This window comes from Thalia democratica, chromosome 1, assembly GCF_965202585.1.
Source record: "Thalia democratica chromosome 1, ktThaDemo2.hap1.1, whole genome shotgun sequence".
In the NCBI taxonomy this organism is placed as follows: domain Eukaryota; kingdom Metazoa; phylum Chordata; class Thaliacea; order Salpida; family Salpidae; genus Thalia; species Thalia democratica.
In genome coordinates, this window is record NC_139165.1 from 48,182,583 (window position 1) to 48,254,671 (window position 72,089).

Consider the following 72,089-nt stretch of genomic DNA (forward strand, 5'->3'; position numbering starts at 1 on the left):
TATCTGCAGAGCAGAAGCCTGGACTTTCTTATGATCAACCTTTTTGCTAGTTACTTGTATAAACTAACTATGGATTTTTTTAGACTGACAACTAAATTGTTATCCTAATTTGTCTACTTATATTTAATTAATATTATTTTCAATATTGTTTTAGTTCTGCTTAATATTATCACTTTTTGCTCTTAGCTTTGTTTAAATCTTTCATGAACTTGTTAAACGGAATAGTTTTAAGATTTATATTTAAAAATAATCAAACTTTTTAATCAATGAAAAATATTAATGATTATTAATATTTGCTTAGACTTAAGTTCGATACTAAATCAAAGTATTTAATCTAAGCGTTAAATAAATTTATAAAAATGTAGTTAATCCCCCATTGAAAAAATATGTAATCTTTAATATTTTTTTCAAAAGTAGCGTACAATAAAGTAGCGTTAAAGTTTATTGAACGAAAAAAAAAAGACGCTCAAAATATCTGATCCTAGGACCTGGTGCAAGAGGAACCTTTCGGTTATTGAGTTGCACACCACTCGGATACCTTTTAACGTCTTGTCCAGGACAAAAAATAAAATTTAAAATTAACTAAAAATTTCAAGAAAATAAAATTTTATTCATATAAAAACTGAATCACAGTTTTGTTATAAAACTTAATACTTTAGAACACAAAATTTTTATTACTATTGTCTAGACTTTAGAAGACAAGCTAAGTTTAAATGTTTTTTTGTAAAAAACAATTTAAAAATTTTCATAAATCTACATTTTTTTTAAACGCCAAAATTTCCAAAAACAAGGTAGTTAGCTCAATTATTGGAAACTTTTAGGGTGTTTTCATCAAGACAATATCTAGGGGTTTGGTTTTATTCTAAAAAATTATACTAAAAGCACGCATGTTACAACCCGACGAAAAATAAGTTTCTGTTTACTATAAATTTTCATATAAAAAATATTCATCCATTCAAAAAAATTTGATTACAAAATTTTTGAATAGCTTAAATTAAATTAACTACTAAGATTAAAAAAAAAAGTTTTTTAACTGTTCCATACTCAGTGGTATTCGATATTTATATGCATGGTTATAAATATACCTATCAAGAATAAGTTTTATAAAACTTTTCGTTTAAAAGCTTTTTAATTTTGAATACAATCTAAATTTTAAGTCCTTAAAACAAGTATAATTGTTATATTAACAAATATTCTGATAATTTGTTATGTAAAATAACTAATATCCAACTTGAACGTATTGTATATGTACATAAAAGTATTCAAACTTGTTCATTTTCATTGACATTGTCGTTAAGTAGTATTTCTGTAAAAAAAATTAGACTTTGAAAATATAGACTATTATTAATTTTTTTTAAGCTGAAAAACCTTCTAAATAGTTAATTACAGTTTACAACCAGTAAATAAATAGGTATTTTTGTCCAGCTATTAAAAATAAAATACAATCTAATCAAATTTTTAATTTAAATTTTTTTATTGAAACATTAAAACTTAATAATTCTGTTTTAAATTATTTACAAGCTTTTATATAATGAAAGATTAAGTCTTAAATGATTAACTAAAACAACAACTAATTTTTAATAACTCTGAACTTTTGCTCGTGGACAAATTTTAATTTAGGCAATTTTAATGTTAGCATTTTATAAATACTTATTAGAACTAAACTAAAATACTACAATTAATTTCCGAGTAAACGTAGTAAAAGAGACAAAGATAAAGATTTTTCGTTTTGATAAACTCATTTTAAAACTTACCCGAATTGTTTTGATGAACATGGTACCTAATAAGCTTTGTACAACTGTTTCGTTTAAACCAAATAACTACAAAACTTGCAATGATGGTTATTAAGAAAATGACAATTAGCAGTATTATCCACCATGGTATATCTTTAGAAAAGTACACATATTTAATATTTTTATTGTTAAATTGATAAATAACCTACTTATAAATTTTAAAGGTGCATTTCAAAGTTTTTGATTTTATTATTTTTCATTTGAAACTTAAAAGATAATATAAAATAAGCTATAAGTATAAATTTTGTGTGAATTATAGAAAAACTGTTTGATAAAGTTTTTTAAATCTTACTAGGTAGTTATAGTATTAAGTTTTACAATATGTAATAAATAGCCTAAAATGAGTTTAATATATTACATTTCAAAAATCCTTAAACAAAAAAACATATAAAAAGAGAATTTATGTTGTAAAAATACGCACTACTTACTATTCATACTTTAAATCTGTTATCAATTATTTATATGTTCATAAGTAAATCTCAACGTCTTCCAGAAAAAAAAGAACATGTAGCTTTCAAAACTGATCTAAGCATATAACATTGTAATTTAAACAAGTTTTTATATATAAAATATCTTTCTAAAACTACTATTAAACACAGTAATTTTTTTTAATTTTCTAACTTTTTATCTAGATAATTGATTAATTAAAATAACTTATATAAATGAATAGCCAAAATTTTATTTGAAACTAAAAGTTTATAAGTGTATTCGAGGTATTTTATTCTTAAAGCAATATTAAAATAATTTCTAAACTAGAAAACATAGTCTTAATTTTGTAAAGAAACAGTATTTACAAATAAGTTAATGATTTTATAGCTAATAATTAAATTAACTTAATTTAATTTCGCGCAAATATTAACTTTAACTAACTTGTGCTAGAGTCGGAGTCAAAAACTCCATAACAAGTAGCATCAGCCTCGGGATGATAATCATCGAATTGCTTAAGAGAATTTATATTTTTACAAAGAATTGAAACTTCAACTGCTGCTGTGTTCCGGTTACCTGATTTGTGTTTTAGAACTGAAATAAATCGCAATGAAAACTATAACTATTTGCAAAAGTATTTATTTAGTAAGTTTTAAATACTAGTATAGTTAATGATGTATAATATCTTTGAAAGACTAACTCATAGAGTTGTTCAAAAGGAAGCTACAACTGTTTGATATTTCATAAGAATTCTAAATATTTTATTCTCAAAGAAATATTTTTTTAAACATACTACTCTTTTATGGTTTTAATTTTGATACTTTGAAATTAAATGTATCAGAACAATTAGTCCAAAACTTTAGAAGTCTTTAAAATATTATATTAAAAAAATCAATAAGGTTTTAACATTAAGAATTGGACTAGATTTAATAAAAGTAAAAATCGTTGACTATCTATTTAATAAGGTTTTGTTACAAGTTTAAAATTCTAAACAAACCATATGGCTTTCCACGGCAGTCTTTCACAGTGACCTTAAATGAAATGTTTACGTTAAAATTTAGTTTTCGAATAGCCAAGACTTCTCCATTCGGTAAAATATCAATTGAATCAGGACAACCGACTAAAGAAAAAGTAAGTAATCAAAAATTTTTGATAATTGATAATCAAACTGGAAAACTTTTGTAAATCTAAATTGTATAAAAATTATTATGCTAGTTGTACAAAAATTGCAATTTCGTGAAAATTTTACAAACGAAAAGGGTTAACTCCAAATAAATATTGAATTGGTGCATTAGTTTTTAACATTTCAATACTCTACAGCTTTTCGGTATTTGTTTATTTTTTAGCTACATGCACAATATGAAAAATAATTTAAAACACAAAATTCTATTACATTAATTAATTCAGTTACCGGGTGATTTATGATTGTTGAAACTGATCTTTTCGGTTCCAGGAACACGAAAGAATGTCAAATTTGAATTTAATCCTTCATCTAAATCTGTCGCTCGTACTTTCATTAATACATCACCTTAAAACATTAATATAAATGAAAAATGTCTAATTTTAACTTTTTTAACAAATCAGTGTTAGTATTATTTTATGATTTATTTATTTATTTTCATTGTTATTGCATTTTATATATTTTAAAATAAATAAATAAATTTTAAACTGATAATTTCGAGAAAAAGCTTAAATGAATTTTCAGACAGAAAATTACTTTTTTATTAAAAGAAATCTTTGAGTTATTGAATTACAAGTAACTTTTAAAAAGATCACAAAAAAAAAACAATCTATAACAACTTAATCCAAAAAAATCTTAACCTTCATTATATCAACTAATTACATATAGCTGTAAACATCTTTAGATTGTAAAAACTAACCCAAATCTGCACAAGAAGTTTTCACTGATTTAAGCGAAGATTGGTCGAACCGAGGAGTGTTGTCGTTTACGTCCAGAACTTTTATTCTGACAATTTTCTGAAACTATAATCTTATTAAATGAATTTATAACACAGTTTTTTAATTACTGTACTTACTGAAGAATTGCTTATTGGTGTACAAATAATTGACAAGTTGTAGCTTGACTCCAGTTCTCGGTCCAAATCTCGTGTTTGGACAATTCGGATAATTTCATAGTTTATACCTGTTTTGAATTTATTTTTTAATTAAAACTTTTATCATTAGTAGACATAAAGATTCAAAATATAAAATTTGATAAAAAAAAGAAAATATATAAAAAAATATAAAAAGTTTGTTAACACTACACCAACTTTTTATTCTAGGAATATCAATAGTTTACCAAGAATATAAAACTATCTAAGAAAATAAAAAGAACAAAAGAGTATAATTTAATGTTAATAAAAATAGAGAATTTACAGTATTAAGATGAATAAACAAGTTGAGTAAAATGTTTTAACAAAAAAATCTGAAAAAAATCTAGACCATGAATAGTTTAATTAGTCGGTCTTATGAATTAAACTTATATTTATATTAAACATAATAATAGCTAAAATTAGTATTTTTTAAGTATAAAACAATTGAAGTCATATAGCATTTAAAAGAAATTATATAACACATTTTTATACCAGTTAGATACTTTATAAAGAACTTATACTTAAAGCCAATCGAACAATCAAATGTTATAATTTACTACAAACAAGTTTAAATTTTTCAAAGTATTCCTAATTGAAATATTTCATATTTTACAGACTTACTGTTTGCTTTTGTTGAGAATTTTGTACTTAACACGTTAGCTTTGACCGTTGTATTGTCAGCTTTTTTCAAAAAACTAGTTTCTAAAAACTTTGGTTTTTTCGTTGTAAGAAACTTTTTCGTTTTGTAGACAAATTTATTAAAAGAGCTAGGCACTTTTGAGATTTTGGAGAAGAGAAACTTTTTTGGATGGCTACAATTAGAATTACGATTTTCTTTTGTCAAATAACTTACACATAATAATTTGCACTTTGTAAACACTTCTTCAGTATTTGTTTTCTGTGTGATAATAGAAAAATAACATTTTAAGCTGAATGAAACTCAAAAACAATCAAGTAGTATGAAAGTCAAAAATTTTTTGTTTTGGAATTATTCAATATACTTTATTTTATTTCGAATAATAAGGCATAACAAAAAAAAACATGAATGATTTTTATGTATGACATATTTTACGAAATACCGAGAATAAATTATTGATTTTTCGTCTATCTTATCTTTTGTTTTTACAGGTTTGACGTCAATTTATTCGCTTTCTACACTTTGGTTACAAGAAGAACTTAACTTTCAAAAGTGATAAAACATTAAATTTATCTGTATACATCAATTTTTTTTTTTATTTAAAAATCTTGAAACAAAGTTTTTTTTCATAGTCATGAATCTTTTATTTAATTTCTTTCGTTCTATGTTTTATTTAGAGAACAACAATTTATATTTTTTGAGTATTTGAATTTATAAATACTTCAAATCTATAATACTTTAAACTTTAACTTTTTTACTAACAAATGTTTCTCTAATTTTAGTTCTAAACACAAATAAATTAAAAAACAAGTAGTAAAATTTTTAATTTTAGTTTGATTGACATAGTTTATTAACTGTAAAATTAAACTATTTATAAATATTTTTTATTTGTGTAAAATTTACATAATTTTGATTAATGAATTATTTGATCGTTAAAAACAAAATACTATATTTTTGACTATATTTTTTAATCTTTGCCTACTTTACCTACAGTTTTTTAAAGGGAATATTTTTAGTTTTGTTTCAAAAATATTTAGTGCTATAAAAAATTAACAAAAACTTAATATTTTATCTAGATAACTCATTATTTGTTACATTGAAAAGTATTATCTTATATCATACTACAACAAAGTCTAAAACTGCTTTAATGTTGTAAAAACTAATTAATAATATGTAAGATAAAAAAATAACGAACTTTTATTTTAAAGCTGTAAACTTGTTTTGGGTATGCAAACGGACCTTCTTTCAGTCCAATGTCTACCACGCTTCCACAAGTATATCCTAAATTTACACAATTTATACTTATCTTAACTTTTTAATGTTCAACAAAAATCTTACCTGCAAACATAGTTTCAAGTACACATAGAACTTTCATTATAAGATTCATAATTTAGCTTTTACAAACACCTTTTTCAAAAAAGAAATCATGAAAAATACTTAAATTGAACATAAAGATCTGCAAACACCCTTAATTTTTAGTTATGTATTAATACAACAAGCGAGGTTGAGTATATGAGTTGAATAAATCTTTGCAGTCTGCGAGTGAAATCGACTTGTGCAGTTTTGCCTGTTTAAGTTTTATTGATTTTGCGCTTTAAGTTGCTTTGCTTATTTACTTTTAAAAGAATGAAACCTGTAAAATGCGCTAGTTTATAAGTTTAGATTTGATATAAACATAATAAAATATAGAAAAATAATTAACACTATATATGAATGCTTAATCTTTTTAATAAAAGTAATGGGATAACTTGCAAATAACAAATAAAAAAAATATTTATGACTACTCATACAAAAAAAAACATTTTTTTACAAATTATTAGGTAAAATTACACGACTTATATAAATAATAAAAACGTAAAATACTATAAAATATAATTCATCAACTTTTAAATAACTTTTGCTTTAATTTATTTTTTAGAACAAACTATTTGAATCAAAACTAAATTTCTAGTACAAAATTGTTTTTAATTAAACTAACCTCTACAAATATGTTATTTCAAATAATTTTGTACTAAAGCAATGCTGCACTCTATTAGATATAAAAAATCAATTTCTGTTTTGATTATCAAAATTCAAACGAATAATAGTTATTCGTTTGAAAATATAACCTTTATTAAATAAGCGTTTCTTAAAAATCAATACTGCAATGCAATATGCACTACTGATACAATTAGGAGAGAAAAATATAAGTCGAGCAAAAGTTAATTTGACCACAGCTCAAAAATAAATTTGCTGAATTGTTTTTATAAGATTAACAAGTTTAACACATTAAACAATTTAAGGCATATATACTTATATACGATTTAATATGTATTTTGACAAACATTTTTCTGACATGATCTAAAATATAAAAACTAAACTAACGTGTTTTTTGTTTTCAATACTAAACAAAAAATCAAAGTAAAATACATAAATATAATGAAGCACTTAGATAGAAAAATGCAAAAAAATACACTTTTCCATTTTATTAAGTATCTAAGTTTACTTACTCAAAACTTTACTGTTTTAAATCCTTCAACACATATTTATTGATATATAACTAGGGTGCACGACTATTCAAATTCGGACAATTCAAATTCCAACAGTTCAAATTCTCAAGAAAAATTTAAAAGGGTCACAACTAAAAAAGTAATGTATATACTTGTCAAATATAAAAAATACATATGTATATTTTATTAATATCTACGATTTTTTTTTCTTTTTGCAACACATTAAATGTTTTTTGAGATATGACTCAAATATAGTAAAAAACTTAGTTATTTTTAGTAATTTTTAAATTTCTTGAAAAATATTTAAGATTTAGCAATAAAAAAAAAATTGGCTTGTAGATACTAATAAGATCTACATATGTATTTTTTATTTTTTTCAAATTTATAACACTTATTGAGATTTATCTTTTAAATATTTTTTTAGAATTTTAATTGTCGGAATTTGAGCTGTCCAAATTTGAATTGTCATGTAACCGTTTAACTATCACAGTTAATTATCAAATGGCTGTTTGTCAAAAAACTGTCGTCGAAAGAAATATTAAAAGAAATAAGCTCTTTTTACTAAGCTTTATAAGTCACAACAAGTTTATAACTAAGATGCGAATGACAATATATGCTAAGTTGAAGAAATTGAAGCACAGTAGTCAGTTTAATAATTTCTACAACTAATTTTATAAACCGTGCACTCATTTGCTGCATGACTTAAAGTAAAAAACTGATTATTAAACAACTAAATGACTAAAAAATAATTTTCTAAAACTTAGCGCTTTTTCATTTAATATTAAACTTCTGTCTTTAATGTATTGGCGAAAAGAAAGAGATGAATTTATTTTATTCTATTATAATTATGTAGAGCATTGTAATAAAAAGAAATCTAATAAAAAACTACATTAGAATAAATAAAAAAGTTAAAATGTAACATAATTTTAAACTTTACAGCTTTTAATTTGCATTCAAGTTTGAGAGCTTTTCTCAAATACTCATGCCAATTAAAAGCAATTAAAAGATAATTTTGGTTTATTTCTATTCAATTTTCAAATAAATTTTACGGTAAGTAACTTGAATCAAGTTTTTAAATTACTCATAATATTTAAATGAAACAGAAACTACTTGAGCTTAAACGTTTTACTTCAATAGTTTTCAAAATGATGTGTATCTATTACTACTTTTTGGTCAAATAGTTTGGTTTTTATTTTTTAAGCTTCAGTTTTTATGATATCTTTTACCTTTTTCTAAATTGGTTAGAGGCGGAATTTAAGAACTATTATTTGTTTTATAATTAATTTAAATCATTAAACAGGTTTTTAATAGCTGTAAAAAGATTATTTTTACGCTTCATTCGAACCGTAATAATAAAAAAATCGTTTTTGAAACCAGTTATATTTAGAATAATCTTATACTGAAGTGTTTTGTATTTAAAATGGTTGCTGTTTTTTTCTATAAAAAAAGTCAAGATACGTTTAATCGTCTGTACTAAAGTAAAAATTTAAAACCATAATATGGGAAAAACTTTATTTATGTACTAATATTTAGAATAAGCAAATATTTACTTCCGAATCAATATGAAAATAGAATTTCCATGTTAGTACTCAACATAAAAAATTTAAACATGGCCAAAATATTGTTTGGAAGTTAGTTCTATTTTCTAAAAATTAATAATTTTTTTTTTTAATATACTTATATCAACGACTATTAAGTAAGTTTTTTTTTTGTGTTTTCAAAAACAAAGTAAATTTATTGATTGAAATTTCATATGGTAATTAAAAATTAAAATAAATTTTAATTGTATATTTATGTTCATAAAGCATAATGCTAGCTCTGGTTTTAGTAACTTATGTTACTTAGAAAAATAATTTAAAACTAAACAAATTTTTGTAAATTTATAAATTAAAGCTATCTAAAAATTCTTTTCTACAGACTTAAAACGAACCTATGTATTTTTATATTTTTACTTTTTGAGTAAATAACTGCACCATTTGTTTTATAGCTATAAAAAATATTTTTTGTCACTTAAGTAGATTTTGTGTTATACAATTATCTTTTGACAAGTATCATAGTTATAATCTTTAAACTTTTGTAAGCTATTTTTTGTTTATAGTGTATGTATATGCATCAAAAATCTATATTTTTTCTTATCAATTTTCAAACTTTTTTCTATTCTAACTTTTATATATACACTAATAAAATTTATATTGCTAAATGATATCGTGAGTAGTTTTGTATTCGGCTGTAACAAATATTTTCTTACTTGTAGTTTGAATTAATATTTTTTATCATATGTTTTAAAGCAGGGGTGAGAGAATTGAGGACTTAATTATGCTGTCCACCACACTATTTTGGAAAACATTTTGATTAATACCTATACTTTCTCTTTATTATAGTCTTTCTGTAATCAATAACAAGTATTAAAAAAATATGTTAAAATAAAACTAAAGTTTGAGATAAAACTGTTCGGTATTTGACTAGATGCTGCAAAGTTTTTTGATTTATAAAAAATTTTATCCAACAAATTAAACTAAGGCTAACTTGAACAGTAAAACAAAACTGTTATTTTAAAAGTTTTCAATTATCTTATAAATTTTTAATTTGTTTTTCTTTTGCAGTACAAATACTTAAACTGCAACGGTTTTTTAGAACAGTTTAATAGTTAATTTGAGCTTAATTTTTGTTGTTTTTTATCAGTTACATGCACTTGGGTAGTTTATACATAATTTCTTCAAAACATAGATAATAATGTTTTTTTCAATTAAAAACTTATATGTAGAACACATTATACTTTATCAACCTTAATTATGTGTGTAGTAGTTTTTATTCTATTTAAAAAAGAAGTAATCATTTATTTGGTTTAACAACTATTTTTTGTCTATAAAATAATTAAACAGTTATTTAAGCTTTCATTTTAATTAACACTACCATCAAATTTAAAATACACTAGTCTAAAAAAAGGTGATAGTAAATATAAACTTTACAAAAAATTTAATAAAATTAAAAGTTAATATGTTAAATAAAGGTAATAAAAACTAAAAATTTTATGGTTGTTTACTTATGAAAAGTTGAAAAGTTAAAACTAAAATTCTAAAAGTTTACGTGATCTCATTAACAAAAGTATTACTTTTTTTGCGGAACTAAACATATGACTAATAACATGTAGGATCTAAAATTTCGAAAAGTATTTATTCTAAAAATATACTCATATTTAAAAAATTAAATGATATTGCTTTTAAAAAGATAGATAATAGTACTATCCTTGAATAATAAACAGAGATATGTCTAAACTTTTTTCAGTGGGGTAGCATAATTTCTTTTTTAATAATAGCGTACTTTATGTAGTGTATGTAGTGGCTTTTAACAAAAATTTTTAGAAAATAACATAATTGTCTAAAAATTTTCCAGATACATAAAAACTTTAATAAATAAATAATTTGAAAACAATCGTGAAACATAATGCAATACTTTAATAACTAGTCAATTTTTTTTTCAATTTTAAGTAAAATAAGTGAAATACAAACCTGCTTTTATTATTGACAAGATGAAAATTGTGCCTTAATTGTTAAGCTAAAATGTATAACGACAAATTGTATATTAAATACTAAATACTAAGTACTAATCAAAATTAGTAATTGACTTGTCTTGATATTAAAAAACATATTTAATAACATGAAAATGTTTTTTTTTAATCAAATAGTTTTAGTTAAAATGTTTTAGCTAAAAGTTAAACTGTAAGTCAAAAGTAAATTATATTTTTGAAAGAAAATTAATAGTAGACGTTAATAATTACTTTACATTGATGAAAAAAAGTAATTGCTAAAACTACGGTTTTTCTATTGTTTTGAAAATAAAAACAATATGCAAATTGATCAACTTTTCTCTATTAAAAATGAAACCCTTGTAGGTATAAAATCATTTGAAAATAGTTTTATTTAACCTTTAGTTAACTAAATTTGAATAAAAATTTTTTGTTTAAATGTGCTCATGACATATTGATACAATTTTTACAAAACAAAAATATCTAAAACTACGCAAAAATTATTTAGACTAAACTTTACTTTAAATTAAAACGTTATAGTGTCAATACAACTTCACAGCAAAAATAATGAACATATGTGAGTTTTTAGTAAACTATTATAAAATAAAACCATATTCAATCGCTTTTCTATTACGTTTTTCCTGAATTTTAGGGGAGTTTAGTCAAAACACGTCCCTGTAAAGAAATCTGAAAACATTTTAAATAATCTCTCATACTTGTTCAAAAACACATGTAAAAAAAAGACTTCTACCAAAGTCTTGAATTTTAGTATTAAATTTTCAAAATTTGCAACTAAATATAGTAATCTGTTTTTAAATAGAGTTTTGCTATTTAAATATTTTATCCGACCGGTTTCGGTGGCAAAAAATTGCGACCCTTTCAAGCAAATTAAAATATTAGACTATGTAATCTGTTTTTATAAAACTTAACTTTCTAATCATTGAAAGTTTTAAGACTAGTTAAAATATTTTAAAGTATTTTTTAATTGTTTATAAATATTTTGAAAACTTGCTATGATTGGCTTTAAAACTAAAAAGTACATTGTTTGAATATTAAATTTATTATCAGGAGGATCTCACAGATTAAGATCATCAGATAATCTCATTTAATAACTAAGTGAAACAGTGATTTGTGCACAAGTTCGGCAATTATTAAAAATTTATCTCCATGGATCCAACTTAAGAACTAGTATTATATGTTTTTGTGTTTTGTAAATTATATACTTTTGGTTTATTTCAATAATAGTAGTCAAACATATAATACTAGTTTTTCTTTACTAAATAGTTTTTATACAAGTCTAGTTTGCTCAACTTCTTTAATGGATTACGGTGTACCACTTTCTAAAATTTTAAGAGCCACTCTGGTCTTGATGTTTGAAATAAGCTCAGGATAAAAAAAGAATTCTTGCAAAGCAATGTTTAATATGTAAATATTTGCACTTACTACAGTTTCCAACTACTTATTTTAGGTTTTTGAGATAGTTATACTTTACGTAGAAATCGTAAATGAAAATACTGTAAAATTAATTTATTTAGTTAATAGTTATTTTTTTGTAATATGTTTAAAATAAGGTGATGTCCTTTACAAAATATTAAGCTGTACCTGTGGTGCATGACTTGATAACCGAAAGGTTTTTTCATCAATAGATCATTAATTTTGAGCACTTTTTTCGTTGTTAAATTTTAGGGCATAAGGATTTTATAACTGTACATAAACTATTAAAAAAGGTTTTAATAAATGTTGAATTGTTTAAACCAGGTAGTTCTTAGTACTTTTTTGTTTAGAATTTTAGTTTTAAAAACAAAAAAGAATCTACTAAATAAAGGTTTAAGCTAAGATAAGAGTTACAAAATATTTTGACAGTAGTTAAATTTGAATAAAAAATTAAGTTTGACTCAAACATTATTTAGAAGCTGTTTACTAAAAGATGTTTACCACACCATTTAAACGTATATAACTAATAAGAGAAATATCTTTGAAATAAATTAAAATGGTTTAATATATTAAGATGATATGTAAATATGTATTCAGTAAGTGTCTTTTTTTAGAATATTTTTACATTAACTAAATCAATACAAGTATTTTGATAATCTATATACTATGAATAATAAATTAAGTGATAAATTAAATGATACTTTGAAAACTTAAAGTTAACGGTTTACAGTTATTGCAAGAATAACTCATAAGAATTTCGGTAAGAATTATAAAAACATTAAAGACACTGACTAACATAAATGTCATTTGGCTAGAAAATTACAGTTAAATTCAAAAAAAATTTTTTTTTTAATTATTGTTTTTTAATCTTACAGCTCTATAAATAATAATATATTCACTTTTTTTATCAACGCTAAATGCATGACGGTCAAAGTGTAAAATAACAAAAGCAGTTACAATTACAATAAATAAAAGTTTGGCAACAATCCAACCGCGGGTAGGATCCAGCATTCCAGCCTGCGTTTGGATTTTTATTTTAACTTTTTCCGTAAACAAATAGTTTTTCAAATTAATGCTTTGTTAAAAATAAAAAAATATGATTTATTTAAATAAGAAAGAAAATGGTGTTAGTTATTTGTTGTATTAATATAACTTGATGCAAAAAAATGCATCATTTTATTAAAATAAAGACCGCTGGCAAAGACTATGTAAAAAATGTAAACCGGTCTGTAATAAACAAAAGGCTCTTACGTCTGGTTCAGACCAAAAATGTTTTGTAACCCTGACAAAGAACATTAAAAATGTGTGTAAATACAGGAATAAAAAATACTTCAAAAACATGTATAACAAGATTAAACAAAAGTATTTTACAATAAATAAAATAGTAAAATTACTTAAAAAATTATAGAAAAAAAATTATTAAAATAATTTTATTGATCTGCTTAATGTAAAAATATTTCTAAAAAAAGAAAGTTTTAAACTTAGCTTTAACTTTACAGCTAACATTTTAAAACTTTTATAGCAACGATAAGGAATTTCAAACAGATATTTTAAGCTTATTTAATACAAACGAAAAAAGGAAAATATTCAAAAAATTTGGTCTAGGAAATTGGTGTACAAAAAAGATATTTAACTAGTTGAATATATTTTTTTGTATTTTTACAAAATACGTTAAAATTTCTAAAATTGTTGAGGTTATTTTTGTGCTTGTAAGAAAAAGTTCTTAACAACTTAATGTGATTTTTTTTTTAATTAAAATGTTTTGTTTTTACTAAAAAGTAGATTATTGCTCGTTTAAATTAACTAATTCAAATCTTTTTACGAAATCCGCTTTAAGCCGGATAAGGATCTTATGAAAAAAAGGTAGAATCTTGCGTGATCTGAGTGATTATTAGTTTTAACCTGATTTATTATAAAAAAAAATTAGGAGTTGTAGCTTTAATGTTGTACTATAACTTTTTAATAAAAAAAAGCAAAGACACATTTACTTTCTTTTTTCCATTACTTTTTAATAGATTAAAGTCATGTTGATATTATTAATAAATTTAAAAAAAAGACTTGAACATAAACAAACTAGTGAGTTTTGTTGAACCCGTCACGATCACGATTCACGACCTTAGTTTAAAAAATACAGTAGACTACCGCTTAAGTACGCACTTTTTTTGGTACGCACCTCGCCTTAAGTACGCACTTACCTAGAAGAAAAAAAAAATTCTAAATTTTCTTAGACTTAGATTTTTTCTAAAGACTTGTTCCATACAGTCACTTTTTGACGCTTTTCATCCATTTTTCTAAATTTCTCTAAATTTTTCTAAAATTTCTAATTTTTTTTTGTTCAAAAACTTTCAGAATATCTGCAAAAGAAAGGCTAATTTTAATGTGACATGATACAAAACTAGTTAACCACAAAAACTAGTTACAATTTTTATAAAGTCAAAATAAACATATAAAAAGAAGCAACAACAACAAAAAACTTAAGTTTAAAAAAAAATAATGAGCATCTTGTCATTGTGCACTTATACTACAAATGATTCTACCGATATAAACTATCCTACAAAAACAGTCCTGAAACGTTTTTCTTTCAAATAAAAAAAATTAAACACTTTTTAGCTAATGAAAAATTATAATAAATGTATTAACTAAACTAAACTTAGCTTGACTAGCATTATGTAGAAACTTTTTATAGAAAAATTAATAATTTTAAAATCTACTAAAATCAAATGCTATTTAAAATAAAAAAACTTGTTTATTTGGCTTAATTATTTGGTGGCTAGTTGTAAGAAAAAAAAAAACAAACAACTAAATTTAATATTATATATGTCGTCAAAAAGTACGCAACCCCGTGCTAAGTACACACTTTTTTGTCGGGTTCAATTTGCGTACTTAAGCGGTAGTCTACTGTACTAGATTATACTAGAATACTAGAATGTTTTCTACATCTTTGAACGTTGAATGTTGTTTAATTCGTGTCATTTTCGTAAAAGCATGCTAAAAAGAAATCTAAACTTAAAAATTAAAACAAGCATAAAGTTAATTTTATAGGCAAATTTATAAATTAAAAAAAAAAAACGTAAAACTTTAATGTCAATTGTTTTCCTTATCTTAAAAGCTAACTAAAATTTTATTTTTATTTTAGAGAACACACCTTTGTCTTTAATTTAAAAAAAAAATTGGTTTTGAGTATGAATTATTTCATGGGGTCCCTCCAAAAATAAAGGTTTTTTTTTCATTATTATGGTATTAAAACCTAAAATAAATATTTTTTTATTTTTATTTTTCCCTTAGTTTGCATGTTATTTAAACTGTTAGATGCAGGGTTGCCACTCAGTCAGGAAAAGTCAGGAAATCAGGAAAAGTCAGGAAAAATAAAAAAAAAATACATAAGTCAGGTAAAAATGGTTTTGAAAAAAAGTCTAGAAAAGTCAGGAAATTTGATAAAAAAAAAAAAAAAAAAAACAGTTTAAATTTACAAAATTCCTTGTTTTCCAAAGCCTTTAAATGTTAAAAATTAATTAAGGGCATAGGGGGGGTAAACACCCTTTTTTGGTTTTTGATCTTATTTTATAAAGTTTTTACTAAGCTACAAGATGCTTTTTACAGATTTAAAAAATTCAAAATAATTTTTGAGATATAGCCGGTCAAAGTTGGAGCCAACAATAGGTTCCTTATGGGATGCGCAAACTAAAACGGCAAAAATAGACTATTTTACTAAAAATCTATCTTCTCCTACGTTTTTTTAGATAACTACCTCAAACTTTCAGGAAATGTTCCTTGATATATTTAGAAAATTCTGTCGGAAGGAATTTTGAAAAAAATAAAAAATAAAAATTTTATAAAAAAAATAAACAAAAAAAACAGTTTTTTTTTTGTTTTTTTATTATAAAATTTTTATTTTTTATTTTTTTTGAATTCTGTTCCGACAGAATTTTCTAAATACTGCAAGGAACATTTCCTGAAAATTTGAGGTAGTTATCTCAAAAAACGTAGGAGGAGATAGATTTTTAGTGATTTCTAGTTATTTGCCGTTTTATTTTGCGCCTCCCATAAGGATCCTATTGTTGCCTCCGACTTTGACCGGCTATATCTCAAAAAATATTTTGAATTTTCTAAATCCGTAAAAAGCATCTTCTAGCTTAGTAAAGACTATATAAAATAAAATCAAAAACCAAAAAAGGGTGTTTACCCCCCCCCCTATGCCCTTAAAAGTCCTTTAAAGTCAAAAAAAAATTCCAAAATTTTCCTAGAAATTTACAAACATATTTAATTTTATTTCCAATGCCTTCACCTGGTATAAATTAGTAAAATATCCTTTATAAAACTGCAAAAATTTTCTATTACCATATTGAACAAGTACCCTACTTGAACAAGCAGATTTTGTAAGCTTTTTAGTATTGATGATCTGTAGCAAGGACACTTCCATAGTGAAACTGTGATATACACACAAAAGTTTATCTAGCATAATTTTAGAATCCAAGTGTTTTTTGTTTAAATAGTTGAGTTCTTTATAACTAAGCTGTTAGTTTAGTATTTTATGTAACAAGTTAATGTGTATACTTTACCTCTTTATAATTTTTTCAAAGTTGTTTAAATTTTTAAATTAAGTTATAAGAGAGGTATATGCCAAGTTTACTTATTCTTTGTATTTTTTGTAGAGTAACTTAAGTTTAAGTAAATAAGAGTATATTTATTTGATACAAATTTTATACTAAATGATAAGAGGAAATATTTTATACAACAGATATATAGTTTACTTTTTTATGTCTTTTTTTTTACAATTATTTAAGTATATTCTTTTTTAATTGATTTATAATTTAAGGAATTTATATTAAATAGTTAGGTAGTATTTTATTAAACTAAGTGAAAAATTTATATAAGTTAAACTGATTAAAAAAAGTCAAGAAAATTTTGGTAAAAAGTCAGGAAAAGTCAGGAAATTTTTCTCAGCTTGATCAGTGGCAACCATGTAGATGTTTATTTTAGAAATAATGTTAATATCTTTTACAATTTTGCCCCAGAGCAAAATGATGTATATTACACTATCATTTGCCTTGGCCATTTCCTAGATAAAAAATTGATAAAAGGAAAAAAATAATTAATAAGTATATGAATTACAACAATTTAAATTAAATTATTTTAGTTTAACTAAATTTGTTGTAATTCACATTCTTATTATTTTTTTTTTCCTTTTATCAATTTTTTATCTAGGAAATGACCAAGGCAAATAATAGTGTAATATACATCATTTTGCTTTGGGGCCATATTGTAAAAGACATTAACATTATCTCTAAAATAAGCATCTAGCAGTTTAAATAACATGCAAACTAAGGAAAAAATAAAAAAAAAAGAAATAAAAAATATTTATTTTTGGTTTTAACACCATGATAATGAAAAAAAAACCCTTTATTTTTGGAGGGACCCCATGAAATAATTTAAACCCCAAACCATTTTTTTTCAAATTAAAGACAAAGGTGCGTTCTCTAATATTAAAAAAAAAATTTAGATAGCTTTTAAGATAAGAAAAATAATTGACATTAAAGTTTTATGTTTTTTGAAAAATTTATAAATTTGCTTATAAAATTAACTTTATGCTCGTAAAACTAAATGTTATAAACAACACAGTTAATTTTTAATGTTAATGTTTTACATATTGGAGATTAAAAATTTCCATGAACTTTAACTTAAACTTTGGATATTATAAGATAGAGTTTCTCAAGTATTTGGTAGTGACAGGCCAAATAAAAAAAAAGTAAAAATATTTGCAGGCCACAATTAAAGTTTCAGTATTGCTCTAAACTTAAACTTCACAATTTCTATTATAATTTTCAATTTTTGTAGTTGTGGGCCATGTTTACATGCTTGTGGAATGAAGGTAGTAATTTTCATAAGCTGTATCCCATTTAAATTATTAACAAGGTTGCCAAAAAACCTGGAAAAACCTGTAATTTGACAATTTAGTCTAAAAAACTTGGAATTTTTAACAATTTTAACATGTTCTAAGTATAATTTCGATTTGACACAAAAAATCTATCATACAGATATTTTTTTTCTTTTTAAAGGAAGAAAAACATCATAAGTATTCACTCTCCTCTCTGCAACGATAAACATTTTCTGAAGGTCAAGCAAGTGAGTTTGAGCTAATTACCTGTTATTCCACCTGCCCTATCTTTAAAATTACCTTTTAACTAAAAATAAAACTAAATCTGTCTATTTAATAATTTTATTGAAATAAAAATCAATCATAACCCTTTATTGAAAAAACTTCTGGTGACACTCACAAGGTTAAAATCCTAACACTAAAAACCATAAAGTGTGGGAAAACCATGAAGCTCAAATCCCCAAGTAATTTTGTCATCATCAAATTTTTTTTATTAAAAAACACATTTAAAGTAGCTTTAAAGAATCTTTTCAATGTTTTTATAGTATTTAACACAGTTTCTTACCTTAAACTTAAGTCTTAACTAAAAATAGACCCAATAATGTGTACTTTCAAAAACCTAAAGGATATTTTGAAAACCTGAAGAAAATTTCTTAAAGTGTATGTGGGTTATACTTTACCCTTCATAAACTGCATGTGGTCGGCACTCAGAAGTTTGCTGACCCCTGCTTTAAAATAAAGACAAGGTTGCCACACGCACTGGATAATTAGTATATTTTGAAGTTTTTTGAAAATTCAGTATCAAACTCAGGATATTATAAACGTTATTTTTAAAATCATGCTGATTTAGGATAGTTTTGTTTTTTATTAAATCTCAGGATAATTATAGGTTTTTTTAATTATCTCAGGACTTAATTTTCTAGGTTTGAAATGAGATTTAGTTAACTTAGTTTCATTATTTAAATATCTTATAACTATATTTGTTAACTAACTTGATTTTTATTAATTTTGAAAAGTTAAAAACAACTTTTTGTGAGATATAAAGACTAAGGATAACTTTGGACAGTTCAGGGTCACTCCAAATAATTTTGTGACTTATAGAGTGGCAGCCATGTAAAGGCTATCAATAGAAGGTATAAAATTTTTTACAAATTCGGAAATTGTTTTTAGCTAAAAACAAATTTCTATTATAAGATTATAGTTACCAGAGTAGCTCCTTTAAATTTAATTACTGTGAAGTTAAGTCTTTAATAATATGTAAATGAAGTTTCATTGTTTTAAGTGCAATAATTAAAAAAAAAGGCTTTTTTGTCAGAGTTCTACTCCCATCAGAAATTTATGTATTATAGCTATAATTACAGTAATATTTTTTCAGTTTTTGGCTCATGTTTTTTCTCACAATTTTAAGCTGAATCTTGTTAGCTTTTTGTCACTCTGGCTGGTGTTTATGTTTCAAAGAGTTGCAATTCTGTAAATATTATCTAATTTTCGATTTTGTTTTATAAAAGTAAGCATGTAATTTAAAAAAACATTAAGTGTAACATAATTGTTTGAAATTATTCAATATTTGCTTTTGTTTTCCAGAACTATAAAAATGGTGTCAAATGAAAACGAAATAGAACAACCAGTTGTTGAACAAACTGAAGAAACAGAAGATACAAATGAAGAGTTGTTGATAGTGGGAGAGAAGTTTAATGTAGAGGTTTGCAATATCATATATCAAGCCCAACAAGAACATGGATTGAAGCATGACAACTATCAAAGGTTTGTAATAATTACAAAAGTTTAAATGAAATTTTGTTAAGTTATACAAAGAAACTGTACAAATTATTTTGAAAAGCTGTTTTATAAGTGTTTGCATATTTTTCTCTTTTTAAATAGATTTATTTATTGAATTTTAGTTTAATTTTTTTAAATTGATTCTATTTTTTTATTTACCTTTAAATTCCTTTTTATGAACTTTACTATGAATTTTTTAATAAGGCCATAGGGAGAGCACGTTTTTCCAAAATTACGTTTAACTGGAAATAAGGAATTTATTTTCTTATAAAATCAATACAATGCTTCCTTCCTCATGTTTAGAACCCTTTTTATGAAATTATGACCAGATTAGCCTTTGGACTGATAAGAACAAAATATTTTTTTTAATAATCTACCAAATTAATATTTTGAAGTGGATATAATAAAACGTACACTTGATTAAATTTGTTTTAATTTTCTTCAATGAACCAAAGAATAAAAAGAAACAAAAAATAAACAAAACAAACTTTGTTAAGTTTAAAATTAATTTATTAAAAACAAATTACATCGTAAACAGTTAACTAATACCTGAACTATTTCTAAAAAAAGAAAGAATAGAGGTTTGTTTGACATAATTTTCTTGTTTCTCAGCATAAAACTCATGTAATCTGATAAGTTGTTAATAAATATCTGGTTTTTTGTTTTATATGGTCAGTTGTGTACTAATGCTAAGGTATGTCCTGGAAATATTTTAAAACACAACTTGGTTTCATTGCAATTAAATTTGATGTTAGGAAGATCCAGCCCATTAATATTTTTACATTTGTATAGCAAAAAAAATAATAACATCATCAATTTTTTTTTTCAAGAATTATCTTGTTACTATAAACTGCCTGCTTAGTTATTGAAATCAAGTTAGATATGTATTTAGTATTTATAGTAAGGCATTGATTTAAACTGAATTAAATAAATCTACTTCTGACTTGAACCGGCCAGGATTAGTTAGGAACCACTGTAGTTGTAAATCTTTACATATATTTTGTTTTAATGTAGTCTACACTCTACAGTTGTACCTAATGAATTTAATAAAAACATTATAATAGAAAAAAATTTATTATAATTTAAGTGGTAGCTCATATAAAATGTTTTTTCTCTACGCTTTTTTATATTAAACGTATGTTTGTTTTAAGATTAAAAATGAATCAGTTTTTTTGTTGAATATAAAGTTTTAATAAAAAAAAAGTACTATTTTTAGATAATGAAAGTGTATATAAGCAATGCATGCGTTAAGTACGTTAATCTTAAAAAGTTTACTAGAGTGTTGATAACAAATATAGAAAAATACATATGATTTTTTTTACAAGTTTTGATAAAACTTCTAGTTAAATTTATCAAACAAACCTTTAAAACACCCGTTTTAAAATATGAAAAATCAACAAAAACTTTTATGTCAAAGTTTTTTTATATAGTTTCTGATATGACACTTAGTTTTTGACTTTTCAATAACATTGAAGTTTAAACTAAGCAAAACCCTTCAAAACATAATAACTTTAGTAATAAAAGGATTTTTTTGTTTAACTTAGTTGAAGGTTTAAATACGCTAAAGTTTTGGCTTTCTAGCCACAAATTTTTTATATAAAAACTCTTTTTTTTTACTTGTCTTGTTGCAGGCCCATTGTTGAAGGGTAAGGTGCTTTTATTTTACATATTAATCTTACTTAAGAGATCTTTTAACTTAACTAGCAGTTGTTTTTTACAGTTTTATAAAGTTCAAATTAGTATTAAAGATATTAGGGTACAAAGTTGGAGAATCAATAGGTTCCTTATAGAGACAGGGTTGCCACACACTCAGGGAACTCAGGGAATCTCAGGGAATTTTCAAACTGTAGAAAATCTCAGATAAACTCAGGGAAACTCAGGGAATTTTGGCATTTTTCTTTTAACTCAGGGAAACTCAGGGAAGTTTTGATTTTTTCTCTAAATTTCAGGGAAGTTTTTGAAAATCTCAGGGAAATTTTTTTCTAGATCTAGAATGAGGTTTAGTTAATCCAGTTTCAATATTTTGTTCAAAAGTAGTAATTTTTATTATTTAAGTGGTTATTTAGAATTTTTTTAGCCTTGCGGCTAGTTCTTCAATATTCTTAGTATTAACATTGTAGTTTTTTTTAAGTTTTAAATTTATATTTACTTAAGTAAAATTAAACAGTTTAGAGAAATAAAAGTCGTTGTTAACTATTCATTGAAAAGTTCTAATAAACCTTTTATTTTTAGTTACTTATGTAGTTTAAAAAACACTATGTTGTACTATTAGTTCTTATTTTTTAAATAATAAAGTTATTTGTTATTTGTTTACAACTACTTGTTTTCAGTAAAAAAAATTAAAATGAGTACAGATTAGTGTTGTATTACTTTTGTTAAAAAAATAGAGGTTAAATTTTTGTTTATAAATAATAATTTCAAAAGTAGTAGCAGTAATGGTAATTAATTTTTTAGTGTGAATGTTTTAATATACTTTATAACTTTTTTGCAGATTTAATTTAAAAGTTTTTTTAAGTATTATGAGTAAAGTACAGTTTAAAACCTTGTTTAAAAAAAGTTGGCTTAACCATGAAGACTTCAAAGATTGGTTACTTGAGGATGTAGACAAAGAGAAGTTTAAATGTAAGTGGTGTGGTGATGATACACCAATGGCCTTATCCAACATGGGTATAAGGGCATTGAAATCGCACAGTATGTCGAAAAAACATCTTAAATTGAAAGCCTCCAAGAGTAAAAATAATGCAATTACTTCTTATTTTGGTGGGGCTAATAGTTCAACTAGTATATCTGCTGCAAGTTCTTCAACAGCTGCTGAAATTTATTGGGCTCTCAAGTGTACCAAAGAAAACTGGTCAGGAAACTCTTGCGATAATAATAACACTTTATTCACTACCATGTTTCCTGATATTGAAATTGCAAAAAAGTTCTGCATGAATAGAACAAAATATTCATATATAACAAACTTTGGTATAGCCCCTTTTTTTAAAGATGTCTTAAAAAAAACAGTTTTGTGCTCTTCTTTTTATTCCATTTCATTTGATGAGTGTTTCAATAAAGTTTTGCAAAAAACTCAACTAGATTTGGTGGTGAGATGCATGAAGAAAAAAAAAGTACACTGTCAATATTTTACTTCAGCATTTTTTGGTCACTGTACTGCAGATAATTTAAAAAAAGCCCTATTGACCGAAATTCAAGAGTTAAACCTAAAAAATTTGATCCAAATTTCAATGGATGGACCAAATGTGAACGTTGCTCTTGCAAAAAAAGTTGACTTTGATAGAGAGGCTTCAGGTCTACCTCAACTTATTAACAATATGGGAAAATACTCAGGGAAATTTAAGGTTACTCAGGGAAATTTTTGGTCACTCAGGGAAGATTTTTTGGCTCAAAGAGTGGCAACCCTGTAGAGATACTTAAATATAAAAAAAAGGCTATTCTAATTAAATATACCTCCTCTTACTGCTTTTTTGCAATCATTTTAAAACTTTCTCAGTGTAGTTTTAACTTACTAAAAACCATCCTATAATAGATTTTTTTTTGAGTTTTAAGTAGTTTTTTTTCTTAAAAAAAAAGTTTTTCATTTTGGTAATAACAGACTTAAAATTTGATTTAATAAATATTTTCAGTAGGATTTTTTATATTATTGCAAGGAACATCTCTTAAGAATTTGAGGATAAGTGAATCAAAAAATCAAGCAGAAGATAGATTTTTAAAAGTTTTTAGATAATTTGCAATAATTTTTTTTCTTCTATACGTTTGTATTGTATACTTTTCACCAAACTCTACTTTAAAAGTTTTTTTTTAATCTGTACAAAACTTCTCATAGTATATATTTTTGGGAACAGGTCAAAATTGCACTGAGACAAAATTGCACAAGGGTCTATATTGCACAAGAACAAAATTGCACAAAGATACTTGTGCACAAAGACAAGTTTGCTTAAGGGCACAAAATTGCACAAAGACAATTTTGCACCAAGGGTCAATTTTGCACAAATTACATTTTTGCACAAGAGTAAAAAAAAAATAGAAAAAATAAAATAAACTAAAAGATAAATTGATGAGAAAACATAAAAAAATTACTTACCAAGGGTTAGAGTTAAGGGTAACAGTGATAGTATAAATAAAAGAATAACTAATAAAAATTATTAAAAAAAGGAAAAAAAAACTACAGTCCGTGATGGTAAATAAAAAAATTAACAAAGAAAAAAAAGAAAAACAAAATTTACCAACTGAGGGTAAGGGTTAGGGGTAACAGTGGTAGTAAAAAAAAATGGTTAAAAAGTGTCTTCGTGCAAAAGTATCTTCATGCAATTTTTTACGCTCGTGCAAATTTGACAGCTACTATATATTTTTAGCTTAGTGTAAATTTAAGTAAAAAGTCTTTGTAAACCTTTATGGCCTTTTATAAATACTTTAAATACATATTCAAATTAGAAATGATAGATTTTTATGCACAGTTTAAAACTAATAATAATTTTTAGGTATAGAGAATATTGTACAAGAAGACTAAAACGCCTTAGAAAAGTATTGAATTTTAAATTCAAAGGAGATAGAAAAGGGATTTCACTAAAAAAAGTCACTGAAGACAATTTCAATGACCCAAGGTTTGTATTTTTAAACTTCCTAGCTAAACTAAAAGTAGTTTTTAGAAAATTTAAAAAATAAAGTCCTTTTTATTGAATATTTTAATTTAGAAATTTAGAAAATGTTGTTGAAGTTATATTTTTATCATAACTATTAAAACTATGTGAACTTTTGTATGGTTTTGAAGTAGTTAAAATACATATGAGTATAAATTTCTTCAGTTTTAAGATAAAATATTTCAAATAAAATTTATTCCATTTATTAAGAAAAAGTATTTTATTATTGGTACAACTATTATGTGATAATCAATTATTTTTTTTATTTGCTTATTATTTGTAACTCTAGTTGTCTTAGCTATAAGTATATTTCAAATCATATTTACTACCATTTTTTATAAATAGAAAATAAAAGACAGGTGTTTTGTAGTATGATAATTTTTTAAAAACTTAGACTGTTTTTTATTTTTTTCCACAAATATAGTTTCATTAGTTGAAAACATCACTAAAGAGATTTTTCAGATATTGATCATGTAAAATACAAAATTTGTATATTTATAATAGATTTTATTTATTTTTTAAAGTTAATACTACCAAAATTATTTAGAAAACTCTAATCAAGTGTAAAAGTATCTTAAAAACTAAATCCAATATAGAGTATTAGGTTTTGTTTGTTGTCAGATAACATTCAAATAATTAGCATATAATTTTTATTTAACAAACATATTTACTTAAAAGTAGTTTCGATTTTATTGTTGATTGTACAATTTCCATGAGTTTAACCTTTTTGAAAAGTATTATAAAACTTTACTAGACTTAAAAATTTATTTTTGTTATATATTACTATTTTTGCAGTCAAAGTAACCACAAAAGTTACTATCATTCATCATTAAAATGGTGTTGTTTGTCTTTGTACTTTACCACCATTTAAAACTGAACAATCACCTAAAGTGAAGCTTTTAATCTGTTATTTATTTTAGGCAGTGCCACAATTTTGTTTTATCTGATGTGACTGAATTGACTATACACTGCTGCTTATATTTTAAGTGCGAATTAAATATACCTTTAGCTGTTCCATTCCTTTTCTGTAAAACAGCGTTTCTCAAACTTAAAAAAAACACTTTGTTCATTTTATTTGTTTTTTTATTTCTACATGTCTGTTTTGATATACTATTTAAATTAGTAAGTTATACTGAACAATATAAGTAGTAGTTTATCAAACCATAAAAAAATTAAATCTTCCAGGTTTGTTATGCTACTTGTGATGTCCAGCGAGCGAGCATGGAGCCACGCCATGGAGTTGAAAAATGACCTCGGTGAAAATAAAGACAGGTCTAAGAAGTTTCACAAGATAAAAAGGCTGAGGAGAGCTGTCAAATACGCTAACGAAGTTTACGAGCTTTGCAAAGAGAGCAACAAAGTCAATGCTAGAACTAAATTGGAAACTCAAGTTTGTATATTTTTTCCTTAAACTTTGAATAAAGTTAATAAAAGTTATTAATATTATTTTAAATTTTTTAAATTTTACTTTGTGTAAACTAAGAACAAAACTTTGTTATTAAAGTATTTAGCTTAAATTTTTTGTTTGTCATTTATAAAATAAAATATTAATATTGTTTTCAATAAAAAGTGTTCAAACTTATTAAGTATAATTATATATAGTATATTTAGAGCACTAAAGCTTTTTTACAGCTACATCACTAATATTAGTTTTATTTTTCTAACCAAATAAATAAATAAAAATAAAACTTTTAAAAATCTGAGATTATATGCCAGCTACTTATTATATATGTTACAAGGCATGACATAAGTATTAAGGCCATAGGGGGTGTAAGCCATGTTTTTTACAAGTTGATCTTATTTTAAAGAGTTTTTTCTAAGCTTGTAGATGCTTTTTATTGTTTTAAAAAATTCAAATTGTTTTCTGAGATATGACTAGTCAAAGTCGGGCCGCATAATAGGCTCCCTATGGAAAGGGAAAAACTAAAACAGCAAAAAAAGACTTTTTTATTAAAAATCTATCTCCTCCTACATTTTTTAAGCAATCTTCTTTAAACTTTCACAGTCTAATCTTTATACCATAACAAACAAAAAGTTAGTTTGGAATTAAAAAAAAATTTTAAAAATATTTTTTTTTGAAAAATAAACACTTTCTTTTAAATTTTTTTGATAATTTTTTTATTTTTTTACATTATTAAAATACTAAAGTAACCTTATTTCCTTTTAAAATAAGGAAAATTTCCTGAAAATTTGAAGAAGATTGTTTAAAAAATGAAGAGGAGATATATTTTTAGTGATTTTTTTAATTTCCGAGAAAATTGACCCCAAAAATTTGTGGTCCATATGTTTGTAACGGAAACATTTTACAAAAAATAAAATATCTCAAAAGTTCAAGGATATTTTTGAATTCTATAAAAACAGGCTTGTAGTTTGTATTTAAAGCTTTCATATAAAAGCCATAGTGAATTTTTGTAAAAAAAATGTCGAACCCCCTCCTCCCCCCATGGCCTTAATCCTACAAAAATAAGTATAAAATTAAGGAAGTGAATGTCCACTGTAATTTTTTTGATTTTTATTTCAAAATTTATTATTTCTGCAAAATTTAGTATAAAAGTATGAAAAATTTATATTCAAAATAAATTTTATTTTGATTTCTATCAAAATTTCAGGCATATTGCGCGTACATCAACGGAGTGTTTGGTTTTGAATTTTACAAAAAAGAGGAACTGGCAAAGGCGTCAGCTCACTTGAAAGGCGCCAAAACGATATACACCAAGCTGCACGAAAATCTCACTACTAGCGAGGATCGATTGCCATACAAAAACATGCTGGATAAAAACATTGAGCCTAGCTTAAGGTGAGTTACCAGATCTATAAGCAATTCTGTGTAAAATATTTGATTGATACTTTTGTGTCACAATTCTTTAAAATAAAATCTCCGAGCAAGAGATTTTCGTTTATTAAAAAAAAAAACTTTATAAGTATAAAGTAAAATTCTATTTGAATAAGAATTAAAAATTTTTATTTAATAAACGAGAGCTCTCTTACTCAGTGTTTTTATTTTAACGAATTGCGACAACCAATTTTTATTTATCAATATCAAAAAATGTCCGGTCCTTGTATAAAAAAGGCCAAAATGCCATTCATACTAGTTTTTTATGTGGTAACAATTTAACACTTTCTTATCACCAGGTACTGTCAGTACAACTGCGGCGAGGCGGGCGTGGAAGAGCTGATGCGGTACCAGCTTCCGGAGATCGAGCAGTTGGTGAGCGAGGCCAAGACTGTCAACCCTGACGAGTTCAGGGAAATAGTATGGAGGGACGAGAACGAAACCATTCCGGTGAAGCAGAACAAAGTACTTGTGTTTTTATTTTTTTAATCAAACTCTTCTAAATATAAAAATAGTTGTATTTCAAAAATACTGACAAAGCTTTTCAATTAAAATTTAAGATAAAAGCTTTGTTAGTTTTTTTTAAGTATGATAATTTTTATGTATAGTTATTACGATAAAGAAAAAATATCAAAAGTAACGATTGGCATACCAGAAGGACGATTTAAAAATTTAAACACTATTGTCTTTTATTAAACAAAATTTATTAACCTAGGCAGAATTACTTTTATATATAAACTAAACACTGGCTAGAGTTACTGTATTACCAGTTAAATAAGTACTACAGCATAACTCGAAACTGAACTATTTTAGTTTATCATAAAGTATTATCACTAGAAACTTACTAATTTGATTAGACTGTAAGCTACTTAGTATAAATGAAACTTTCATAAATCATATACTTACAAAATCATAATTAAGTTATACTCTACTTATGTTAGTTTAAAAAAAGGTATCCAAAAAAAAATTCCAAGTAAATATGTTTCACTTTGATAGAATTTAGCAATTTTTTTGAAAAATATATAACTTAAAAATAACTCTTCAACCGATTCAAGTTTTTTTCTTTACTATTAACTCATAAGTTTTCATTCTAGTATGTATTAAGCAATAATATTTTTTTTCTAATTAAATAGCTGTACAATAACTAGCAAATTATTAAAATTTCTTCATTGCTCAGGTTATAACATTTTACAAAGCTGATTTATCTCATTTGTAATTTGTTTGAATTTGTAATAACTAATTGAAAGTTTTGATCACTTTATCTTATTTTACAGATATTTTTTGTTGGCTTCAAGTATATTTCTTATAATTAAGACTGCTTTAATTTATTACATATTTTATTTCATATTTATGTTTTATTTATTAATTTCCTCAATATTTGTACTATTACAAGTTTTCAGTTCACGCATATATGATTTATATAGTGTCCGCATAGAGCACATTTTTGAACTTTTTGTTGTAATCATAGTACAGTTTTTTACAGTGCGTGTATTTTATGAATTTTTATGTTGTTAAATGGTTTGTTCTTAAACTTGAGTGTAATTTAAAGTGAGAAAAAATAAACATTTATCTGTTTGAATTTTAAATAAAAATCTATTTTTAGTAAAATGTTGATAGAAAGTAAACTGTAACAACTTTGACTCTGTGATATTACGATTACAACAACATAATTGTTAGGTCAAAAAAGAATTATTAAAACAAGTTCTTAATTATGGCAAACTATTTAGACTAGGTTTTACCATAAAAAATTTCCTTCGTTTCACGTAACCAAATTTATTTTAAATTAGTTCACTAATAGGGTCTAAAAAACAAAAAAAAAAATAATAAGGAAAAAGTAAATTAAGCAAAAAAAAAGTTTATTTAACTTAATTATTTTTGTAATACTTAATATTTAAAATTTATAATGTTATTAATCATAAATAATTTATTTATAACTAGTAAATATCAACAATAGTTCAAATAAATAATAATTTTATAAATGAAGATACTAAAGTAATAGTTCCTTTCAAGGTACGTGTATTGTTGAAAGCAATGAATGGTTATGAAGATGACATTTTAAACACTCCAAGTTTGGAAAATAAGCTGAACATTTATGGAAACTATTTTAGCGATATCAATGAGGCCTTGCAAATTGTTAAGGAAGATGTGAAAAACGACCAACATTCAACTAATGATGCTGTTGTAAGTATATGTTTGTTTTAGGTATACTTCAGTGTAATTTAAAGCAATTTTCTTTTAGTACTAAATATTTACTTTTATTTTATATACAGTTAAAAGTAAACTTTTTAATACTCTAATCAAAATTTTCCTCAGCTTCGGTCAATACCTTACATATATGGTAAATATTATTCGTAACTTACTTTAAAAGAGCATTTAGCTTAGTGAAAAGTTCTCTGAAATTAATCATAATTAAAAAGGTCAAATAAGATAATTCAAGCCAAGTTGAGTTGAAAAGTTGATAAGCTATTTTGAAGAAGTATATAGGGAGCCCTTTTATTGCACTTAATTTTACTCAAAAACTATTCAGTATAAGTATAGTCTACTTTGCGTGTTATAATTTAATTGGATACACTGATATAAACTAATACTAACTGGGTATATAAAAATTTAAACAGCTCTCAACATTAGAAAAGTTGTATGACTACTTGAATTTTAAGAAGTACTCAAACACCATTGAAAAATGTCTCATTCAAATAGAACAGAGCAAAGAAAGTAATCCTTATCTGAAGTTAGGTAATATAAAAACGTTTAACTTTTTTTTGTAAATTATATTTACTTGATCATTTTTACGTACTCAACTTTAACAATCGAAGTTTTATTAATAAATAAAATAATTAGGATTTGTCAATAAGTTTTTAGCTCGGTGAAAATTTAAAATATAATATTATGTATACGTACACTTTTAGTTTAAAAACCTTCATGTTTTGATTTATTTATTTCAATTTTACAGATTTCGAGCAAGTACAAGATTCATCTAATCAGAGCCAAAATTCTAAGCAAGTGAAAATAGACTTTATGATCAGAATGTACAACCAAATACTTTCAAACCTCAACGATATTTCCAAATTGCGAGTTGTCAATGAATTAGACCGTTTGAAACCTGAAGTCATTACTGTTGTCAATCTAAAAAAACCTGCTTTCGAGGCACTGAGGTATATAAAAGCTGGTAGATTTTACATATAGTTAAATTTTGTGTTAAACACAATCAAAATAAGTATTTTTTTTTTCTTAAAATAAAAGTGTTTTAATGGGTAAATACAATGTTTGCAAACGTAGGTAGAATAAAAGTTTAAAGTTTGGGTTAAAGTTAAAGAAATAAGGTTGCTTTGTTTATTTCTTCTATTTTTTTTATTCCTCAAATATAATTAGTCACAACCAAAAGAACTTGTTTGCAGGTGCTACTACGCAGCGCTTTCGAGCCAAGTGGAAAAGAAATGGGCGGACGCTCACCTCTTGTACGAAAAAGTGCTCAGGTACATTAGCAACGGCTGGGGAAAAATCGGAACACCGCACGACACTGTCAAGATAGGTATGATCTAGTAAAGTTAATTATGTTTTATTAAGCCAGTTTATGACAACACTTCAGTACTTTGAGGTGTGTACAGGATTGCCACTTTACCTGGAAAAACCTCAAACTTGACAATTTAGGCAAAAAAAAGCCTGGAATTTCAAACAAAAATCACTAAAATAACCTAGAGTTTTAAACAATTTTTACATGTTAAGTAGTAAAATTTTGTTTTGACTCAGAAAATTTATCATATAAATCAAAATGTTTGTCATTATCAAAAAAAATTTTATTAAAAAACATATTTAAAGTAGCTTTACAGTATCTTCTCAATGTTTTTATACTATTTAACACACTTTCTACCTTAAACTTAACTTTAAACTAAAAATAGTACCAAAAATGTGTACTTTTAAAAACCTGGAAAATTTTTTGAAAATACAAGTGGCAAACGTTTTCTAAATTTTTCTACAAAAATCGAAAATTAATTAAGTTTAATTTACAATAAGTCTTTTGTTTTTTGTTGTTATATTAGTTTTGAAACACTAAAATTTAAACTTTACCATAAATTCAATCTTAATTTTAAAATTTAATTTGTTTTGTTTTTATTTAATTGTTTAAATGCTATTTTCCATGACTGTTACATATCTTTTTAGATTTTTTATTTAAGCACTGACGAGGTCTTTGACCGAAACTTAGTTTGTAAAACAAAGTCTTGGAAGAATAAATTCATTACTCTCCTCTAGTAGTTAAGATATCTTTATTTGTTTTCTAAAAATCAAAACATAAAGTACGTCTTTTACTTGTGTTACAGTTTTATCTTATAGATAGCTTCGTTGTTAGAATTTTTAATTAGAGTTATGCATATTTGATTTTTTTTAAATTGTAAATAAATCACTTTAGAATAATTAATGTGCTACAGGTGAAGACAGGGTTCTGGATTTGCTAGTGGAGCAAGTTGAAAAGCTGAAGGAATCCATTTCCTTCAACCAAGACAACTTGAAAGCTCTCGCAATCATGGACTCGTCGGAAATTTCTTACGACTTCGAAACCAAATCAGAAGCTCCTGATGCAAAACAACCTTTGGTTGACAGGTTAGATTACAACATTAAGTATTAAAAATTTAAGCTAAAAAAAACTGTTTTTATTTAATTAACAATAAAGCCATCAAAGTAATCCAGATTTAAAAGGCCTGCACAACTTACGCGATTATTTCGTCACACAGGCTCGATACCTACCACGAACCGGAAACGACAAGTGACGTGGTGGTGACGTCAGAATTCCCCCCATCCTTCCAGCCCGTCGCTATGAAACCGGTGTTCTTCGACTTGGCATACGACTCGATCTGTTACCCGTCCCTGGAAGAAAAAGTTGCAGCCCAGAAGAAGGAAGGGGGATACAAAAGCTGGCTTGGATCCTTGTTGGGTAAATAAATATAATGTTTTCACTTTCTGCTGTTGGTTTATGCTACATAACTAAACAGTTATTAAATTTATTTTTTAAAAGATGTATGAAATTTAGTTTTGGTTTACTTTTTACAATTTTTTTTTATTCTTAACGGTTTCTCTAATTCTGCATTACTTCATAAACTCTTAGCTTTATCTGGTTTTGCTTGTATACGGGTTAAATGAAAACATATATATGTGTTAGGCTAATCTGAAGTTTTTAGTTTATTTAAAAAGTGTTATTTATTATGACTGCGTGCTGTATACTACTTTGTTTCAACTTTTTTGCTGTCTTTGCTGAAGTTTGATTCTTAAAAGAACTGATTGGTGTAAATGTATATTTGTTCATCAATAAATTGTTTATGACACTAAATGTTTAATTTATTCAATTTAAAAGTACCTAGCTTAAAACGAAAATTTAAAGTAAAGTTAACCTCCAATTTTGAACGAAAGTAAAGTTTTTGCGAACTTATTGTTATTGCAAAGGGATTCAAATTTATTCATTATTTTTGCTTGTTTTTTGTTAACTCAAATTTTTTTTTAAAGTTACTGCTGATACCGTTATAATTTTTAAACTCTTTTTACTTTAAAGTGTATACAAAATAAACTTATGTTTAAATGATTAAAACAAGAACTGTATTAAACATAATAAATTATTTTTAGCATTGTATTTGCGATATGTATTTAAGTTTTTTATTTTGATAATTAGAACATCTAGACTGTAGATTAAGTTTTCCTGGATCTATAAGTACAGTGCTTATTCACTTATCCGGACACGTTGGGCAAGATTTTTCTGTAAACATGTCCGGATAACTAAAAATCCGGATAACTACAAAAAATCATTTTTTTCATATAATAATAAACTGCTGCATATAATGCAATGCATAATAAATGTGTTATGGTAAAAACAAATACATAGTAATTGTGAGTAATATATACAGGGTTGCCACTTTACCTGGAAACCTGGAAAAACCTTGAAAAACCTGGAGTTCGACAATTTAGGCAAAAATAACCTGGAAAAACCTAAATTTTGAGAAATTTTGAAAAAAACCTGCAATTTTTAATAGTTTTAACATTTTCAGTACTAAAATTTCAATTTGACACAAAAAATCTATAAAGTAAATAAGATTTTTTTGTCATGATCAAAAATTTTTTTATTAAAAAACACATTTAAAGTAACTTTACAGCATCTTTTAAATGTTTTTGTACTATTTAACACAGTTTATTTTATCGAAATTAACTTAAGACTAAAAATATACGCAAAAATGTTTACTTTTAAAAACCTGGAAGAAATTTAGAAAACCTGGAAAAATTTTGAAAAAATGAGTGGCAACCCTGTATATAATAAAATGATAAATAATAAAAGCTAAGCTTAAGGTTAGTTAATTTATTATTCTATGGTAGAAAAACATCAGACTTACTAACCCTCTGCAACTATATACTTTTTTTGAGGGTCAAGCAAGTAAAATTCATCATTTGCAATTCCAACTGCCCTAACTATAAATTTAAAAAAAGGTATTACGTTATGTTTAAGAGAAAATATAAATTAAATTTATCTTTAAAACAAAAAATATATAAACTTATCTCTTTAAATGAAATAAAAGACTTTTTTTTAATTATAAAAAAAAAGACAGAAAAAAAACGGGAAAATTTGACTAAGTTTAAAGTCAATTTAACGGAAATAAATCGCTCCTAACAAACTAGTTTTTATCGTAAGTCTTACTAAAATAAGAAATAATAGACGTTTGTTTTATAGTTTTTCCACGTTTTTCGACAGAAAACTCATGAGATTTAAAAAGTTTTGAAACTTTTTGAATAAACTTTTGTGTTTACTATTAAATTTATTTTGAAGTTTCTTCTGAACGAAACTGTCCGGATAAGTGAATAAGCACTGTACTTCTTAAATATAGAAGACTTTCTAAACATCAAAAAAAGAGGAACTTTAGAAATTAGTAACATTCAGCACATTTAGATATATTTGATTTTGTTTTATCATTTATATTTTCTGATAGACATAGTTTATGTATGTTATTAAAAAAAAAAAGAGGTATTATTTTAAAAAAGTATTCATTATCATTTAAAAATTTTTTGTTATTTTTCTTATATTAGCTGGTTCCGAATCTGATAAGTTTATAAATAGATATAACTTTAAATTAAGTACTTTGTGGATTTTTCATTTAACTTCCATACAATTTTTATGCTAAAATTACCTCTCTTCAGCTTGCCTACAGTATTTTAGCTTGATTTTTTTCAACGGTTGTCAACTTAAGCTTACGCTGTTTCACCTAGAAGGATCTTCAGATCTTAAGTTAAAAATCGTTGAATAAAATATATTTTAATAATATATTTCATTAGAATTTATTACTGCAGTTCTTTAATTATAAAAAATGTTATATTCTTTGTTTTTACATAACCAGTTTACAACTTTTTTTAAAAGAAATTGAAATTAATGCTGTTGCTAAAGACTTTAGCTATTAACAAACTTAGTTAAAACTTTTTCTTGTGCTATTAGAAGCAAAGTAGTTTTCAACTATTCTTTTAAGACGTTAGTATGTTTATATGATAAACATCTATGGCTTGAATTTATATACATACTGTAATATTAACCTTAACTAGGGTGCTTTATTTTAATAAATAATCTTCCCCTATCTATTAAATATAAGTTTTTAATATGAATTTTACAAAATAAGAAACTGAAACAATGCAGCAAAGATATAATTAAGTTTCTTTAAGCAAAGAACTTTAATACTTCAGCATAGTTTGAACCGAATTCAGAAATCCTTAATCATAATTTTACCTGTTGATGACCACTTTTAAACATTCTATATGGGCTTTAATTTTATTAACTTATATAACAACTACAAACTATTATTTATTTTAAAACCTTACAATACGTACATTAAAGCAATACGTAATAAGAGTTGAAAACGCTCTTAGCATAATTTAAATGGATGCTTAATCTTAGTTTGAAACTGTAAAGTTAATTATGGCACAAATTGATGTAAAAACAACAGTTTATTGAAAATTAAAATAACAACGATAAAAGACACGAACAAAAAAATCTGTTAGTATTACAACTGAACAAAATATTTGAAATTTCTTATATTTTTGCTCTCTATGCGTCTTGCTGGAAAATTATACTACTAATTACTTATAAAAAGATTTATGGAAGATATGTATTAAAATTGCAATTTTCCTTATATTTGAATACTTACATTAAACTGAGATAATAAATGAGTATTATTTTTGTATTTATTGCATAAAAATTTTAAATAAAATTTTAGACACATTAAAATTTCTTAAAAAAAAAAAATTATCACAGGCCATGGTTAAGCATCTAACAAATTTTAACTCATAACATTGAATTAAAACATAAGTTTTTATTTTAAACTAACTTCTAATGCCATAGAATTAAAAGTACGATGATGCTGAAGTCTAGCGCAAGCGTTGTTGACTAGTCTATTACTACTTTACAGCCGATAAATTTCCACTTCAACCTTAAAAACTTGCACAAATTGTTCTACAACTTGCACAAACCTTTTTAGATAATAGAATTTGAAGAACATTATGCGAACTTAAATACTTTAGTAGTGAAAATGTTTACTTTTAGATATACCATTCAAACAGACTTCGTTAATATAACAAATTCGAAAGTTATTAAACAAAGTCTAGTTATTCATATTTAAAATTGCACTTAAGTTTATATAATATTTAAAAAATTTTAGTTACTACTTAAACTAGTTTTTAAGTTTGTTTATTAATTTTTTCTACAATTAAGTTTAATTTATAAAAAGAAGTCTTTACGAGCATTTTCTCGTAATTATTCTTAATATAACCAGAAGAGTTTTTTTTTCTTCTCTTTGTTATTTTTATCGTGCTTACGTTGTTTTTTGATAAAAATAAAAAATAGGTATATCAATATATGTTATAATATATTTGTACTTAAAACAAAAAAAAGTGAATCAACAAATGAATAAACTCTCCATACATTTTGTAAACTTAACTGTAAACTTTAAGAAGATTTGATCAGGCCTGACAGTGCCAGAGCCCATACTGGAACATTTTGGCTTTTTTAGTTTGCGTAGCATATCTCAAAAAATAAAAATATACTTTTTCATTAATCTCTTTTCAATATTTCTTCAGTAATTAACCTTAACAGTCAGTATCTTAATTTTTAAATAAACTTATGCTTTGTTGGACATTGGCCTTTTTCAGTTTTTCAGATTTTGTCTTTATTTACAGTTTTCTTACTAATACAGAAAAAAAAAAAAAAAAAAAAAATTAACTGACAAAAAATTGAAACTTTTGTTAAACCTTTTAAAGTAATAAAAATGCATGTTTTTTTAAATGCTACGCAAAGTAAGAAACATTTATAGACCCTAATTAATAAACTTTAAACTAACTAATAAATCTTTTTTAAATGAGTGACTTATGTTTAATTTTTATAATTAAAATTATTTTTGTAAAAAGTTTAAAAATAGGATGATATGCGTGTTTTAATCTATCTGTAAAAGATGTTGCCAAAACAGAAAAACCACAAAAGAGTCTATAATTTTTTTTCAGTTTTCCAACATTTTTATTAAAAGATTAAAATAAGCATTTTATTTTATAATTAAAAAAATAAAACAAAATGGCCTATAAAAGTACTGCGTTTATAACAAAAAAAAACGTTAAGTAATAACAGTAACTCTTTAAAGAATATTTAAATAAAAATAAGTTGAAAATTTTCTAACTTTTGCGAGATACTCCGATGACAAAAAATCCAAATGCCTATATTTTTCTATAGGCTCTAGCACTAACCCAATAGACCGAAACTTAAAACAAAAGCATATTTCATTTTAACTTTATAATTTAGCTACTAATTTATGTAAAAATATATTTTAAAACCAAAAATCAAAGAAGTTATTGTGTTTTGAATTTTTATTAGTGAAGAAAAAATAATTAAATTTTCCTTTATTTTAGAATGATTGTTGTGTTTTAAGACAATTAAAAAAAAATTTATGGAGAAATTTCTTTGAATTTCTGTGATTTTTTATCATTTTGTTTTTTGTTTAAGTTTTCAGAGAAAATCGAAAAGTGCCTTCATAAAACTTTGTTCAAATCATCTTAAAATAGAAAAAAAATATTTTGTGGTGATTTCTACACGCACAAAAATTATCATCCAAACACTTGAAGGTCAACTTTTTAAGGTCTCATACAATTTAGACAAGAGTTGTTTTAAGAAAAATGTAAATAGAGCAAATGTGGTATAAGCTAGAAAATTTTCTTTTTGTGTTGTTGATTTATGTGATTTGCCACTTTTATAAATTTAAACAAAGCTCGAATCAAAAATAAAATTATTCTAATTAAAATAAATAATATTAATTATTTTTTAGGGGCATCAGATGCACCCTAATATCTTTTTTTCTTATTTACTTCTCAAAAAATTCTCGTTTTTTTCGATACAAATATTTTTATAAAAGTCTCCTACGTCATAATTAAGCAATTGATTATAGAAAACTATAGTTGATGTATTGACTAAGTAAAGCTAACCTAGTAAACTATTTTTATTTCATACTCCTTAGGTTCTTTAAGTACAACTTTTATTAGAGATAGTAATTGGAAAATGAATAATTTTATAATCAAGAAAGATCCAATAAAAACTTCTTTTTTAAGTTTCACGATTTGATCCAAGTCAGTTAAGCTTAGTAACTAGAATATAAACAACTGTTTTCTAATTTAATTTTAATATTCGTAAATTTATCAGAAATCTAAAAAAAGTCGGCTCTTTAATTAGATAACAACCCTTTACTGTTTATAGTGATCTACCGGATTCCGCCCGGAACCGACCATATTTTGCTCAAATCCTGATCCGGCCGGTTCTGGATTCAGTTAGTTTTTAAAGATTTTATTTTCCAAGATTAGCTTCTTTTAGTTTTATATACTTATATTGTTGTGTTTTGAATATTTAATATATTTAAAAATAGTCAAGCGAAGCAGACTAATAAAGTAACTCAATTTTTTTTTGTAAACATACAGGTACATAAATCCATTGGAGTAAAAATAGTGCATTGTTATTTTAAAATTTCTTGCAGGTTAGATTCTTCTACTGAATCTATAATTTAGTTCTATTTATAAACTTAAATCAATTCTTTTGTTAACACAATACATATATTTAACTAAGATATGTTTAAATTTATTAAAAGTCTTTACAACTTTTATTTAATTAATATATTCTCATTTAATCATAACAGATAATGTAAAAACTCTTCAAATACAGCTTATTTAATATTTGGTACTGGAACTTAAAGAAACCTTGTTACTTGTGCAAGATGTTGAAACAAAGTGGAACTCAACCTACCGAATGCTGAAAGATAAAAAAAAAGAAGTGTCAAGAACCACGTGACTAACAAATTTAAACCCGAACATATCATTGCAGCTGATGAATGGAAATTTTTTAGCCTCCTTAATGAGCTGCTCGAACTCTTTTACGTAGTTACGCAACAGTGTAGTTAAAACAAAGCATTGCTGTCAAGTGCAATCCCGCATGCAGCAGTACTAAAAAATATTTCTAATCATAAAGCTTATAATCAACTATGTCAAGTAGTTCTACAACCTTAGCAACCTTTGCAGAAAATATAAAAGAGAAGGTTGTAAGGACTTTCAAAAGAAGGTTTTATACTACTAATAATAAAGCTCAACTACCTAAAAATGATTTTCCTAAATTTTATTTTCTCTTTCTATTCTACATTTAAATTGGAAACAAGTGCAATACTCGCGAAAGTGAGCAACAAGATATAGTTGATCAAGAGATTGAGACAGAAGTTAAGTTTTTTGGCTGAAAAAATATATCTGCTGAAGAAGTTAAAGAAGCTGAAGTCTTGTCTTGTTAGAACTCAAACAAGAAAAAATACAAACATTTTGCCAGGTTTGTAAGAAAGTATCTTTTGGCACCACCATCTTCTGTTTATTCTGAAAGGTTATCTCAGAAGCTGGTTACTTGTACGAACAAAAGCGAAATCGATTGCTTCCAAAAACTGGCGAAAACTTTTATTCTTCATAACAAGTTGAAAAAACAAGAATAGGTTTCTTTGTAACTTTATGGCGTTGAAATGAGTAAATGTTATTTACTAAATTTCTTAGTTATTTGTTTGTAAACATAAACAGTTGCTAAAGAAGTTATTGTTCTTTTTGTAGTTTTGACTTAAATAAATAAAAGTATAATGTTAAGCTTAACATAATTACGTAAATAAAATTATTATTTAAAGCATTGTTACATAATGTGTCTTTTTCTTTTACGTCTTATAAGGTAAAAAATTCAAGTTTAGTCGTATTAGAAACTTGAAATTTAATAATTGAACGAAAATTTCAGTTTTAATGATTTTTTTTAAACGTTCTTTTTCCTATTTTTAAAATACAATATTTAGACAACAACGTTGTGTTTTTTTAAAGTATTTGTATTTTACAATCTTCACTAATCAAAGGTATTATAGTAATTAGATTTTATAAGTTTTTTTCTATTGAAACTACATAAAACATTTAGAATCCGAATCCTGTAGATCACTTAAATTGATTGTCTCTACTTAAAAAAATTGCGCGAGAGGTAATTTAAATAAATAAAACAAAAATATAGTTGCTATTTTCATCATTGGTTATACATTGAAAAAGTTTTTGATTAACAGTTGATACTTTCTTAATTTTTTAGAAAATTTCGTAAGTAGTGTCACGAGAACAGTAAATTCGAAAATCATTGATTTCAGATTTGGTGTTTTATAAGATTATTGATAATATCTAAACTTCTAGAGTATTAATCTCTTATAAACTTTAGCGTAGTTTTGTAAAAAAAGTTAAATGCTTATAGGAATTTTGCATCGATAGTTTTTTCTCCAAAAATGCCCTAAGCTGTACATAAAATGCGCAAAGATTCTAAGCAAAATAGTCATAACTATACTGAAGTTTTATTGGAAGATTATTAAAAAAACAAAACTAGAACGTTTTAGACGTTTTTTCGCTATCTTTTATTTGGGCAACTTCGTGTTATTCTAACTATAGTGTAGAGTTACAATATTTGATCTTTTTCTAAGGTTTATTAAAACATAGTTTGTAAAACACAGTCTTTTCATTAAATTATAAGAATGTAATATTAAAAAAATATATTTAGTAAAGCAAGCTTCACTCAAAGTTCGTCACTGCTTAAAATATTTTTTTTCTAAAACTGCAAAGTTTTTTGAACAAAACTTACAAAATTTAAAAAAATATTATTTACGTTTTTTTTTTTAAAGTTGAGAAATATTTTTTTAACTAAATCAACGATAAAAACACGCCCATGAAAACAGCACCAATGCTTACTCTCAATTTAGTTTATATTATATTTCAATTTTTTATTCTAAAGACAATTTTTTTCACTTAAAGCTTTTATTATTAATTTTTTAGACTTTAGAAGTATGCCTTATCATACCTGTAAGCCGTACATTGACCTTGTTATTCTATAACCAAGTCGATTAAACTAAATATATTTATAGCGTAAAATGTTTATTTAGTTTTTATTGGCTATGTTTATATGCTATAACATAAATAAGAAATTGGCAACGTACAGCCCACGGGGTTAGACTTGTCACACCAAGTAGAAATTTCTAGCATGCAATACTTAATAGCTTGAAAACTACTTGTACAAAACATAACTGACATTGAGATTTTTAACAAAACTTAATATTTCAATGGGATACTATTTACACAACAGCAGGCACGCGAGTATTCAATCAAACAAAACTATAAAAATTATTTGGCATGCCATTTTAAGTTAAAACAAGCTAACGCTTATAAAGCATTCATGATCAGTTGAAATAGCAACTCATTAGCATTCTGGCAACCCTGCACAGTAGTGCTTGAAAATAAATAGTTCAAAACAGTTTTTTGTTTAAAAATATGAAATTTAAGTCATACAATTTTTAATAGTTTACGACTAATCAAGAACTGTTTTTGAATATTTCAGTCCGCAAAAGGTTTTTCTGGTAAATCTTGACCTTCAACTAAAACATTTTTCCCCTTCTATTATAGGTTTAAGTTCAAAAACTAAAATCTTGTAATTTATTGTATGAGATTTAGAAAAATTCAATCACATGGATCTGGATTCGATCGAATCTAAACTTGAGAAAACATTTTGTTTCTGTTAAATATTAGATAAAAAAAAAAAACAAGACCCGGTCGAATTTTAACTTGTGGATCAAGTAGATGATTAAATAATACAAAACGTTTTGAATAAAAACATTTATATATGACTATCTGTTTAGACCAAAAAAAGTTGCTCAATTTAGTGGGTAACAACTTATTTAAATTATAATAATACAAATGGGAATTTACTATTCTATATATTACCAGGTTTCAGTAAAAAAATCCAACCTTATAAAGTGTCAATAAAATAGTAAAAGTGCACTATACAAACACTGTTTACGTAATGAGAATAAAATCATTCATGTGCGAAATATAATCAAAACTAACATGTTGCAAAACTTTTAAATTTTCAATGCATAATTTGGTAAAGTATGTACTAGTTTAAAATTTCAAATTAATACAACAGGTCAAAATTTAAATTAAGTCAAAAGCTATCTAAAAGTTCACCTAAATTTTTTTAATTAAATCAAGTATGATCAAAACATTAAAAAACTCTAAAATAAATGAAAAAACTTTTGAAAATTTATCTCAAAAATATTTTTTATAAAATTTTAAGATTACAATATTTATATTAACTATTAATAATATTCAATTATCTTAAATAAATTTTTTATGATAAACTTTAAGATAAATTATTTATTTTTTTTTTATTTGAAGCCTGGTAATAAACGTAATAGTTAACTCGCACCTGGTTAACTATTTTATATCAAAAAACATAAACAATTTACATGTTGATTTGCTATTTTATTTACGACCGGTTTCATTGAAAAAAAATCTAGATTTTTCAAACATTTTAGTTGATTGGTGGGAATAATGCGTGGGTTAGAATTGAGCGTGTCCCACAACTAGTTATAACAACGAGTTAATTAACACAACACAAACGAAAATAAACAAAGAAATTCGGTCTACGCACTTAGTGTGCAAAATGTTATGAGTGATGAGAGATTAATGTTATTGTTATTCTCAAATTTGTTGTGGTAATACCATAATCAATACCATAATCACATCTTAAGGTAATTATCAAATAACGTTCAAAACTAAATTAATCGGTAGTTTATGCTACATACTTTTCAGTTTAACTTGGTCTAAATCAGGGTTTTCCTAAATTAAAGTTATATTGACTAGTGCTTCTTTAATCAATTTTGGCTATAAAGAGCAATAACTAGTAAAGAGGCAAAAAAATAAATGGGTAATTAACTAGTACTGAAAGCAATTTTTTACTCTCGTTAAAATTGGAAGTAATAATCACTAGTTTATAAACTCAGGTCTAAATTTTTAAAATTATTTGTAGTTTTGGTATCAGAGGGCGTTAGTTAGTAAGGCTGTGAAAAAAAGGGTATTTAACTAGTAAAGGGAAGATATCTAAAAAACGGAGAAGTTAACTTTTTTAACTTACGACAAGGGGGAGTTTATCAAAATGAGTTTGGAAAACCCTGTTCTAAACAATAGGCTTTGAGAAACAAAGCTGGTCAACTTAAACTTTAGTTGAACTATTTATTTTTTTATGTACACATTAATAGTACGTATAGTTTACTTACAAACTACTGTTCTAAAGGTTATTATAGTTTGAAACTGTTTGAATCATTAGCTATTGAAAAATAGGTTCTATACTTGTTATTAGACAAAAGTTATTAACCGAATCTAAAAAGAACTAATATACTATGAACAGTTGCTTGAATTCATGCAAGAACAGAAAAAAAAGATAGCAGAAGTAAATAACTTTAGTGATGTTGGAATTAATATTGTTTATATTAATGAAAATCTAACACCATTTTATTGTTTTTTAACACAAAGAAAAAGAGATATATCAAACAGTTAGTGTGTAGCCCAAAAGGTCTTTCTATACATCAGGCCCTTTCACTTAAATATTTTAGCGTTAATTTTTATTATCGTGTTTAACAACTTTAAAAACTATTTTTTTAACTTCACTTGTAGCTAAAATATCTTTAATACTTATTCACTTAGTTTTCAATATAAACAAAAACTACTAAAACCATAATTTCAACCATGATATACATGAAAACTATTTGTAATATTTGTTTTTTAAACGTGACGTTGTTTAAAGAACTAATTTGCTTTTTACTCTAAACATTTTTATTGAAGTTGCGCTTATGCAAAAATATAAATTTTCTAGTCTTAAAATTAACGCACTTTCAGTATTCTTTAATCAATAATGTAAAAAAAAAATAGATAGTACTAATACGCTAATCCGATTGATACTATTTTTATACTTGAACTAATATTAAAGATGCACTTGACAGAAAAAACAATCGTTTTTAATCTTAAAATTTTTTGGTTAATGTTAGGCAGCTATTATAAATAGTTAAAACATTTAATACTACAACAAAAAATAACTTGAACTACATATTTCCTGCTAATGGAGTGCTTTAAAAAGTTCTTGCTTCCAAGATACTTCTATTTGTACCGTTTTAAGTTTTAATATTTAGTTATATACTTCTAAACTTTATTATCACTAGTAGCTACATAAGTTCTTAATTAACTATTCAAAGTTAAGTTCTTACCGTGTTGCTCTTAATGCATACTTTGTACTATGTATGTAATTTATGTAAAATAAAACAAACGCTGTTTTATATAAACAACAAGTTTAACAAATTAGGATTGAATTATCGTATAAAAACGATACAATGTTAGGAGCCAACAAGTAAAGTCCTAATGTATATAAAACAGTGTTTTTTTTAAAGAAATATTCTCTGCGTGTTTATGTTTAGTGGATAAAATTATACTATCTATTATAAATAACATATATGTAACAATTAATATATATAATTGATTAAGTTACTACAAAAGTTACAATCTTTCAAAATAACTTCTATATAAGAAATGTTTATTTCTTTTTACGAACGTAATATAAATACTATTAACTTTGAAAAACATTGCTTTAAAAATATAAAGTTATCAATTTTAAGCAGAGTAGTTTAAAAAGAAAAATTAGTAGTAATTAAGAAGCCTTTACTTTGACAAAAAGATTCACAAAAACAAAGCAACAAACAAATGGTACTTTCATAAGGGCATAGGATGGGTCCAATTTTTTTCATAAAAAAAAACATTGGCTCTTATATGAAAGCTTTAAGTACAAACTACGAGCCAGTTTTAATAGAACTTAAAAGTCTTATTTAAATTTGGAAAAAAGTAATTTATGTAAAAATTTTCCGTAGCAAATGTATAGACCTATGTATGAAGATGAATATATATCTAATGTATATAATAGACATAAATTTTTGGGTCAACTTTCTTGGAAATTTAAAATAATACTAAAAATCCATCTTATTCTTCATTTTTGAGCCAGAGACTACAAACTTTTAGGAAATAAATTGGATAAAATATTAGGATAAAAAATAAATTGATGTTTTTTGATAAAAAAATTATTTTTTAAAATTATATAAAATGTTTTATTAAATGTTTACTAAGTTTAATAATGGACTTTTTGCATAAGTTTGAAGAAAATTGGAAAATAAAGGAGAAGATAGATTTTTAACGAGATAGTCTGTTTTCGCGTTTTTGGTTCTCGTCTTCCATTAGTAACCTTTTGAGGTCACAGACTTTTATTACCTATATCTCAAAAATTACTTTGAGTTTTTTTAAGCGGCCAAAAATATCTGATAGCTCAGATAAACACCATAAAATAAGGTCAACCTGTAAAAATTAAAGTGGCCCCCTATGCCCATTATGTTGATAGATTGTTTGCACTTAAATTTATTTATTCTTTTTAATATTCAATTAAAGACATTTCTTAAATTCTTTATCTTTTTGAAGTATCTTTCAAAGTAATATTTATACCATTTATAAGCATTAAAAAAATTGTTTGATAAATAGAAAAATGTTAAAATCGTTCTTTATTTGCGTTCTAAGAAAAGTTATTAAGAAAAAAATAGCACTAAACGCTTCAAAACTAACATTCTACTATACTTTGAAAACTATCAAGTACTCTGGGATCAGTTTCTCAATAGTGGTGTCACCTGCAAACAAGTTGTCTTTGCTGTCCCTGTCACAAAGTTTCACCCCAGTTTTGTTTTCACCGTATTTCGAACTTGCCACAAGCACAAACGACAATTTCTCAACTGCTCCTCCTACTTCACAGTAGCTTAATCCTTTGGCAAGCTCTTTCTCGTAGGAAGTTGAAACAGTAGTTGATTGTAAATCGCTTGCTTTGTTATGATAACCATAAGTTAAAACCTTAGTGATATTATTGGATTTTATTCCATACAAACGCAGTGTTTTATTTTGCGACATACACACCTCATTTTTGTCAACAGGATTAACCTTTAAAATGTGCAGAATTAGCGGCTTGTTTCTAAATGTTTTATCAGATATCCAACGCATAATAAATTTGTAATCATCATCTTCTTGTTGCAAAACTTCAGTTTTGTATTTCATATTTTTCAGGCATTTAGTTTTTAAAAAACTGTCTATATTTAGTGGAAGCTGTTTTATCATTAAGTTTATATCATTATCACGTTTTAATAACATATTTTTCTTTTGTCGGACTATGCGAGAAGCTATTTTTTTTCTTAATTCTTCTGTTACCTTCTCTAATTTTAGTTCATTAGTGCCTTCAGATGCTTGTTTATTTGCACGTGGTTTACGTGTCATCAAAAGATATTTAATTAAATTTTTAGAGTCTTTAGTAAGTAACGCCGTACATAATGCCTCTTTGACAACTTCTTTTAAACGTGGTTTCTCTTCAATTTCTATCAGATAAGAAGGAGTCACTAATTTATGGTGCGCCACTGCAAAGCTTGATTTAAAATGATGCTTATTAAATGTACCTTCAAAAATTTTGTTATTCTTACTATCATATTTGTTTTTTTCGGAAAAGCCAAAGTTGGACTTAGGTTCTAGTGGTCTATTCTTATAAAAACGTACCGCTGGTTCTTTTTTAAAATGTTTCTTATTGTATGCTCTTTGTTTAAAGGCCTCCTGTTGGCTTGTATACTTAACTTGGTTTACTAAGACGTATCTAAACCTTTTTACAATACCTAGTTCTTGAGCATAACTATGTTGAAACATTATCTTATCGTTATCATAAAGTTTCACATCTAGTTCATATCTGGGAGTGTTTGGAAAGTTATAGCCGTTTTTCAAAACCATTTCTACATGTTCAGCATTAGATTGTTTTAGCAAAAGAACTTGTGAGAAATCGGAGTCACTGGACCCTGTAGAAAAGTTGTCAGTTGAATTGATTCTGTACATTCTTAGAATTTTCGTTTGGTCAGATTTATCAAACCTTATTTCAAACGAATTCTCCGCTTTTAGGCCATTGCTAAAAAGTTTAAAAGCGCTGTACAAAAGTTTGAAATCATAATCATCTGTTTTCATTAGTTCAGTTTTGTATTTGAAATCGTAGTCTAAAGATTTCTTGAAGTTATAAGTATCGTGCGTATATAACTTTTTAGCTTTTTCAATCAGCTTTTGTGTTTTACAATCTAAATCCATTTTAATTATTTCTTGTTTCTTTGTTATATGATCATTAAGAAAGGTTTTGTACTTCGGATAACTTTTATAAAACTCTCTCAATCTTCTTGATAACGATCTCATTTTTGGTTTACTTCTTATGTTTTATTAGAACTTTTAGATAAAAAATTCTGAAAATATATTTTGTAACTAAAATAGTTGAAAAATATATCAAAAAATAATTTGTCTGAATTTTTTTTTTAAACAAATTTACTAAAAAAAAACTATAAAACAGTGTATCGCCATATTTTTTAGTTCTAATTAGATTGTTATTTAAATAGATTACGTATTTTAAATTTTATCAAAAAAAAATTAACACTACAAAACATCTATGAAGCTTTAAATCATACAACTTTGTTTATTAGTATAAGCTAGAAAAATTTCGAACTTGTGTATTTTAAACTAAAACAGACGTTACGGAAATAGGACAAAATGAAAGAAAAAGACTTGTAACTTTAAATTCATTTTTTTAAGTTTTAGTTCAAAAAGAAGCAAAACTTGATCAAATTTTAGTAAATGCAAAATAATTGTTAGTACTAAGTTTATTACACCTTTGTAATAAGTTTATAGAACTTTAAGAAAGCCTTTTACATATAAAAATGGTAAACAGTTATTTTTTAATTTTTCAATAGAGAAAACAACAACTTTGTTTGTAAAAAAAACACAAACCCAAATAAACTTAATATATTTTAATGGAATAAAAAGTTAAACTTTCTCAGTTCTTCTTGTAAATCTACTTAGAATAGAAAACGTTTCTATTAAATTACGTTAAGTACTTCTTTACTAGACTTAGAACTAGATATAGCACTTTTGTTAAATCTTTTAAAAAGTTTGTTTCCTAAAAAGTAAGATTTTATTATTTGTAGACAGTAAAATATTAGTACATTTATTTATTTTAACATTATAGCCTTGTTTGGAAACATAGTGAGTTATTTACATTGATCCACAAAAGATTATTTTGATAAAAATTTGTTCCCAAATTCAACTATTGGATTATACAAACTCAAAAATTAAGTAATCTGTTCAAAAAAATAAATTGATTTAAACTAAATGTTTCTATCAGGCTAGGTAATATCTAGTTCAAAACAGAATTTTTTGGTCAAGTTTTTAAAGAATAGTTAAAAAATTAATACACTTTTTTACTTTATTTGGTAGGTGTGAGCAAAAAATTGGGTTTTTCTACATCAAAGACTATTAATCTTGCTATTTATTTGTTTTTTAGTCCAAGCTGTGTTTGTTGAATAATCACTTCATTACAATTTTGCATTAAATAAGTTTTTGAACTTTAATATTATGCTTTTCCAACATTACGTAGCCCGCAAAATTCTTTGTATAAGTTTGATCAATAATATGTCTCTTCTGATAAAAATGATCCACAAACTGTTGCTAATATCTAATAAACACTCTAACTATTAGCGTATCATTAATTTGTTCAACCTTAAGACAGATATAGTATGAAAAATATGTAATTAATATATAAGTGTATTAAAATATAAATGGTATGAAAAAAATGTCTACATCTAAGATAAATAAAGTAGCAAGATGTTTAATAAGTTTCGAGTCAATGCACTTTTTGAAGTTCTTAAAACCAGTTCATTTTTATTGAAATCTAAAATATTTTTTTTTGTTAAAAAAACTTTATCAAAATACTATTTGTTTTCATTTAGTGTCTCTACAAGTAAAAATTTTTTATAAAATTATACTTACGAAACAAATAATGCTTTTTTAATCAACAACTCTAAAAACGTTTTTGGCTTGTATTAACTACTTAACTTTTATTTTAATGTTAGTTTGTTGTTCTATAACTTAAATTTTAATGTATTTATTCATTTTTGATAGAAAAAGGAAACAAAATAATTGAAGCTTGGTTTAAGTTGTGTTGCAAGCAGTTTTTAATCTTAAAAGATTCAAGTGTAAATGATGTTTAATGAATGTCAATCATTGCATTTTTTAAATTTACGAGTATGTAAAAAAATGTTCTATTTACTAGTTACTCTAGCTTTTTTAATTTTGTCCAGGCCTTGGTAAACTGCAAAATTTAGGTTAAAAAGCATAAGCCTGAAGCTTACAATGTAGTTTTTGAACTAAAAGAATACGTTTTAAAAACAAAATATTTGTAGTTAAAACTACTAACTAATTAATAAGTGACTACAAATGTTTTATAACTTTTTTTTATAGAAGTCATTTTTTTACAGAAGTCAGCAGGCACTCGGTTGTGAAGGACCAAACTTCAAAATAAAATTCAGGCTGTAGTTGTAATTTTCATAACAGACCCGTTTTATCTAGTGTAAATTATATTTTTTTTATATAATGTGTTTAAAAAGGTTTTTGCTCTAGAGTTCTAACATTAGATTACCTAGAAGTGGCGTCGTGTGGTGTGTTGCACTGCCGCAATTGCTGCCAAAACATTTCAAAAAGAATTTAAGTATCTATAACGTTTTATATACTTTTTGGAATAAAATCTCTTATAAAACTCAAATTAGACAGCGACCATTTTGCTCACTACACTGCCGCAAACTTTTAGCTGCCTGCAGCAAATGAACTCAAAAAAGCAAAATATCTTCAAGAATTACCGCAAAATCAATATCTTGCTGTAAGTTGAAAATTTCCTAAAACAGTACAGCTTGAATATCTTTCAACAAGCTATAACAAACAAAAAATAAAAAACAAAGCTAAGCAAAGGCAACTCGAGCAGAGGCGACTTGAGCACGGGCAACTCGAGCAGGGACAACTCGAGCAGAGGATGCTTGAGCACGGCAACTCGGCAATTTTATTTTTCGGCACCACCTAAGAAAAATACCACGCAAAGCCACTGATATATAACGTAAATTTTAAAAGTTCAAAAATAAATTCTCGTGAAGTGTACCTAAAATGTATTTTTTTTTAACTTTCAATTCAAGCCTAAGACTAAATAAGCTGAGTTTCAAAAAATTTCCCTTAACATAATAGGCTGCCGAGTGCCGATCCCTGAGCAAACTTATAAAAAGCACTGATACTTTAACAAATCAGATATTAATTCATTCGGTATCCTCTACTAGCCTACATGGTTCTGATAAATATTATTCGGATTTTTTTGTACAGTAGGTTTACTAGAACAATAAGATTATTCAGCTGTCTGCGAACGCATGCTTAATTGCCATGTAATCTTACAAAAGCTAGACATTGATCAAGTTTTTTGGTATTTTATTTATAGAGCTCATATTTGCTATGAGATCTAATTTAGAGATCGGCAGGAATATGGTAGCACATGGCAAATTTAAAAATAAAATCTTCGTGGGCCACAATTTTAGTCACCATTTTTTAAAATCTATCGTCAATTATAATTATGACCCTCTTTAGGATTTAAGACAATTTAGACAGTAGGATTTTATATGATTAAAATTATAGTTTAAATCCTACTGCCGGGATTTTTTAGCATTTTTTTACAAAGTCTATTCTAGAATATTTTTTTCAAAGCAGAGCCGTTAGAATTAAAGTTTCCTTAAATCTAACTGTACTAAACTATATATTTTGTACAGTGATTTACTGGGTAAACAAAATTAGGATCCGGATACAATTTTAAAATTTTTTTAAGACCGGTTCCAAATCTATTTTTGAATTTTGTTATATATTTTAGGTATAAAACATAAAAAAAAAATTTTTATGGCAACTTTTCTTATACAAAACTGGTAAGGATGTTTTTAGACTACATTCAGACTTCATCAACTTTAAAAAATCAGTATTCAGATTTAAAAAGTACTATATATAAAGACTCAAGTCCAACTTATTGGAACAATAATGATAGCTATCTAGCATAAGTAACACTATATGTTTATAAATTCTATAATATAACTAAAATGACACTTAACACTAAATTATTTATATAATACTATATATATAATTGTTTAAATTAATAGAAATAAATTAATACTATTTTTCAAATTTAAAAGAGTTACTTAAGGTATTTGAGAAAATTGTTCGAGGATTTTAAAAATACAAGTTTTTGAGTCTATTTTTGTATAAAACTAGTTTTAATTTAAAAAAACTAACTTAGTTAGTAAAAAAAATTATATATATTTATAAAACAGATATATAAAAAAATTAAAAAAACAAAAATTTCATAACAGTTTTTTAGTGTCAAATTCAAAAATTTTTACTGGACATATATATATATATATTAACTATAATAAACTCTAGAATTTTAGTGATTTTTATTCCAATTTTCAGTTTAGTTTCCAAAACTTCTCAAATTCCAGATTTTTTTACCTAAATTTTCAAATTCCATGTTTTTGAAAGATTACAGGTTTTTTAGCAACCCTGATATAAATTAACTTCCAATTACAAAAAAAATATTCTGTGTGTGTACAATTAAGTAACTTGTTTTTCTTAAATATGGATGAAAATATAAATAAAACTTAGAATTCTACTAGAGAATTGTTTGTTTGAAACTTGCAAGCAAAAAATGACTTTAAAAAAAGAAAACAACTTGTTACCTGAAAACAAAATAGACTTCAACGGTTATGGTAAAGCATGGATCATTAATAATTTTTTAAAGTTTTTGCTGATAAAAAAAAAGTTAATATGCTTTAGTTCAAACTGGGAAGAGTGTTCTCACAGCTAAACAGCTTGTTTTAGAAGACACTTTGTTTCAACTCTTGTGTTTTGCTCCCTTTGTGGTTTGTTTCAATCTAAAATTGGAAATAATCTACTTTACGTCAACCAAAATGTTCTAATCTTCAATGTGTTTTGACGAAGTAAAACTAGAAGAATTCAAAAGGGAACAAATGATCAAACTTAGTATTTGTTTAACAATATTGATGGTGTTTTTTTTTTAATTGGAAGTTGTTACCGAATCTTCTTCTAGTCTAAATAATGCTTTAAAGAATTTAGTTTTTTAAACTTAACTTTTTAGAAATTTTTTACTTTATTTAACTAACTTGCATGAAAAAACTATTTAAAGCTACTTTTAACTTGTTTAAAAACTCTGCAATTTTTAGAATTGTTTTAAGAAGGAGTAACCATAATTTGTAGTTTCATACAGCTACGCTTGAGTAGATTTAGCATTTTTTGAAATAAATACAGACTTTTTTAAACACTAAAATTTTAGAGCCTTACTTTGACAGTTCATACGAAAAACCTTAAACTTGCTCAAACATTTATACAACAAGCAAGAATATTAGTAATAATATTAATTTACATATTTCTCTACATTACTATGTAGTAAATTTTAGTTTGTTTTGTACTTGTTACAATTTAAATCATATTGCTAGAATAGGGGTGAACAGAGCTATTAGAAGTTGCAGGTAAAGAACTAAAATAAAAGTATAAGTATGCAGGTAAAGAAGTCTAGAAAAAGGTGCTCATGGATTAAGTGTATAGAATACGGTCTTAAGTGAAAAAATATTGTTTTTAAATAACTGTGGTAATCAGTGAAAACTAAAATCTAATAGAGCATCAATGTTAAGTGAAATTTAACCTAAGAAGCTAATTGTAAGTTTTTTACCAAAAAATTGTTTTCAAAATGCTCATAAAAAGTATATTTTGAGCTTAAAAGTATCGATGCCTGAGCTAGAAGGACAAAAATTAGATAGCTTTTAGTTTATTTATTATCTTACTATAAATTTTGAAGATAAGGCTAATGGAATAAGGTTTCCTACATGTTTTTAAGCAAGCTAACTGCAGCTGTTACACAATAAATAGACCTATTTTTTCCAAATAATCATCCTTTACTTTGGGATCTTCCTAGAATAAGGCATTTAAATATGCTGTAAACATATTTTATGCACTGTAGGCCATTTATTTAACTACTTTAAAAACTAACCGTCTGTTTTGTTTTAGTACTTACTAGAGCTAGTTCAAAAAAAAGTCAAATAAAATAAACTTGTGTTTAGTTTTCAAGTTTTAAAAAGTTAGCCTTAGGGGCAGACATTAAAATATAACAGACCAATAAAAAATGAACTTTAGTAATTATTATTTAAAAAACACGATAAAATAATTTTTATATTATGTATATATCACATAATTACCTAGGGTTGAAAAATTTATAATAAAAAAAAATCACTATAACAGTATTATTTCATAGGGGTAGAAAACTTTACTATAACAATTTTTTTTTAACTACATCATATTTTTTATGAAAAACTTTCTTAAAAAATTTCTTAATTTGGATGTAGAGGGGACTCATTTAGTGCCTTGGTTTTTTAAAATTTGTAAAAATATGTTTAACAGTATATTATAAAGATGTGCAGTTTCAACAAATTTAAGTGAAGCTTTTAACTGGTCAGTGGGACTTAGAAAAAATGTCTGTTAAAATCATGTACAGTTATGTAAAAAGAGAACTTTTTAGGGCATTAATTAATCTGTGTTATCATTAATGTAGGTGTATCACAATTTTGTCTAAGTACTAGTATAGTTTTTAGCACACATTTACATAGTTTAAGTTTTGACCCGAATTTTACACCCAAATAAAATTAATTTATTAACTTAGCCAATATAGTAACTTTTATTCTTTTATGCACTTAATTCAACAAAACTTGTAGAATGGCAAAGACTAACAGTAGGAAATCGTAGCACTAACAACTTTTAAAAATTAACAACAAATTAGATTAAAACGGCTCAGCACACTAGTAATTTGTTAAATTAGCTTTACTAGTTATAAAAACGTTAGTTTTGCAGAAGACAGATTACTTAATACATCATTGAAAAAACAAATATTCACCAAATGTGGACGAACAACCAATTGAAATTATCAAAAAGTCCAATAAGTCTTATATTTAAAAAAATAGACTTAAATATTCTATTAGAAATCTTTTAGAAACCAAAGAACTTTTAAATAGAACTTGTAATTCACTTCGAATAAAAAACTGAACATCTCTAATAGATAGAAACATTGTATTATAACGGAATTCTTTGAATTACACTAATAGTATTTATTTCTTTAAACCTACTGAAAACTAACTGTTTTATTAATCCAAAAATGTACATCAAGTTGATAATTCTAGTGTATAAAGATGACTCAAATAATATGCCCAGGGTTGCCACAAGCCCTGGAATTTGACAATTTGAGCTAAAAAACATGAAATTTGAGAAGAAAAAAAGTTCCGGTTTTGAACAAAATCATTGACAATCTGAAACAATTTTCATATATTAAGTTGTGAAATTTTAGTATGACACAAAAAATCTACCATAAAGATAAAAAATTTTTGTCCTCATCAAATTTTTTTATCTAAGAAATATTGTAAAGGAGCTTTACAGTATTATTTAAATGCTGTTATACTATTTTTACAGTTTTTTTCTCTAAACTTTATTTTAAGGTAAAAGTAGACCAAAAAACTAATGTTTTGAAATTGATGGAAGAAATTTTGAAAACTTGGAAAAAATTGCCAAAAATCTGTAGCAACTCTGTATGTTTTCTTAACAGATTAATCTATTATTAAGTTTTATGAATTCATTTTTAGAAAGGGCAGTGGAAATGTTTGAAAAAAAAGAAATCTGAGGGAGAAACTTGTATGATGCCCACACTGATTTTCATAGTCAATATTGGTATTAATTGATTTTCAAAAGAGCACTTATAATTTTAACTGTCAAAGCTGTTATTATTTTACTGTATTTTGTTTTACTTAGAATGTAAAATGTTTTAGTTTGAAGAGCCACATAAAAGTTAAAATAAAAATATATCAATTACAAGGGTCAGTGTCACTTTTTACGAGCAGTAACTTTTGCTTTGCTCTAATTACCTACCTTACTTCACCCTAACTTAGCTTTACCTCTTATCCTAACCTTGAGCTAAAGTGGCGCTTCGTTTAAAAGTGACACTTGTGAGAAAACTACCCGTAAATCTGTTTCTCTCATAACTAGGACTATTGACCAATGTTGTTAGTAATCTTGATTATATTTAATCTAAATAAATATAACATGAAATATTTTTATTTAAAGTGCTCAAATTTATTAAGCAAGAATATAAATGAATATTATAGTTTATGAAACACAAAAGACTAATCTATATCAGATGTCGGCAAGTCTAAATGTGCCTAATAAGCCTATTTATTCCATGGCTTTTCAACAATAATTTAGTAATAGATTATCTTTAAAAGACACAACTAAATTTTTTAACATTTGTTTGAAAACAAAACTATGTTGAATTGTTTGAAAAATTTTTTGAATTTGACCTCTGCGCGACAGTTTGCCAGTCCCTGATTTATATAAATAAACATAATAAAGAAATATCATGATCAATCATAATTTACGAAGAATGAGTTAAATATTAAAAACTAAGATTTCGAGCTTGAAAGGTGCCTTGTTTTATATAAATACCAATTTTAGTAATTATTTAGTTTTACGTTTTCTGGACTTACTGACCACTCAAGACTGCACTCAAATTTTTATAATACTTGTTTCACAAATCTTAACATCAAATTTGATGTTTTTCTAAAAGTTTTGGTTTAATAGATAAATAAGCATGCATATATTTAAGTCTATTTTTTTTAATTACATTTAGAATGAAACATTGTTTTTTATGTATTTATGTTAAATAAAATAGTTACATATAAAATTTTTTAACTTAAAAATTTAGTGTAAGAAGCTTACAACTGTTTAGTTTAAAAGTATTCAGTAAGCATTTACTGACACTATAAAAGAAATAACAAAAGAAGAAGATAAAAACAAATTGTATCTTACCGTGGCTTTCAAATTTTCTTTTTTGATAATATTTATACATTAGCAAAACGTTTTGTCGGACTCAACTAATTTTTCAAATTAGGACCTAAAGATAAATTTGAAAGTTGGTTTAAAAAAGAATATTGACCGTACTTTAAATCATTAACTTAGTAAAAACAAAATTTAACAAGCAACTTAAAAATAATTAGACTTAAATGGTAGCAGTATTTGATTTGACAAAATACAGTGAGCTGAAAAAGGCCTACAGAAAATGAACCCAAAATAAAACCACTTGTTCTACTTTGTTAGATAGAACTGAACTTCTTGTTTTCAAAACTGGTTTTGTTTTTTCTGCTTTACTTTATAAGTATTACAGAGTTATGCAACGAGTTTTTGTTGTTTACGTTTATAAATACTTTTTGAAATTTTTCACATTTTTTTCTTTTAGGTAAATTGCAAAAACTATGTAAAAAAATTTCAAATATTTATTTATAAATAATACTTTCACTATTTTACTCAAATATGGTATAGTTAATAAGTGGTTGGTTGAAAACTTAAATTTTAGATTTTTTTATCTTAATAAATTTAAAAAAATATCACTTAGAAAAAGCATTTTAAAAGTTATATTTAAAAGTTATATTCAAGTTAAAATGCTAAAAAAAATCTGTAGCTTTACTATTATTTCAGCTCTTTCAAAAAAAAGCTTTAAGTTAACTTTTAGGTTTTTTAGAACTCTCAGTATTCCCTTAGGCTCATCTCAGAGTTAAAAAAAAACAATTTAAAAAACAATAAAATAGACAACCATTAAGTTTTCAAATCACTTATACTCCTGTTTGATAAAAACTATAAAATTTTAGGTATAAGGAAAAACATATATATAGATATTTCAGATTGGTTTGTAGTTCTTGCTAACTTTAACTTTAATGTACAATTAAGAAGTATTTGGGTAAGTTTTTAATTTCAATTCATAAAAGTTAGATACATTCAAAGTTATATAACTTCTAAAATACTTGAAGCAAAAATTAAACAAAACCAGTTTTGGAAGAAAAAACAAAGTTCTATTGAATGCATAACTATTACTTTAATTTTCAAGACATAAAAAAGTCAATTACCGCTTGTCAGCTAAATGCGCAGGTAAAAAAGGTTCATGCTAGATCTCAATTCCAAAATAAAATACAGATCCTGCTTAGCTGAGTATAAATACAAGTATAGCACAATAAACATTTTCAATTGAAAACAACCAAAAAAACATTAGACCTTTTTTCAACTATAATCCAGCTGGAAAAAAATGATTTTTTTATTTTCAAATCAGAATATGGTTTAATCTAGATCAAAGCAAGCTATAGCCAGCTCTTGAATCTTGATCTGGTAGACCAATATTTCAGAGTACATAAGCCCTAAAAGCTTGATATCTCTATGTGGACTATTTTATCCATGATATAATCTCCACAGCTTAAACAAGTCTGCTAAAGGTTAAAAGATACTTTTAAATTTTTTTAAACTACAAATTGCAGGGTTTCCACTCGTTTTTAAAAATTTTTTCCAGGTTTTCTAATTTTCTTCCAGGTTTTTATAAGTACGCATTTTTCGGGTCTATTTTTTGTTTGGAGTTAAGTTTAAGGTAAGAAACTGTGTATTAAAATATAAAAACATTGACAAAATACTGCAAAGCTACTTTAGTATGTTTTCTAAGTAAAAAAAAAATTTGATGATGACAAATTCTTTTGATTTATATTATATATTTTTTGAGTCAAATCAAAACTTTACTAAATTTTTAAAAATTGTTAAATTTTTAGGTTTTTTCTAGTGATTTTTGTTAAAAATTCCAGGTTTTTTTTAATTTCTCAATTTTAAGGAAAAGTGGCAACCCTAAAATAGTTTTAATTATTTTTAATGTAAATTTAAGTTAAACATTGTCTTATATTACAAAAATCTTAAAAGCAGGGTTGCCAAATTTTTTTGACAAATTATTTCTAGGTTTTCAAAACATCCTATAAATTTCCAAGTTTTTAAATAGTACATGTTTTTGGGTCTGTTTTTAGTTTAAGGTTAAAAATTGTATTAAAAAAAATAAAAAAATTAATAAGATACTGTAAGGCTACTTCAAATGTGTATTTTAAGAAAAAAAAATCTTTTGAAGATGACAAGAATTTTTTACTTCTATGGTATATTTTATGTGTCAAATTAAAATTTTTCTACTTAACATGTAAAAGTTGTTTAAAATTCTAGGTTTTTTGGTGATTTTTGTTCGAAATTCCAGGTTTTCAGGTTTATTTTTTTTCAAATTTCTCAAAGACCAGGTTTTTAGCCCAAATTGTCAAATTCCAGATTTTTAAAAAATTCCAAGTTTTTATAGCAACCCTGTAAAAGATACTGTAATGCTTCTAAAAAAATTTTTATAACAAATTAAATTCTAAACAAAACAAAAAAAAATCTTATACATGGTAGATTTTATGTATCTAATCAATAATTTATCACTTTAATCAAAATATTGATTAAAGTTCCAGGTTTTTTTGCCTAATTTGTCAATTTCTAGGATTTTTGGCGACCCTGAAAAGTTATTGAAATTTTTAATTATATGCTTGATCCAGTACTAAACTACTAATTGAAATAAAAAGTAAGATATTCTTCTAAGAAGGATAAATTTAAACAATAATATCTTGATAAAAAGTAAAGATCTTAACTCTAAAACTACTTAACACTAAGCAACAATAAAGTATAAAAGATTTAAAAAGCATGGAACATATACATTTACTAATAAATTTAGGTTATATTAACCAGAAAACCACTCAAAGTAAAAATGTGGGGATTTTATTAAATAATTAAGATTATAATTGTCAATTACTTAAAATTTTAATAGAGTTTAAAGAATATTTCAAAAAAAAATAAGACAACTTTATAAATTATCAATTACTAAAAAATATCTATATTCTTTACATTAAAAGTTTTGTTTCTTTGTTAATTTTTTGTGTACAATTTAATACTAAAAAATTAGAAAGTGAGTTGTTTCGTGACTTGTTACATGCAAATATTTTAATTAACATTTATATTTTCATACCAAATAATTAAATAATTTAAAAAGACATAAAAAAAGCTATCTAAATTATAATTATACTCAAGTTACAACCATTTTTGTTATAAACTAAATTTAGAGTCAATTGAATATTTTTGTATGAGCCATTTTCATAGAAACTGTTTTTATGATACTACCAGGGCAAAACTCTTACTTATTCTAATAGTTTAAATTTAAATTAAAAATATTTGAACAACATTGTACTATTTTGTGTTTTTTAAACTTGTACTTTTAAAGCTTGTTTGAACATTGAACTCTGCTGACTAATTAAGTACAAAGCTTATTGTAGTATTACACAAAAAGATTATGGATTTAAAAACAACGTTGAAGTTATAACGTAGTACTTATTGGTTAGAAACAATTTTAAAATTTTTAAGAGTTTAACAATAAAAATTTATGCTTTTTAATTTAATAAAAAAAAAAGTTTATCATCATATAAAGTTTAAAACTTTATGTTACATAATTTTGTTGTTATCGATAAAAAACTTTGAATTTTTTTCATTTAAAAACTCTACAATTCGAAAAAAATCTTATACAATTAAATGGTAATTAACAAACAAACCTTGTTCCAAGATTTAGGAATTTATAAATGATCCAATGGATGTTAAAACTAGGATTCGGTCGGTATCGAACCAGAATTTTATTTTAAAACTAAGAGTCAGGTCCTATAGATTTTAAGTTGCTCATAAAGTAAATAGAATACAAACTTACACACAATAATCAAATTACTCATAACTAAATAATTTAGTTTGAACAATATTTTTTGCGTGTTTATAAAAATTCAAATGATATTGTTAAGAAAATTTATTTTCTAAATTGATTTGAAAACGTCCCGTTAAAAAACAATATATGTAACTGAAATTGTAAACATGTAAAAATTTGTAATGATTACAAGTTACATTTATGATTAACTTGTATTTTGGTTATTTTTATGCTGTATCGACTTTAGTAACTGCATAAATTAAAAAAACTAAATACAAATAAAGTTTAAAATTCTTAGGTACATAAGTAGACTGTCCTTCTTTGATAAGACAATTGCAGTTTGTAATGTTCTGTCAGATCTGAACAAGGCCTTTGACTGTATGGAAAGAAAGATTTGTTAGACAATTTAGAACATATATGAACAAATGGTAAAATGCTTAAAATATAAAGATTATACTTGACTGAAAATAAACCAATCTATAAATTTTGGAAGGTATGATTTAAATTTTGAAGAGTTTAAAAGTAGGACTGCCATAGGGTTTAGTCTTATGACCACTAATGTTTTTGATATATATAACACTTGGCTGAAGACGCGTATTAACTCAGAAACAGCTGTTCCAAAGCAAAAGTTTATTTTGTGTATTTTAGTTTTATATATATATATATACAAATTATTTACAAAAAAAACACTAGTTTTAAAGAATAAATTTTGCATGTTACACACCAATGTATAGTACATTAAAAAAGATAACTATAAAACAGACGATGCATACTTTAATTCGAAAATAGGTAATGTACCAAAATGGCTAATAGTGAACAGGCTTAAGCTAAGTACTGAACCAATTAACAGGTTATTTTATTCAACTTAATAAGATTTTTGAAAAACTTTCTTTAAGGAATTAGCTTTCTCAATATATCAAAATATGTTTTCCCAAAAATATGCTCAATGAAATAGTTAACATAAATACAAAATTGATAAATAATGTAAATAACTATAAGTCCTTGGGTAAAACAATAAATAGTTATCTAAATTTAGACAGGCGATTGTAATCTAGCTGTTTAAAAGCTTGAAAATGTGGACAACAGTACTAAAATAAAACACTGAAAATTATCACCATAATTAAAAAAAAATTCAGAACACATTTTTAGTATAAAAGCTAAGTTACTAAAATCAACAGCCATTCTACATAAAATAACATATTATTTAAACGAAATATCTTTATATTTTATCTTCAATTTTATTTTAGTAAGTCTTATTTTGCTTTACTGATAAAATTAATGAACTTAGGAAGCTTAAAAATAGAACATTTTAAAAACTGGAAAGAAAATGATAAAAAAAATATATTTTGAATATATGTTTAAGTATAATCTATTTTATGCACAGATTAAAAAAATAATGTTTTACCACTTAACTTTAATAACATTAACAAAAAAAAATTTGGGCATAGGGAGTGCAACAGTTTTTTTACAAAAATTAACATCGGCTCTTACTTGAGGGCTTAAATAATTTACTATAATAGGGGTCGGCAAACTGCGGCCCACAAGCACGATTTTTTTATAATGGAATGCGGGTTTGCAAACGAAAGTCTGCAGCCCGCGAGCATGCAAATGTGGCCCGCTGAACAAAACTATAGTTGATTTTCTTATATTTATTCACAAGGTTGCCACTCTTGTCAAAAAGTCTTCCCTGAGTGACCAGAAACTTCCCTAAGTTTTTTCAAATCCTTTTTTTTGCATCTAGAGCTAACTACTAATACCTCATGCTCATGCCATAGATGGGATCCGACCTTAGACTCAAGGCCAAAACTAAGATCAATGAAAAGGGGATTTACCAAAGAAATTATAAATTTGTCTTCAAAATGCACATGACTTCAAATATTGAAATTAAGAATCATATAAAAAAACATTTTAACTTGAAAATAAGTACAGCTGAAATAAAAAAACATGTAAGTTTTTCCACTGATTAGTTTTTATAGCTTATATTGATGTATCATGTTTTAATAGTATAATTTTACTAAAACATGAGTTTAGAATAACATTTTTTTTTCAATTTGATTATAAAAATTAAAACTATGTTTTAAACTTATGTATATAAATGTTTTTTCTTAAGTTAATTTAGAATTGTTTTCAACTGACTAAAGTTGTGTGTAAGAGTTTCTTTTATAGTTTTTATTATTTTAATAACAAAATCTCATTTTATTAAATACATTTGCTTAATCATCAGAAACATAATAAATTTCTGTAAATTTGCATAAAAAGTTATATACAATAAAGAAATTATAATCAGATAAGATAGCTTTATACTAAAATGTTAATTTTTTTAAAAGTTATGTTACCTAAAATTTATAAAAGTTAAAAAAAATGTTTGAAAGAAATATCATTACTAAAGCTTTGATTTAAGCTTAGGTATTTTCAACTTGACTACATTTACTCTAGGAGCACATAACCAGTAAATGTTATTAAATAACTTAGCAAAAGTTATAAAAAAAGAAGAAAATTATCATTTGAAAAATTTTCTTATACTATTTTATTACAAGTATGATTCAACTATTTTGTTAGAAATTTTTTACATAGTTTTGTATTAAAAATAAAACTGAACAAGTATAGGTTTTTCTTAAGGTAAAGTTCAGGTAGTCATAATATTTTTAATACATTAATATAAAAAAAATATGCCTTAATAACTCTACATTTATCAACATGTCTGTAAAATACAAACTGTTTTTCAGAAGAAATGTACGTGTAAAAGTGCTTTTAGTAATGACCTATACTTTGTAAAAGCAAATATGTGTATTATTTTTAAATTAATCTTGGAAAGTTGTAAAAATTTTATACATTATCAGGGCAATAAAAAAATATTGACTGTAAGTATAACAACATGTCCCAAAAGTTTGAAATGTTTTTACAAAAAATTATTTGTGTTGGAGCACTGTTTAGATTTTTTGCCATCTAATTTTGTCAAATGAAAAATCAAACATAAGCATTTATTTAAGTAATTAGACTGTAAGACTAATGTATATAAAAATACTTAATTTAGCTAGTTTTTTATATTTAAGAAAGTTAATCAAAACTATGAAGCAGATTAAATTTTACAAAGATATTGTTTAATTATTTTCATTAAGTTTCATAAAAAATAATTGATTAAGGTAATAAGAGGATATTTTTTAAAATAGTTAAGGCCAAAGAGGGGTAAGAAAGTTTTTTAACAAACAGTTGAAATTTAAGGTTTTAAATTTGACTATAAGTAAGATTTTACAGTCACTTTGTGCTTAAATTAATTTTTAACATTGAAGGGAACAAAGTCAGAAAGTTCATTCATTTCTTATCAAAGTCAGTGGCACAAATTACAATAACTAAAGTAGGCTATTTCGTTGAAAATATTTTTCCTCATAAAGATTTTAAGCAATCATTCTTAAACATTTTCAGTTTACATTGACTAATCAATAAAAAGCCCTGTTCTAGGCTTTAAAAAAAAATTGAATAAATTCACTTAAAAAAACATATGATTATTTTTTACTTGTTGGTTATAAGTTGTTTATTTTTTCAATATTTGTAATTTTTACTATTTATTTTATTTTTAATGAAAGGAATATTTCCTAAAAGTTTGCATTTATTTTCTTGAGAAATAAGATGAGAATTAATTTGTATTATATTTATTTGATCTCTATTAAATTTGATTAAATTATTTGAAAATTGGAAATACAGAACTTCTACATTGTAAGTTTGTATCAGAAACTTATTACTAAACTATACCTCAAAGTTATACTTAATTACAATTCAAGTGTTCAGTGGAGAACATTTTATAATGTATATTTTGAGTATTCGTACAAGAGCTTATGTTAATTTTGTTTAAAAAGACTATTGAACCCCTTTTCTTGTCGCCAATACATAAGATGTTATATAAAATTTAAATAAAAAGTATAAGTAAGTTTTCATAAATCACTGAGTCTTTAATTAATTTTTTTTTAAACTACATCTTTCTCTAGATATCATGTCAAAGTTTTTTATTATGATTTTTTTAAGGCTTGATATACTCTTTTGTTCAGCATGTACTCTTACTAACTTTTTTTTTAGTTTCTAATGTTCTAAGGAGGCTTTTTGGTATTTAAGAAAAAATTCAAAAACTTATGTGCATTTGATTTACATCAAAGTATATTTTAAATCTTTTGTTATTTTAACCTAGGGGGAATTAGGTTTTAATTCACAGTAACTATTTGAAATACTAAACTTTGAAAAAAAAAAATTGTTATATTTCTGTGTATATATTTTTTATTTTTTGAAAAGTTTTAGTTAAAAAATTACTTATTGAATTGTTAAGGTGTTATTGAGTAATCACTTTTTTCAAAAGTTAGTAATATTTTTCAAACTCACAAATAAGCTACTCTTTACTGTTTTAAAAATTCAAAGTAAATTTTGAAATACAAGTGCATTAAACACTTTAATGACCTCTAACTATTTTTTGGCAGGTATTAATTTGCTGACCTCTGCCTTAAACAAACCTTGAAACACCAAAAGTTTAGACTTTTGCTTTATAAGTTGCAATTTTATTATTCTGAAAAATTACCTAATCATTTTAGTTCTTTCTAGACCTTGATTTTGTATCTCAACTTTCCCTTCTTTAAAAACAGTAAAACTTTTTTTTAAATGTTTTTATACTTCTTGTAAGTTTATAATCTACTACTTTTCAACATTAAACGCCGCTACGTAGTTAGTAATATTTAACCATCTTAATATTTTTAGATTTATATCTTTATATTTTTAAGAGCATTAAATATCAAACATAATCACTGTCTCTTTTTTACAAGAGTTCAAAAGCTTCAGAAAAAAGGAACGCCTGGAAGAAATAGCAAAAGTTGAGTATTTTGTTTAGTTTCAACTCTTCCTGGTTAGTTTGAAAATTATTATATATACTTACAGAACATTTTTAATGTGCTTTTTATTTTTTTGAGAAGTATTTTATAAGTAAAATATAATTTTTTATTTTTGAGATAAAATTTTAAGTTTAAAAGCTGGGTGTATGCACTTTCATAAAAAAAAAAAGAGAAATCATTATTGCAAATTCCATGATTATTAATAACTTTGCTCAACACTGTTTAACTTTATACATGAAATTGTAATACACTTAATATAGTATATGAAGTAAAAGTGGAAGAAGTAAACATATTTTTTGTTAATTTAAAAGAAATATTTTTGTTAGGTTTGCTATCTTTTTTAAATGTCAATAGCTAATAAAAAAACTCATGTTTTAAACAGTTGTGATTTTTTTTTTCTTTTTATTAAATTCAAAAAAATAAAAATATTCAAATAAAGTATAATACATAAAGTATTATACAATTTTTATAGATCACAATAAATCTGCTCATACTAACTTACAATAATTGATTTTTTTACACATATGACAGGATTGCAAAAAAACCTGGAATTTTACAATTTAGGCTAAAAAAATCTGGAACTTAGAACACAAACCACCAAAAAACCTTAAATAAAAAAACGCACTTTAAGTAGCTTTACAGTATCTTTTAAGTGTTGTTATACAACTCAGTGGGTGCACGACTATTCAAATTCGGACAATTCAAATTCCGACAATTCAAATTCTTAAAAAAAAATTGAAAGGGCCACAACTAAAAAAGTAATGTATATTTGTCAAATATAAAAAATACATGTGTAAGTCCTATTAATATCTTCAAGCAATTTTTTTCTTTTTGCAAAACATTGAATACTTTTTGGTATATGGTTTAAATAAAGTAAAAAACATAGTTATTTTTAGTAGTTTTAAAATATCTTAAAAAGTATTTAAGATTTTGCAAAAAATAAAAAGTGGCTTGTAGATATTAATAAGGTCTACATAAGCATTTTTTATTTTTCTCAAATTTCAATTATTTTTTGAGATATAGTCTTCTAATTATTTTTTTAAGAATTTGAGTTGTCGGAATTTGAATTGTCCGAATTTGAATTGTCATGTAACCCAACTCAGCACAGTTTTTGATCTTAATCTTAGCTTTAAAGCAAAAATAGACCTAATAAATGTGTACTTAAAAAACCCTTTAAGAAATTTAGAAAACCTGGAACAAATATTAAAAAAAAATTGGCAACCTTGATACGAAATCTTTTTCAAACATATACAAATATGGGATGTTGATTCTCGAACTCAGTTACAAGTATAATCACCTTTTAGTATTGAGAAAGTGAGTGATTGATATTTGATAAAATAAAAAAAAAATTTCAGCATTGTAATGCTATTAATCTATTTGATTTAGGTAATATTTTATTGTTAATTGATCATTTTAAGGTATTAACTTTAAGATATCAAGTAAAATTTTCTTTTAACTTCTTTACCAGATTAACAGAAAAATTCTCAACATTTAGTGAAAGTCAAAAACTTACGAAGTTTAAACTTGAATTACCTCAAAGCAAGATAAATAAAATGATTTAAGTATTTTTGCTCTAGTTTTATAAAGTATTCAGAATTAGTAAATTGCTTTGACAAATAGCCTTTAAAATATATTAAATTTTTTTAAGTTATGTTATAAAAAGACATCTTAAAACACCTTTGCTATCTAAAGCAAAGTTTCTTCTGAAAAATCATTTAAAAGATGTTTTTTTACAAATAAAAAAGTTGTTTTTTTCCTAGTTTTCAGAAATGTACAGATAATACTGGTTGTAAGTATTTTTTAAAGGTAATATAATGTTTACTTAATTTTGTTACAGTTTTTTTTATGAACGCTAAAATAAAGTTTTAAAGTTTCAAAAAATTAAACTATAGCTTAAAATGGTTGGATTTTTTTGTAAAATCATTAAATCAATATTGATCAAACATTTTTAAGTTTTTGTATATATATTTTTATTTCAATATGGTCACTTAAAAATTTTTTTTAAAAACAGTAGAGATTGATAATACTGAAAAAATTTTACTTTTATTTTATAATTAGCTCTAGTTTTATGTTACTTAATATAGTTTTCTGATCAGTAGAACTAAGTTTTTTAATTTTTTAGAAATTTTTGTACTACTCCATGAATACTGTATGGGTTAATTGAAGAATAAATTGATATTAAGAAATTATTTAAATAAACTTTTAAAGTTTAATCTTACTTTTTAAACTTTTAAATAACTTATAAGTTGCTTATTAACTGTTCTATAAACTAAATTTTGACAGATAGATGGTTAAAGTTGGAGAACACAATATTTTTTTATGGGAGAGGAAATATAAAATTACCAACTAAAATAAACTCACCATCTTCATTTTTCAAGAAGCATATTCAAGTTTTCTGGAAAACTTAGTTACACAAATGTTGAAAAGTTCAAGTTAAAAATAGTCAATCAAACTAGATTTTACCATTACACAAAGGTGTAAAGCAAGAAGTTTGCAGTTTCTCAATTAAAATAGAATACTTTAAATGCTTAAGCTAAAAGTTTGGTTGTTACGAAAAATTTCATTGTTTTATACATGTCTTGTTGCCTACAAAAAATAGTTGTTATTTCCAAGTTATTATATTTTTTAAAGTTAATGTAGTTTTAATTATAATATTATTTGTAAAATAACGTTTTTCAAAGCCAGAGTATATTTGAAGTACTATTGTAATTTTTTCTAAATGTTTTTAAGAATAGTTTTAAAAAAGATAATTTAATAAAATAATTTTTATACTAATATAGTTTAGTACATATTTATAATTTTATCTCATAAAAGTTTTGTAACAACTATATCATAAAAAAAAATAAATGTTAAAGATATTTTATTGTGATTAAAATGTTAAGAAAATGTTATTTTTTTTATCTGGTTTTAAGAGTAATAGTTTTATCAAAAACTTAAGTGAACATATAAGCTATTGTTTTTCAAATTTAAATGTATTTAAATAACCTTTATTTTTGTTTTATTAGATCGTTAAAATTTATTTTATTTTTGAACAAAGAAGTAGATATTTGGTGTTTTTTTATGGTTATTTTTATAAAAAGATCAAACATATAAAAGTATTCTACTGCAATTGTTATTTTTTAAACTGTTTTAGGTTAAAGGGGTGAAAGTCTCATTAAAAAGTTCCTTCTTTTGTATTTTTTTTTCAATTTTGAAAGGTATATTTTACTTCTAAAAATAAATTAAGTGTCTTAAAAAGTGAGTAACTGTTTAAAGCAGTTTTTTTTAATTGCTTTAAAAGTTTCTTGTTATTTTAAGTCAACGTTGTTATCTACAAAAAATTATTATTGATGTTTATTTTTTTTCTTAATTTTGCCAAACTATAGCTGCTTAAAATTTGTTTATTTAAAAGTTCATTGATTTCTAAATGCTTAACTTTGATTGATTTTCATAATTATGTACAACCAACAAATTTCCAACTAATTTTCAGTTAAAAAGTGCTTTTAAAATAAAAGCTTAGTTTTTAATTATTTTTCAAAAACTGGATGGTAGTAAATTGTTTACAACATGTAATTTGATTTTTTCTACCTCAGAAAATATACTGAAAAAAAGAATTTATACATACTATATGAACAAAAATGTTGTGTAGTAAATGAATTTGTTTTGGGTTTTAGAAACATGTATTTATTTTAGTTTGTTTGTAAAAAAGTATTTTAGTCCTAACTTTTATACAATCATACTTATTTTGTTCTTAAATTTAAGTTATGTTTATTCCTACAATTTTTTTCTAAATTTATAATATGTTTTGATTTTACAAGCTGTATGATCATAACTATGTTTAGTAGCTTATAACAAATTTACTTTATTAAAATACATTTAATAATGTTATGTGTATTGAAATACTCTTCAAAAAATTTAGCGTATTATTTCAGTTTTTTTTTCAAACTAAGAGAATTAGATATAAACTGTTTATTTTCAAAACTATCCTGTTTTATGTTTTTTTTTATTTGAAAATCAAGCTGTATTTTAATTTTGCACTTCAGTAGTTTATACACAACAATTTTTTTAACCAATTACAACATTTAATTTCTTTTTACTTACTTTGATAAAGTTGATAGTAAAATTATAGTTTAACAGTTTTTGGTTTTTTAAACTGGTTTGTTTTATGAAACCTTTTAAATTTTGTACCTTAAAAAAATTGTTCTATAGTTTAAATTTTAGTTAAAAGTATGAAAAAAAAGCATAAAATTTTAAAAGCTGTAATGTACATGTTTTTCATTTATATGATAAACAAAAACACATTACAAAACTTGGCAAAAAATTAAAGTAATGCTTTTATTAGGTTTTTTTTTTTTTGGCTTTCTAAATAATAGTCTGTATAAGTTTTCTTAAAAACTGAAGTTTTCAAATGTTGAAATGTTTATATTCTTTCTGTTAATACAAACATTTATAACATTTCTTATCGCTATGTTTACTAAGCTTCTTTCTTTTTATAAAATTGTTTTTAAACTATTAGTAATATTTGAACAAAAATTGTTTAAGCTTAAAAAATTTGTTTTTTAATTATTGCCATTATTTACATCAAAAACTTTTAATATCAAATTTCACTTAATTAATTAGAATAACTTTTAATGATTTCATCTGCATCTTAAAATTTTAGTTTTTAATTAAGCTAAGCAACAAGTTTTAATTAATTTGCTAAGACTTTTGAGCTTATTTTAATATTTTTGATATTAACATTATGCTCTAAAACCTCATAAAACTGTTTACTTTAAGTAGAATTTTCTACGTGTCTATTTGTGTTGTGTTCAAACAAAAATGTACTCAAAAACAAACATATTTTTTGAATTGTTAATAAACATGTTTTACAAATCGTTTACTAAAATAATTAAAATTTATTACTATATTTGCAATAAAATTTTTATACTTTACTTTTTTTTTAAGTTAACTGTGTCATGTAATAAAAAGAATTAAATAATTTTAGTTTTTTATTTATTAAATCACTGCTTAACACGTCAAAACTGTTTTATAAACTTTTTTTTTTGTTTCCTAAAATCATTAATTTACATGTAGATAGAACTTCTATTCTAATATTTTATTTAAGCTCATTTGACTACTTTCTCCTTACTCAATTTACTCTAGCAACTCTTGCTTTCTTCAAGCATGACGAGCTTATAGTACTTAAATTATGGCATCTCTGCCTCATGCTCATTTTCTTCCTTAATAATAAAAGGAAGGTTGTATGTGTATACTTCTGCATTAGATGCTTACTAAACTTATAAAAAAAACTGTTTTCAATAACCTCTAATGTATAAGTAAGACAACACTAATCTATATCTTATTTTTGATTCTTTTTAATGAAAACAACTAGTTGTAAACAAATAATTCTGTTTAAAAAATAAGGACTTATAGTACAACATAGTTTTTTTAAACAACATACGTAACTAAAATTATAAAGTTTATTAGAACCTTTCAATGCATAGTTAAGCACAACTTTTATATCTCTAATCTGTTTATTTTTGTTTAAATTTAGTCTCGATAAACACATAATTAAAACTTAAAAAAACTACTATGTTAATTTTAAGAATACTGAAGAACTAGCCGCAAGACTAAAAAGTTTCTAAATAAGCACTTAAATAAAGAAAATTAATTAAGTGGATTAATCAACTCTCATTCTAGATCTAGAGAAAATTTTCTCTAAGATTTAACAAAAATCTTAAAACTTCCTTGAAATTTTTAGAAAAAATCAAAGCTGCCCGGAGTTTTTTAAGAACATAAAAAATTTCTGATTTTTCCTAATAGTGTGGCAACCCTGAATTTGCTTTAATTTGATTAACTCTGTTTTAAGTCCGTGTATATAATTTTAAAACGTTTTACTGCTCAGGCTTAAAAATTTGAAAAAGACAAATTAGAACTTTAGAATTGTTTTTATTTCAGTTTCGAAAAATAATTATTTCTTACCATGGTGAACTAAAACAAAGTTTTAAAAGAAATCAGGTTCATTAATTTTTTTATGTGATACCTCTTAACTAAATACAATTACTTTTTATTATGTACAAAAGTAATGCACAGTGATTAATTAACTGTTAACTTAAGAATTAAGGTATTTAATTTAACAGGTAATTCATACGTAAATTTCTCTTATAGATGTTTTATCACTATATAATATTATACTAGAGTGTACAGAAAAACATTTGAATCAATATAACATGACATTATACTAAATTTTATTTTGGTCTTGCCACATTATCATTAAAAAATATTCTGTGGAAATTTAATTAATTTCCATGAACACTAATGTAAACAGATGCTTATCATATATCAGTGAGCACATAAATTTTTCAAATAAAATTAAAATATGACATGAGGTAAAACATAATTTTTGTTTAGAGTACATAATTAATTTTTGTTTAAAATTTTCTGTGTAAATAAAATTATTTTATATACACACTAATTTACACTGGAACGGGTTAAATTGCGCGAAGACAAAATTGCACGAAGACTAGTTTGCACGCGGGCACAAAATTGCACAAAGATAATTTTGCACGAGTTAGAATTTTTCACGGAAGGTCAATTTTTCACGAGTGAAAGTTTTGCACGGAGGGTCAATTTTGCACAAAATAATACTAAGTTTAAAATAACTAAATATAAAATATAATAAATTTTTTATATATTATAAAAAATTAATTTAATTTAAATTTTTTTTTATTTATTTAGTTTTTTTTTAACTGAAATTAAACTGATGTGTTTAAAAATTTTATATAGATTAAAATTTTATTTTAATAAAAACAACCCTTTTTAATGAATAAACATGTACTGATGTAAAATTAAATTATACTAAACAATATGAAACAAAACAAGATAAAAAAAAATATTTACATGGATAGGTGTTAAAATTGCAGAGCATACAAAATTGCACAAAGATACTTTTGCGCAGAAAAAAACGAGCATGCAAAATAGTGAGACAATCAGATAAATTTAGAAAGGAGAAAATCCGTTTGATATTTTTTTTTTGTGCATTGTATAGAAAGTTCTGTCATGGCTGTGTAGTTCCATAAATTATACTTAAAATAGTTTTTGTTGTTTTATATAAAAATTTTCAATTAGATATTTTAGTTTTCTTTTAAGTGTTTTATAAATTAAAGTTTAAGACTTAATATTTCTGCTTTTAATATTTCTTACTCTTTTTTTCTCTTTATCTAACCCAGACTTGTGAAAAAGCACTACAGAAGCTATTTTCTTCTTACTTTTTAGAAGAAAAAGAAGATACAAGCTTTTGACTTAAATGTAATCAACAAAACATTACAACAACTACAATTAGTAAATTTCTATTTTTAACAAAAACAAATAAATTAATTAGAATAAACAACAATTTTTTGGTAATTATAATTTAATAAAGGTTAGAATTATATTTTTTCATCCTGGTCTTTATTTTTATCTATATAAATATTTTTTTATTGATTTTTTGTTTAACTATTTAAATCTAAAAATTTTGAAATTTTCAATTATTATCATTTATTTTAAGTTTATTTAATATCTAATTTATTTATTATAACTTTTTTACTAACTTTTATTTTGGAATTTTTTTTGTTTAATTTATTTATTATCTAATTTATTAATTATTATAAATCTTATATATTATTTGATTTTTAAAATTTATTTATTAGATTTATTTAATTCTTACTTTTTTTTATTTAATATTTAATTTATTATTTTATACTTATTTAATTTTTTTATTA

General features: G+C 24.5%; 2 protein-coding genes across 2 annotated transcripts; one reads left to right on the forward strand and one right to left on the reverse strand.

Annotated features, from left to right (window-relative positions):
- Positions 1-2,220: 2,220 nt before the first annotated feature.
- LOC145836914 (protocadherin beta-16-like) lies at positions 2,221-6,421 on the reverse strand. Its single transcript, XM_082944690.1, has 9 exons — positions 6,288-6,421; positions 6,145-6,230; positions 4,934-5,210; positions 4,256-4,362; positions 4,100-4,202; positions 3,631-3,747; positions 3,217-3,339; positions 2,664-2,795; positions 2,221-2,237 (listed from the first exon to the last, which is right to left on the reverse strand). The coding sequence occupies exons 1-9, from the start codon at positions 6,334-6,336 to the stop codon at positions 2,221-2,223; spliced, it is 1,011 nt and encodes a 336-aa protein (XP_082800816.1). The 5' UTR covers positions 6,337-6,421.
- Positions 6,422-19,386: 12,965 nt separating this feature from the next.
- On the forward strand, positions 19,387-33,039 carry LOC145832214 (signal recognition particle subunit SRP68-like). Its single transcript, XM_082939540.1, has 12 exons — positions 19,387-19,406; positions 19,858-20,037; positions 24,534-24,656; positions 25,878-26,082; positions 27,302-27,489; positions 27,825-27,990; positions 29,536-29,706; positions 30,141-30,258; positions 30,476-30,677; positions 30,921-31,054; positions 31,950-32,121; positions 32,253-33,039. The coding sequence occupies exons 2-12, from the start codon at positions 19,868-19,870 to the stop codon at positions 32,458-32,460; spliced, it is 1,857 nt and encodes a 618-aa protein (XP_082795666.1). The 5' UTR covers positions 19,387-19,406; positions 19,858-19,867; the 3' UTR covers positions 32,461-33,039.
- The last annotated feature ends 39,050 nt before the right edge of the window (positions 33,040-72,089 follow it).

Bases quoted from the DNA above. Each gene is read 5' to 3' on its own strand.
- LOC145832214 (XM_082939540.1), top strand. From the start codon at position 19,868: ATGGTGTCAAATGAAAACGAAATAGAACAACCAGTTGTTGAACAAACT. The intron at 31,055-31,949 runs GTATGATCTAGT...AATGTGCTACAG, and splicing joins GCACGACACTGTCAAGATAG to GTGAAGACAGGGTTCTGGAT. The intron at 32,122-32,252 runs GTTAGATTACAA...TTCGTCACACAG, and splicing joins AAACAACCTTTGGTTGACAG to GCTCGATACCTACCACGAAC.
- LOC145836914 (XM_082944690.1), bottom strand. From the start codon at position 6,336: ATGAATCTTATAATGAAAGTTCTATGTGTACTTGAAACTATGTTTGCA. The intron at 5,211-6,144 runs GTTCGTTATTTT...ATTATCACACAG, and splicing joins TTTACAGCTTTAAAATAAAA to AAAACAAATACTGAAGAAGT. The intron at 3,340-3,630 runs GTAACTGAATTA...CTTTTTCTTTAG, and splicing joins CAACAATCATAAATCACCCG to TCGGTTGTCCTGATTCAATT.